We start from the raw sequence: 71,405 nt of genomic DNA on the forward strand, positions 1-71,405 counted from the left end.
AAAGGTTTTCACGTGGGGACTGCTGTACATGCACAAGAGCATTCCCCCGCCGTGCAAAAGTTATGCCTTGGTGAATCTGGATGGTCCCAGAAGTCCAGCATTGTCACAGGGAAAGCTGTCCGTTGTTTTCAGGCTGGAACTCAACATCTAGCTTCCGACTGCCGTAGGGAGACGTCCGTTGGGAGTTCACAGGTTTCATTTGTGAGGCACAGTGGCGTTTCTCAGAACCCAAATTCCTCCTTGGGGCACACCAGCATGGAATGTAAGGCTGCTTAGAACGGCGTTCCTGAGGCCGTTTGAATGCTGTACAAACGAGAGCTGTCGAGCGATCCGGGCAGGGCTTTGCCATTACCGCTGCACATTCACAGCGTTAAAGCAAACGAACCCTTTTGCCTCCTGGGACTCAAAGGCAACAAAAGAGTTGGCGGCGTTCAGGGCCCCTTCACAGATGTTACAACGAATGTGAGTGCACAACGCGTCGTGAAATACATAACAGAGTGGAAGCATTCCTTTAACACATGCTTCTTCGCTACTATGGCACACCTAAGCTTACAATGGGAGACATCTGGACTTTTACTTGATGCCTGGGGTGCCATTTCTTTGGCTGGTAATTTCCAGAGTGCTCTTGGAGGAGCTCCCAGCAAGGAACTGAGACAGCATGCCTCATACGAGTACACTCATAGTACTTTGGTGACGCCTTCAGGCAGCAAAGAGAAGATGGGCAGCAGGAGTGTTTTTCAGGCAGCTTTCAAACCGCAACTGTCTCGCCTACCGCGGAGGAAAATAAGGTTTTGCCAGGGTAGCCTGCTTTCAACCATGAGCTCCTATAGTTACCCTCAGTCGTTTCTGACTCCCTCAAGGAAACACACGGAACCCACAGGGCCCTTCCATGGAGATCCTTTGGCAACAGAGTCCTCTGCCTAGGCTGAACTGGGGAAGTATTTCAGTACCTTAGGTAGGCCTCGGTGACCATGGCTCTTGCACATCCCAACAGAGTTAAGTGTGAAAAGTGAACTGGTCATCAGGCTGGACGCAGAGCTTAGCTTTCGCTTCTGCCTGCGTTCTGTCCTGAGTCCAGGCCTCAATCGTCAGCACACTGTGTATTAGCAGTGGAGTTCTCTTTCAGTCACTGAGGCCAGTCGACTTGCAAACAGAGTCTGCCCAGCACTGCTTTCGCGAGGCTCTTTGACGACTGGGACACTCTTCCTTGGCAACCCAGAAAGCAGTACTTTTCCCTTGCTATGAATGGGAAGAGTGCTTCCCAGGCGCCTATTTCGCCTAGGGTTCCTCAGAAGCCAGAGGACGCTCTTCAGGCACACAGTGGTCATCATGCGAAATGGGTGCACGATCCACTGTCCTATGTGTCGCCAGGGGCATAGCAGAGTTAAGGCACTCCATTTCAGAGTATGGTTTCGTGGATACAATGCACACCCAGCTCTGCTGATATGAAACACTGGATCTTACCTTGTGGCCTTAGGTCACCTTTCATTGGCCGGAGCTGAATTTGGAGTGCAGTAGGATCAGTTTTAGTAGGGAATTGTCAGCACATTTTTGGCATTGAGAGAACGCAGCCTTGGCCCACAGCGACAGTCCTGCAGTGAAGAGAACGTGGGCCGCTAGTGCTGTTCAGGCAGCTTTGAAGCCAAAAGCAAGTCGCTTGCAAAGCGGGAAAATGTGAAATTTCCCATCAGTGTCCCACTTTCAAGCTCGATGACAAAGCATGTTTATCTGATGATTCTGCCTAGCTACCTAGTACAAGGGAAAGACTGCCTCCATCTGCTAAGAAAGGTTTTCACGTGGGGACTGCTGTACATGCACAAGAGCATTCCCCCGCCGTGCAAAAGTTAGGCCTTGTGAATCTGCATGGTCCCAGAATTCCAACAAAGACACAGGGAAAGCTGTCCGGTGTTTTCAGTCTGGAACTCAACATCTAGCTTCCGACTGCCATAGGGAGAGGTCCTTTGGGTTTTCACAGGTTTCATTAGTGAGGCACAGTGGTGTTTCTCAGAAGAATCCAAATTCCTCCTTGGGCACACCATCATGGAATGTAAGGCTGCTTAGAACGGCGTTCCTGAGGCCGTTTGAATGCTGTACAAACGAGAGCTGTCGAGCGATCCGGGCAGGGCTTTGCCATTACCGCTGCACATTCACAGCGTTAAAGCAAACGAACCCGTTTGCCTCCTGGGACTCAAAGGCAAGAGAAGAGTTGGCGGCGTTCAGTGCCCCTTCACAGATGTTACAACGAATGTGAGTGCACAACGAGTCGTGAAATACATAACAGAGTTGAAGCATTCCTTTAACACATGCTTCTTCGCTACTATGGCACACCTAAGCTTACAATGGGAGACATCTGGACTTTTACTTGATGCCTGGGGTGCCATTTCTTTGGCTGGTAATTTCCAGAGTGCTCCTGGAGGAGCTCCCAGCAAGGAACTGAGACAGCATGCCTCATACGAGTACACTCATAGTACTTTGGTGACGCCTTCAGGCAGCAAAGAGAAGATGGGCAGCAGGAGTGTTTTTCAGGCAGATTTCAAACCGCAACTGTCTCGCCTACCGCGGAGGAAAATAAGGTTTTGCCAGGGTAGCCTGCTTTCAACCATGAGCTCCTATAGTTACCCTCAGTCGTTTCTGACTCCCTCAAGGAAACACACGGAACCCACAGGGCCCTTCCATGGAGATCCTTTGGCAACAGAGTCCTCTGCCTAGGCTGAACTGGGGAAGTATTTCAGTACCTTAGGTAGGCTTCGGTGACCATGGCTCTTGCACATCCCAACAGAGTTAAGTGTGAAAAGTGAACTGGTCATCAGGCTGGACGCAGAGCTTAGCTTTCGCTTCTGCCTGCGTTCTGTCCTGAGTCCAGGCCTCAATCGTCAGCACACTGTGTATTAGCAGTGGAGTTCTCTTTCAGTCACTGAGGCCAGTCGACTTGCAAACAGAGTCTGCCCAGCACTGCTTTCGCGAGGCTCTTTGACGACTGGGACACTCTTCCTTGGCAACCCAGAAAGCAGTACTTTTCCCTTGCTATGAATGGGAAGAGTGCTTCCCAGGGGCCTATTTCACCTAGGGTTCCTCAGAAGCCAGAGGACGCTCTTCAGGCACACAGTGGTCATCATGCGAAATGGGTGCACGATCGACTGTCCTATGTGTCGCCAGGGGCATAGCAGAGTTAAGGCACTCCATTTCAGAGTATGGTTTCGTGGATACAATGCACACCCAGCTCTGCTGATATGAAACACTGGATCTTACCTTGTGGCCTTAGGTCACCTTTCATTGGCCGGAGCTGAATTTGGAGTGCAGTAGGATGAGTTTCTAGAAGGGAATTGTCAGCACATTTTTGGCATTGAGAGAACGCAGCCTTGGCCCACAGCGACAGTCCTGCAGTGAAGAGAAGGTGGGCCGCTAGAGCTGTTCAGGCAGCTTTGAAGCCAAAAGCAAGTCGCTTGAAAAGCGGGAAAATGTGAACTTTCCCATCAGTGTCCCACTTTCAAGCTCGATGACAAAGCATGTTTATCTGATGATTCTGCCTAGCTACCTAGTACAAGGGAAAGACTGCCTCCATCTGCTAAGAAAGGTTTTCACGTGGGTAATGCTGTACATGCACAAGAGCATTCCCCCGCCGTGCAAAAGTTAGGCCTTGGTGAATCTGGATGGTCCCAGAAGTCCAGCATTGTCACAGGGAAAGCTGTCCGTTGTTTTCAGTCTGGAACTCAACATCTAGCTTCCGACTGCCGTAGGGAGACGTCCTTTGGGAGTTCACAGGTTTCATTTGTGAGGCACAGTAGCGTTTCTCAGAACCCAAATTCCTCCTTGGGGCACACCAGCATGGAATGTAAGGCTGCTTAGAACGGCGTTCCTGAGGCCGTTTGAATGCTGTACAAACGAGAGCTGTGGAGCGATCCGGGCAGGGCTTTGCCATTACCGCTGCACATTCACAGCGTTAAAGCAAACGAACCCTTTTGCCTCCTGGGACTCAAAGGCAACAAAAGAGTTGGCGGCGTTCAGTGCCCCTTCACAGATGTTACAACGAATGTGAGTGCACAACGCGTCGTGAAATACATAACAGAGTGGAAGCATTCCTTTAACACATGCTTCTTCGCTACTATGGCACACCTAAGCTTACAATGGGAGACATCTGGACTTTTACTTGATGCCTGGGGTGCCATTTCTTTGGCTGGTAATTTCCAGAGTGCTCCTGGAGGAGCTCCCAGCAAGGAACTGAGACAGCATGCCTCATACGAGTACACTCATAGTACTTTGGTGACGCCTTCAGGCAGCAAAGAGAAGATGGGCAGCAGGAGTGTTTTTCAGGCAGCTTTCAAACCGCAACTGTCTCGCCTACCGCGGAGGAAAATAAGGTTTTGCCAGGGTAGCCTGCTTTCAACCATGAGCTCCTATAGTTACCCTCAGTCGTTTCTGACTCCCTCAAGGAAACACACGGAACCCACAGGGCCCTTCCATGGAGATCCTTTGGCAACAGAGTCCTCTGCCTATGCTGAACTGGGGAAGTATTTCAGTACCTTAGGTAGGCCTCGGTGACCATGGCTCTTGCACATCCCAACAGAGTTAAGTGTGAAAAGTGAACTGGTCATCAGGCTGGACGCAGAGCTTAGCTTTCGCTTCTGCCTGCGTTCTGTCCTGAGTCCAGGCCTCAATCGTCAGCACACTGTGTATTAGCAGTGGAGTTCTCTTTCAGTCACTGAGGCCAGTCGACTTGCAAACAGAGTCTGCCCAGCACTGCTTTCGCGAGGCTCGTTGACGACTGGGACACTCTTCCTTGGCAACCCGTAAAGCAGTACTTTTCCCTTGCTGTGAATGGGAAGAGTGCTTCCCAGGGGCCTATTTCGCCTAGGGTTCCTCAGAAGCCAGAGGACGCTCTTCAGGCACACAGTGGTCATCATGCGAAATGGGTGCACGATCGACTGTCCTATGTGTCGCCAGGGGCATAGCAGAGTTAAGGCACTCCATTTCAGAGTATGGTTTCATGGATACAATGCACACCCAGCTCTGCTGATATGAAACACTGGAACTTACCTTGTGGCCTTAGGTCACCTTTCATTGGCCGGAGCTGAATTTGGAGTGCAGTAGGATGAGTTTCTAGAAGGGAATTGTCAGCACATTTTTGGCATTGAGAGAACGCAGCCTTGGCCCACAGCGACACTCCTGCAGTGAAGAGAAGGTGGGCCGCTAGTGCTGTTCAAGCAGCTTTGAAGCCAAAAGCAAGTCGCTTGCAAAGCGGGAGAATGTGATCTTTCCCATCAGTGTCCCACTTTCAAGCTCGATGACAAAGCATGTTTATCTGATGATTCTGCCTAGCTACCTAGTACAAGGGAAAGACTGCCTCCATCTGCTAAGAAAGGTTTTCACGTGGGGACTGCTGTACATGCACAAGAGCATTCCCCCGCCGTGCAAAAGGTAGGCCTTGGTGAATCTGGATGGTCCCAGAAGTCCAGCATTGTCACAGGGAAAGCTGTCCGTTGTTTTCAGGCTGGAACTCAACATCTAGCTTCCGACTGCCGTAGGGAGACGTCCGTTGGGAGTTCACAGGTTTCATTTGTGAGGCACAGTGGCGTTTCTCAGAACCCAAATTCCTCCTTGGGGCACACCAGCATGGAATGTAAGGCTGCTTAGATCGGCGTTCCTGAGGCCGTTTGAATGCTGTACAAACGAGAGCTGTCGAGCGATCCGGGCAGGGCTTTGCCATTACCGCTGCACATTCACAGCGTTAAAGCAAACGAACCCTTTTGCCTCCTGGGACTCAAAGGCAACAAAAGAGTTGGCGGCGTTCAGTGCCCCTTCACAGATGTTACAACGAATGTGAGTGCACAACGCGTCGTGAAATACATAACAGAGTGGAAGCATTCCTTTAACACATGCTTCTTCGCTACTATGGCACACCTAAGCTTACAATGGGAGACATCTGGACTTTTACTTGATGCCTGGGGTGCCATTTCTTTGGCTGGTAAGTTGCAGAGTGCTCCTGGAGGAGCTCCCAGCAAGGAACTGAGACAGCATGCCTCATACGAGTACACTCATAGTACTTTGGTGACGCCTTCAGGCAGCAAAGAGAAGATGGGCAGCAGGAGTGTTTTTCAGGCAGCTTTCAAACCGCAACTGTCTCGCCTACCGCGGAGGAAAATAAGGTTTTGCCAGGGTAGCCTGCTTTCAACCATGAGCTCCTATAGTTACCCTCAGTCGTTTCTGACTCCCTCAAGGAAACACACGGAACCCACAGGGCCCTTCCATGGAGATCCTTTGGCAACAGAGTCCTCTGCCTAGGCTGAACTGGGGAAGTATTTCAGTACCTTAGGTAGGCCTCGGTGACCATGGCTCTTGCACATCCCAACAGAGTTAAGTGTGAAAAGTGAACTGGTCATCAGGCTGGACGCAGAGCTTAGCTTTCGCTTCTGCCTGCGTTCTGTCCTGAGTCCAGGCCTCAATCGTCAGCACACTGTGTATTAGCAGTGGAGTTCTCTTTCAGTCACTGAGGCCAGTCGACTTGCAAACAGAGTCTGCCCAGCACTGCTTTCGCGAGGCTCTTTGACGACTGGGACACTCTTCCTTGGCAACCCAGAAAGCAGTACTTTTCCCTTGCTATGAATGGGAAGAGTGCTTCCCAGGGGCCTATTTCGCCTAGGGTTCCTCAGAAGCCAGAGGACGCTCTTCAGGCACACAGTGGTCATCATGCGAAATGGGTGCACGATCGACTGTCCTATGTGTCGCCAGGGGCATAGCAGAGTTAAGGCACTCCATTTCAGAGTATGGTTTCGTGGATACAATGCACACCCAGCTCTGCTGATATGAAACACTGGATCTTACCTTGTGGCCTTAGGTCACCTTTCATTGGCCGGAGCTGAATTTGGAGTGCAGTAAGATCAGTTTTAGTAGGGAATTGTCAGCACATTTTTGGCATTGAGAGAACGCAGCCTTGGCCCACAGCGACAGTCCTGCAGTGAAGAGAACGTGGGCCGCTAGTGCTGTTCAGGCAGCTTTGAAGCCAAAAGCAAGTCGCTTGAAAAGCGGGAAAATGTGAACTTTCCCATCAGTGTCCCACTTTCAAGCTCGATGACAAAGCATGTTTATCTGATGATTCTGCCTAGCTACCTAGTACAAGGGAAAGACTGCCTCCATCTGCTAAGAAAGGTTTTCACGTGGGGACTGCTGTACATGCACAAGAGCATTCCCCCGCCGTGCAAAAGTTAGGCCTTGTGAATCTGAATGGTCCCAGAATTCCAACAAAGACACAGGGAAAGCTGTCCGGTGTTTTCAGTCTGGAACTCAACATCTAGCTTCCGACTGCCATAGGGAGAGGTCCTTTGGGTTTTCACAGGTTTCATTAGTGAGGCACAGTGGTGTTTCTCAGAAGAATCCAAATTCCTCCTTGGGCACACCATCATGGAATGTAAGGCTGCTTAGAACGGCGTTCCTGAGGCCGTTTGAATGCTGTACAAACGAGAGCTGTCGAGCGATCCGGGCAGGGCTTTGCCATTACCGCTGCACATTCACAGCGTTAAAGCAAACGAACCCGTTTGCCTCCTGGGACTCAAAGGCAAGAGAAGAGTTGGCGGCGTTCAGTGCCCCTTCACAGATGTTACAAAGAACGTGAGTGCCCAACGAGTCGAAATATGTAACCGTGTTGCAGCTTTCCTTTAACACATGCTTCTTCGCTACTATGGCACAACTAAGCTTGCAATGGGAGAAATCTGGACTTTTCCATGAGGCCTGGGGAGCCATTTCTTTGGCTGGTAAGTTCCAGAGTGCTCCTGGAGGAGCTTCCAGCAAGGAACTGAGACAGCATGCCTCATACGAGTACACTCATACTACTTTGGTGACGCCTTCAGGCAGCAAAGAGAAGATGGGCAGCAGGAGTGTTTTTCAGGCAGCTTTCAAACCGCAACTGTCTCGCCTACCGCGGAGGAAAATAAGGTTTTGCCAGGGTAGCCTGCTTTCACCCATGAGCTCCTATAGTTACCCTCAGTCGTTTCTGACTACCTCAAGGAAACACACGGAACTCTCAGGGCCCTTCCATGGAGATCCTTTGGCAACAGAGTCCTCTGCCTAGGTTGAACTGGGGAAGTATTTCAGTACCTTAGGTAGGCCTCGGTGACCATGGCTCTTGCACATCCCAACAGAGTTAAGTGTGAAAAGTGTACTGGTCTTCAGGCTGGACGCAGAGCTCAGCTTTCGCTTCTGCCTGCATGCTGTCCTGAGTCCAGGCCTCAATCGTCAGCACACTGTGTATTAGCAGTGGAATTCCCTTTCAGTCACTGAGGCCAGTCGACTTGCAAACAGAGTCTGCCCAGCACTGCTTTCGCGAGGCTCTTTGACGACTGGGACACTCTTCCTTGGCAACCCAGAAATCAGTACTTTTCCCTTGCTATGAATGGGAAGAGTGCTTCCCAGGGGCCTATTTCGCCTAGGGTTCCTCAGAAGCCAGAGGACGCTCTTCAGGCACACAGTGGTCATCATGCGAAATGGGTGCACGATCCACTGTCCTATGTGTCCCCAGGGGCATAGCAGAGTTAAGGCACTCCATTTCAGAGTATGGTTTCGTGGATACAATGCACACCCAGCTCTGCTGATATGAAACACTGGATCTTACCTTGTGGCCTTAGGTCACCTTTCATTGGCCGGAGCTGAATTTGGAGTGCAGTAGGATGAGTTTCTAGAAGGGAATTGTCAGCACATTTTTGGCATTGAGAGAACGCAGCCTTGGCCCACAGAGAAACTCCTGCAGTGAAGAGAAGGTGGGCCGCTAGTGCTGTTCAGGCAGCTTTGAAGCCAAAAGCAAGTCACTTGCAAAGCGGGAAAATGTGATCTTTCCCATCAGTGTCCCACTTTCAAGCTCGATGACAAAGCATGTTTATCTGATGATTCTGCCTAGCTACCTCGTACAAGTGAAAGACTGCCTCCATCTGCTAAGAAAGGTTTTCACGTGGGGACTGCTGTACATGCACAAGAGCATTCCCCCGCCGTGCAAAAGTTATGCCTTGGTGAATCTGGATGGTCCCAGAAGTCCAGCATTGTCACAGGGAAAGCTGTCCGTTGTTTTCAGGCTGGAACTCAACATCTAGCTTCCGACTGCCGTAGGGAGACGTCCGTTGGGAGTTCACAGGTTTCATTTGTGAGGCACAGTGGCGTTTCTCAGAACCCAAATTCCTCCTTGGGGCACACCAGCATGGAATGTAAGGCTGCTTAGAACGGCGTTCCTGAGGCCGTTTGAATGCTGTACAAACGAGAGCTGTCGAGCGATCCGGGCAGGGCTTTGCCATTACCGCTGCACATTCACAGCGTTAAAGCAAACGAACCCTTTTGCCTCCTGGGACTCAAAGGCAACAAAAGAGTTGGCGGCGTTCAGTGCCCCTTCACAGATGTTACAACGAATGTGAGTGCACAACGCGTCGTGAAATACATAACAGAGTGGAAGCATTCCTTTAACACATGCTTCTTCGCTACTATGGCACACCTAAGCTTACAATGGGAGACATCTGGACTTTTACTTGATGCCTGGGGTGCCATTTCTTTGGCTGGTAATTTCCAGAGTGCTCCTGGAGGAGCTCCCAGCAAGGAACTGAGACAGCATGCCTCATACGAGTACACTCATAGTACTTTGGTGACGCCTTCAGGCAGCAAAGAGAAGATGGGCAGCAGGAGTGTTTTTCAGGCAGCTTTCAAACCGCAACTGTCTCGCCTACCGCGGAGGAAAATAAGGTTTTGCCAGGGTAGCCTGCTTTCAACCATGAGCTCCTATAGTTACCCTCAGTCGTTTCTGACTCCCTCAAGGAAACACACGGAACCCACAGGGCCCTTCCATGGAGATCCTTTGGCAACAGAGTCCTCTGCCTAGGCTGAACTGGGGAAGTATTTCAGTACCTTAGGTAGGCCTCGGTGACCATGGCTCTTGCACATCCCAACAGAGTTAAGTGTGAAAAGTGAACTGGTCATCAGGCTGGACGCAGAGCTTAGCTTTCGCTTCTGCCTGCGTGCTGTCCTGAGTCCAGGCCTCAATCGTCAGCACACTGTGTATTAGCAGTGGAGTTCTCTTTCAGTCACTGAGGCCAGTCGACTTGCAAACAGAGTCTGCCCAGCACTGCTTTCGCGAGGCTCTTTGACGACTGGGACACTCTTCCTTGGCAACCCAGAAAGCAGTACTTTTCCCTTGCTATGAATGGGAAGAGTGCTTCCCAGGGGCCTATTTCGCCTAGGGTTCCTCAGAAGCCAGAGGACGCTCTTCAGGCACACAGTGGTCATCATGCGAAATGGGTGCACGATCCACTGTCCTATGTGTCGCCAGGGGCATAGCAGAGTTAAGGCACTCCATTTCAGAGTATGGTTTCGTGGATACAATGCACACCCAGCTCTGCTGATATGAAACACTGGATCTTACCTTGTGGCCTTAGGTCACCTTTCATTGGCCGGAGCTGAATTTGGAGTGCAGTAGGATCAGTTTTAGTAGGGAATTGTCAGCACATTTTTGGCATTGAGAGAACGCAGCCTTGGCCCACAGCGACAGTCCTGCAGTGAAGAGAACGTGGGCCGCTAGTGCTGTTCAGGCAGCTTTGAAGCCAAAAGCAAGTCGCTTGAAAAGCGGGAAAATGTGAACTTTCCCATCAGTGTCCCACTTTCAAGCTCGATGACAAAGCATGTTTATCTGATGATTCTGCCTAGCTACCTAGTACAAGGGAAAGACTGCCTCCATCTGCTAAGAAAGGTTTTCACGTGGGGACTGCTGTACATGCACAAGAGCATTCCCCCGCCGTGCAAAAGTTAGGCCTTGTGAATCTGAATGGTCCCAGAATTCCAACAAAGACACAGGGAAAGCTGTCCGGTGTTTTCAGTCTGGAACTCAACATCTAGCTTCCGACTGCCATAGGGAGAGGTCCTTTGGGTTTTCACAGGTTTCATTAGTGAGGCACAGTGGTGTTTCTCAGAAGAATCCAAATTCCTCCTTGGGCACACCATCATGGAATGTAAGGCTGCTTAGAACGGCGTTCCTGAGGCCGTTTGAATGCTGTACAAACGAGAGCTGTCGAGCGATCCGGGCAGGGCTTTGCCATTACCGCTGCACATTCACAGCGTTAAAGCAAACGAACCCGTTTGCCTCCTGGGACTCAAAGGCAAGAGAAGAGTTGGCGGCGTTCAGTGCCCCTTCACAGATGTTACAAAGAACGTGAGTGCCCAACGAGTCGAAATATGTAACCGTGTTGCAGCTTTCCTTTAACACATGCTTCTTCGCTACTATGGCACAACTAAGCTTGCAATGGGAGAAATCTGGACTTTTCCATGAGGCCTGGGGAGCCATTTCTTTGGCTGGTAAGTTCCAGAGTGCTCCTGGAGGAGCTTCCAGCAAGGAACTGAGACAGCATGCCTCATACGAGTACACTCATACTACTTTGGTGACGCCTTCAGGCAGCAAAGAGAAGATGGGCAGCAGGAGTGTTTTTCAGGCAGCTTTCAAACCGCAACTGTCTCGCCTACCGCGGAGGAAAATAAGGTTTTGCCAGGGTAGCCTGCTTTCACCCATGAGCTCCTATAGTTACCCTCAGTCGTTTCTGACTACCTCAAGGAAACACACGGAACTCTCAGGGCCCTTCCATGGAGATCCTTTGGCAACAGAGTCCTCTGCCTAGGTTGAACTGGGGAAGTATTTCAGTACCTTAGGTAGGCCTCGGTGACCATGGCTCTTGCACATCCCAACAGAGTTAAGTGTGAAAAGTGTACTGGTCTTCAGGCTGGACGCAGAGCTCAGCTTTCGCTTCTGCCTGCATGCTGTCCTGAGTCCAGGCCTCAATCGTCAGCACACTGTGTATTAGCAGTGGAATTCCCTTTCAGTCACTGAGGCCAGTCGACTTGCAAACAGAGTCTGCCCAGCACTGCTTTCGCGAGGCTCTTTGACGACTGGGACACTCTTCCTTGGCAACCCAGAAATCAGTACTTTTCCCTTGCTATGAATGGGAAGAGTGCTTCCCAGGGGCCTATTTCGCCTAGGGTTCCTCAGAAGCCAGAGGACGCTCTTCAGGCACACAGTGGTCATCATGCGAAATGGGTGCACGATCCACTGTCCTATGTGTCCCCAGGGGCATAGCAGAGTTAAGGCACTCCATTTCAGAGTATGGTTTCGTGGATACAATGCACACCCAGCTCTGCTGATATGAAACACTGGATCTTACCTTGTGGCCTTAGGTCACCTTTCATTGGCCGGAGCTGAATTTGGAGTGCAGTAGGATGAGTTTCTAGAAGGGAATTGTCAGCACATTTTTGGCATTGAGAGAACGCAGCCTTGGCCCACAGCGAAACTCCTGCAGTGAAGAGAAGGTGGGCCGCTAGTGCTGTTCAGGCAGCTTTGAAGCCAAAAGCAAGTCACTTGCAAAGCGGGAAAATGTGATCTTTCCCATCAGTGTCCCACTTTCAAGCTCGATGACAAAGCATGTTTATCTGATGATTCTGCCTAGCTACCTCGTACAAGTGAAAGACTGCCTCCATCTGCTAAGAAAGGTTTTCACGTGGGGACTGCTGTACATGCACAAGAGCATTCCCCCGCCGTGCAAAAGTTATGCCTTGGTGAATCTGGATGGTCCCAGAAGTCCAGCATTGTCACAGGGAAAGCTGTCCGTTGTTTTCAGGCTGGAACTCAACATCTAGCTTCCGACTGCCGTAGGGAGACGTCCGTTGGGAGTTCACAGGTTTCATTTGTGAGGCACAGTGGCGTTTCTCAGAACCCAAATTCCTCCTTGGGGCACACCAGCATGGAATGTAAGGCTGCTTAGAACGGCGTTCCTGAGGCCGTTTGAATGCTGTACAAACGAGAGCTGTCGAGCGATCCGGGCAGGGCTTTGCCATTACCGCTGCACATTCACAGCGTTAAAGCAAACGAACCCTTTTGCCTCCTGGGACTCAAAGGCAACAAAAGAGTTGGCGGCGTTCAGTGCCCCTTCACAGATGTTACAACGAATGTGAGTGCACAACGCGTCGTGAAATACATAACAGAGTGGAAGCATTCCTTTAACACATGCTTCTTCGCTACTATGGCACACCTAAGCTTACAATGGGAGACATCTGGACTTTTACTTGATGCCTGGGGTGCCATTTCTTTGGCTGGTAATTTCCAGAGTGCTCCTGGAGGAGCTCCCAGCAAGGAACTGAGACAGCATGCCTCATACGAGTACACTCATAGTACTTTGGTGACGCCTTCAGGCAGCAAAGAGAAGATGGGCAGCAGGAGTGTTTTTCAGGCAGCTTTCAAACCGCAACTGTCTCGCCTACCGCGGAGGAAAATAAGGTTTTGCCAGGGTAGCCTGCTTTCAACCATGAGCTCCTATAGTTACCCTCAGTCGTTTCTGACTCCCTCAAGGAAACACACGGAACCCACAGGGCCCTTCCATGGAGATCCTTTGGCAACAGAGTCCTCTGCCTATGCTGAACTGGGGAAGTATTTCAGTACCTTAGGTAGGCCTCGGTGACCATGGCTCTTGCACATCCCAACAGAGTTAAGTGTGAAAAGTGAACTGGTCATCAGGCTGGACGCAGAGCTTAGCTTTCGCTTCTGCCTGCGTTCTGTCCTGAGTCCAGGCCTCAATCGTCAGCACACTGTGTATTAGCAGTGGAGTTCTCTTTCAGTCACTGAGGCCAGTCGACTTGCAAACAGAGTCTGCCCAGCACTGCTTTCGCGAGGCTCTTTGACGACTGGGACACTCTTCCTTGGCAACCCAGAAAGCAGTACTTTTCCCTTGCTATGAATGGGAAGAGTGCTTCCCAGGGGCCTATTTCGCCTAGGGTTCCTCAGAAGCCAGAGGACGCTCTTCAGGCACACAGTGGTCATCATGCGAAATGGGTGCACGATCCACTGTCCTATGTGTCGCCAGGGGCATAGCAGAGTTAAGGCACTCCATTTCAGAGTATGGTTTCGTGGATACAATGCACACCCAGCTCTGCTGATATGAAACACTGGATCTTACCTTGTGGCCTTAGGTCACCTTTCATTGGCCGGAGCTGAATTTGGAGTGCAGTAGGATCAGTTTTAGTAGGGAATTGTCAGCACATTTTTGGCATTGAGAGAACGCAGCCTTGGCCCACAGCGACAGTCCTGCAGTGAAGAGAACGTGGGCCGCTAGTGCTGTTCAGGCAGCTTTGAAGCCAAAAGCAAGTCGCTTGCAAAGCGGGAAAATGTGAACTTTCCCATCAGTGTCCCACTTTCAAGCTCGATGACAAAGCATGTTTATCTGATGATTCTGCCTAGCTACCTAGTACAAGGGAAAGACTGCCTCCATCTGCTAAGAAAGGTTTTCACGTGGGGACTGCTGTACATGCACAAGAGCATTCCCCCGCCGTGCAAAAGTTAGGCCTTGTGAATCTGAATGGTCCCAGAATTCCAACAAAGACACAGGGAAAGCTGTCCGGTGTTTTCAGTCTGGAACTCAACATCTAGCTTCCGACTGCCATAGGGAGAGGTCCTTTGGGTTTTCACAGGTTTCATTAGTGAGGCACAGTGGTGTTTCTCAGAAGAATCCAAATTCCTCCTTGGGCACACCATCATGGAATGTAAGGCTGCTTAGAACGGCGTTCCTGAGGCCGTTTGAATGCTGTACAAACGAGAGCTGTCGAGCGATCCGGGCAGGGCTTTGCCATTACCGCTGCACATTCACAGCGTTAAAGCAAACGAACCCGTTTGCCTCCTGGGACTCAAAGGCAAGAGAAGAGTTGGCGGCGTTCAGTGCCCCTTCACAGATGTTACAACGAATGTGAGTGCACAACGAGTCGTGAAATACATAACAGAGTTGAAGCATTCCTTTAACACATGCTTCTTCGCTACTATGGCACACCTAAGCTTACAATGGGAGACATCTGGACTTTTACTTGATGCCTGGGGTGCCATTTCTTTGGCTGGTAATTTCCAGAGTGCTCCTGGAGGAGCTCCCAGCAAGGAACTGAGACAGCATGCCTCATACGAGTACACTCATAGTACTTTGGTGACGCCTTCAGGCAGCAAAGAGAAGATGGGCAGCAGGAGTGTTTTTCAGGCAGCTTTCAAACCGCAACTGTCTCGCCTACCGCGGAGGAAAATAAGGTTTTGCCAGGGTAGCCTGCTTTCAACCATGAGCTCCTATAGTTACCCTCAGTCGTTTCTGACTCCCTCAAGGAAACACACGGAACCCACAGGGCCCTTCCATGGAGATCCTTTGGCAACAGAGTCCTCTGCCTAGGCTGAACTGGGGAAGTATTTCAGTACCTTAGGTAGGCTTCGGTGACCATGGCTCTTGCACATCCCAACAGAGTTAAGTGTGAAAAGTGAACTGGTCATCAGGCTGGACGCAGAGCTTAGCTTTCGCTTCTGCCTGCGTTCTGTCCTGAGTCCAGGCCTCAATCGTCAGCACACTGTGTATTAGCAGTGGAGTTCTCTTTCAGTCACTGAGGCCAGTCGACTTGCAAACAGAGTCTGCCCAGCACTGCTTTCGCGAGGCTCTTTGACGACTGGGACACTCTTCCTTGGCAACCCAGAAAGCAGTACTTTTCCCTTGCTATGAATGGGAAGAGTGCTTCCCAGGGGCCTATTTCACCTAGGGTTCCTCAGAAGCCAGAGGACGCTCTTCAGGCACACAGTGGTCATCATGCGAAATGGGTGCACGATCGACTGTCCTATGTGTCGCCAGGGGCATAGCAGAGTTAAGGCACTCCATTTCAGAGTATGGTTTCGTGGATACAATGCACACCCAGCTCTGCTGATATGAAACACTGGATCTTACCTTGTGGCCTTAGGTCACCTTTCATTGGCCGGAGCTGAATTTGGAGTGCAGTAGGATGAGTTTCTAGAAGGGAATTGTCAGCACATTTTTGGCATTGAGAGAACGCAGCCTTGGCCCACAGCGACAGTCCTGCAGTGAAGAGAAGGTGGGCCGCTAGAGCTGTTCAGGCAGCTTTGAAGCCAAAAGCAAGTCGCTTGCAAAGCGGGAAAATGTGAACTTTCCCATCAGTGTCCCACTTTCAAGCTCGATGACAAAGCATGTTTATCTGATGATTCTGCCTAGCTACCTAGTACAAGGGAAAGACTGCCTCCATCTGCTAAGAAAGGTTTTCACGTGGGTAATGCTGTACATGCACAAGAGCATTCCCCCGCCGTGCAAAAGTTAGGCCTTGGTGAATCTGGATGGTCCCAGAAGTCCAGCATTGTCACAGGGAAAGCTGTCCGTTGTTTTCAGGCTGGAACTCAACATCTAGCTTCCGACTGCCGTAGGGAGACGTCCTTTGGGAGTTCACAGGTTTCATTTGTGAGGCACAGTAGCGTTTCTCAGAACCCAAATTCCTCCTTGGGGCACACCAGCATGGAATGTAAGGCTGCTTAGAACGGCGTTCCTGAGGCCGTTTGAATGCTGTACAAACGAGAGCTGTCGAGCGATCCGGGCAGGGCTTTGCCATTACCGCTGCACATTCACAGCGTTAAAGCAAACGAACCCTTTTGCCTCCTGGGACTCAAAGGCAACAAAAGAGTTGGCGGCGTTCAGTGCCCCTTCACAGATGTTACAACGAATGTGAGTGCACAACGCGTCGTGAAATACATAACAGAGTGGAAGCATTCCTTTAACACATGCTTCTTCGCTACTATGGCACACCTAAGCTTACAATGGGAGACATCTGGACTTTTACTTGATGCCTGGGGTGCCATTTCTTTGGCTGGTAATTTCCAGAGTGCTCCTGGAGGAGCTCCCAGCAAGGAACTGAGACAGCATGCCTCAGACGAGTACACTCATAGTACTTTCGTGACGCCTTCAGGCAGCAAAGAGAAGATGGGCAGCAGGAGTGTTTTTCAGGCAGCTTTCAAACCGCAACTGTCTCGCCTACCGCGGAGGAAAATAAGGTTTTGCCAGGGTAGCCTGCTTTCACCCATGAGCTCCTATAGTTACCCTCAGTCGTTTCTGACTACCTCAAGGAAACACACGGAACTCTCAGGGCCCTTCCATGGAGATCCTTTGGCAACAGAGTCCTCTGCCTAGGTTGAACTGGGGAAGTATTTCAGTACCTTAGGTAGGCCTCGGTGACCATGGCTCTTGCACATCCCAACAGAGTTAAGTGTGAAAAGTGTACTGGTCTTCAGGCTGGACGCAGAGCTCAGCTTTCGCTTCTGCCTGCATGCTGTCCTGAGTCCAGGCCTCAATCGTCAGCACACTGTGTATTAGCAGTGGAATTCCCTTTCAGTCACTGAGGCCAGTCGACTTGCAAACAGAGTCTGCCCAGCACTGCTTTCGCGAGGCTCTTTGACGACTGGGACACTCTTCCTTGGCAACCCAGAAATCAGTACTTTTCCCTTGCTATGAATGGGAAGAGTGCTTCCCAGGGGCCTATTTCGCCTAGGGTTCCTCAGAAGCCAGAGGACGCTCTTCAGGCACACAGTGGTCATCATGCGAAATGGGTGCACGATCCACTGTCCTATGTGTCGCCAGGGGCATAGCAGAGTTAAGGCCCTCCATTTCAGAGTATGGTTTCGTGGATACAATGCACACCCAGCTCTGCTGATATGAAACACTGGATCTTACCTTGTGGCCTTAGGTCACCTTTCATTGGCCGGAGCTGAATTTGGAGTGCAGTAGGATGAGTTTCTAGAAGGGAATTGTCAGCACATTTTTGGCATTGAGAGAACGCAGCCTTGGCCCACAGCGAAACTCCTGCAGTGAAGAGAAGGTGGGCCGCTAGTGCTGTTCAGGCAGCTTTGAAGCCAAAAGCAAGTCACTTGCAAAGCGGGAAAATGTGATCTTTCCCATCAGTGTCCCACTTTCAAGCTCGATGACAAAGCATGTTTATCTGATGATTCTGCCTAGCTACCTAGTACAAGGGAAAGACTGCCTCCATCTGCTAAGAAAGGTTTTCACGTGGGGACTGCTGTACATGCACAAGAGCATTCCCCCGCCGTGCAAAAGTTAGGCCTTGGTGAATCTGGATGGTCCCAGAAGTCCAGCATTGTCACAGGGAAAGCTGTCCGTTGTTTTCAGGCTGGAACTCAACATCTAGCTTCCGACTGCCATAGGGAGACGTCCGTTGGGAGTTCACAGGTTTCATTTGTGAGGCACAGTGGCGTTTCTCAGAGCCCAAATTCCTCCTTGGGGCACACCAGCATGGAATGTAAGGCTGCTTAGAACGGCGTTCCTGAGGCCGTTTGAATGCTGTACAAATGAGAGCTGTCGAGCGATCCGGGCAGGGCTTTGCCATTACCGCTGCACATTCACAGCGTTAAAGCAAACGAACCCTTTTGCCTCCTGGGACTCAAAGGCAACAAAAGAGTTGGCGGCGTTCAGTGCCCCTTCACAGATGTTACAACGAATGTGAGTGCACAACGCGTCGTGAAATACATAACAGAGTGGAAGCATTCCTTTAACACATGCTTCTTCGCTACTATGGCACACCTAAGCTTACAATGGGAGACATCTGGACTTTTACTTGATGCCTGGGGTGCCATTTCTTTGGCTGGTAATTTCCAGAGTGCTCCTGGAGGAGCTCCCAGCAAGGAACTGAGACAGCATGCCTCATACGAGTACACTCATAGTACTTTGGTGACGCCTTCAGGCAGCAAAGAGAAGATGGGCAGCAGGAGTGTTTTTCAGGCAGCTTTCAAACCGCAACTGTCTCGCCTACCGCGGAGGAAAATAAGGTTTTGCCAGGGTAGCCTGCTTTCAACCATGAGCTCCTATAGTTACCCTCAGTCGTTTCTGACTCCCTCAAGGAAACACACGGAACCCACAGGGCCCTTCCATGGAGATCCTTTGGCAACAGAGTCCTCTGCCTAGGCTGAACTGGGGAAGTATTTCAGTACCTTAGGTAGGCCTCGGTGACCATGGCTCTTGCACATCCCAACAGAGATAAGTGTGAAAAGTATACTCGTCTTCAGGCTGGATGCAGAGCTTAGCTTTCGCTTCTGCCTGCGTGCTGTCCTGAGTCCAGGCCTCAATCGTCAGCACACTGTGTATTAGCAGTGGAGTTCTCTTTCAGTCACTGAGGCCAGTCGACTTGCAAACAGAGTCTGCCCAGCACTGCTTTCGCGAGGCTCTTTGACGACTGGGACACTCTTCCTTGGCAACCCAGAAAGCAGTACTTTTCCCTTGCTATGAATGGGAAGAGTGCTTCCCAGGGGCCTATTTCGCCTAGGGTTCCTCAGAAGCCAGAGGACGCTCTTCAGGCACACAGTGGTCATCATGCGAAATGGGTGCACGATCGACTGTCCTATGTGTCGCCAGGGGCATAGCAGAGTTAAGGCACTCCATTTCAGAGTATGGTTTCGTGGATACAATGCACACCCAGCTCTGCTGATATGAAACACTGGATCTTACCTTGTGGCCTTAGGTCACCTTTCATTGGCCGGAGCTGAATTTGGAGTGCAGTAAGATCAGTTTTAGTAGGGAATTGTCAGCACATTTTTGGCATTGAGAGAACGCAGCCTTGGCCCACAGCGACAGTCCTGCAGTGAAGAGAACGTGGGCCGCTAGTGCTGTTCAGGCAGCTTTGAAGCCAAAAGCAAGTCGCTTGAAAAGCGGGAAAATGTGAACTTTCCCATCAGTGTCCCACTTTCAAGCTCGATGACAAAGCATGTTTATCTGATGATTCTGCCTAGCTACCTAGTACAAGGGAAAGACTGCCTCCATCTGCTAAGAAAGGTTTTCACGTGGGGACTGCTGTACATGCACAAGAGCATTCCCCCGCCGTGCAAAAGTTAGGCCTTGTGAATCTGAATGGTCCCAGAATTCCAACAAAGACACAGGGAAAGCTGTCCGGTGTTTTCAGTCTGGAACTCAACATCTAGCTTCCGACTGCCATAGGGAGAGGTCCTTTGGGTTTTCACAGGTTTCATTAGTGAGGCACAGTGGTGTTTCTCAGAAGAATCCAAATTCCTCCTTGGGCACACCATCATGGAATGTAAGGCTGCTTAGAACGGCGTTCCTGAGGCCGTTTGAATGCTGTACAAACGAGAGCTGTCGAGCGATCCGGGCAGGGCTTTGCCATTACCGCTGCACATTCACAGCGTTAAAGCAAACGAACCCGTTTGCCTCCTGGGACTCAAAGGCAAGAGAAGAGTTGGCGGCGTTCAGTGCCCCTTCACAGATGTTACAAAGAACGTGAGTGCCCAACGAGTCGAAATATGTAACCGTGTTGCAGCTTTCCTTTAACACATGCTTCTTCGCTACTATGGCACAACTAAGCTTGCAATGGGAGAAATCTGGACTTTTCCATGAGGCCTGGGGAGCCATTTCTTTGGCTGGTAAGTTCCAGAGTGCTCCTGGAGGAGCTTCCAGCAAGGAACTGAGACAGCATGCCTCATACGAGTACACTCATACTACTTTGGTGACGCCTTCAGGCAGCAAAGAGAAGATGGGCAGCAGGAGTGTTTTTCAGGCAGCTTTCAAACCGCAAGTGTCTCGCCTACCGCGGAGGAAAATAAGGTTTTGCCAGGGTAGCCTGCTTTCACCCATGAGCTCCTATAGTTACCCTCAGTCGTTTCTGACTACCTCAAGGAAACACACGGAACTCTCAGGGCCCTTCCATGGAGATCCTTTGGCAACAGAGTCCTCTGCCTAGGTTGAACTGGGGAAGTATTTCAGTACCTTAGGTAGGCCTCGGTGACCATGGCTCTTGCACATCCCAACAGAGTTAAGTGTGAAAAGTGTACTGGTCTTCAGGCTGGACGCAGAGCTCAGCTTTCGCTTCTGCCTGCATGCTGTCCTGAGTCCAGGCCTCAATCGTCAGCACACTGTGTATTAGCAGTGGAATTCCCTTTCAGTCACTGAGGCCAGTCGACTTGCAAACAGAGTCTGCCCAGCACTGCTTTCGCGAGGCTCTTTGACGACTGGGACACTCTTCCTTGGCAACCCAGAAATCAGTACTTTTCCCTTGCTATGAATGGGAAGAGTGCTTCCCAGGGGCCTATTTCGCCTAGGGTTCCTCAGAAGCCAGAGGACGCTCTTCAGGCACACAGTGGTCATCATGCGAAATGGGTGCACGATCCACTGTCCTATGTGTCCCCAGGGGCATAGCAGAGTTAAGGCACTCCATTTCAGAGTATGGTTTCGTGGATACAATGCACACCCAGCTCTGCTGATATGAAACACTGGATCTTACCTTGTGGCCTTAGGTCACCTTTCATTGGCCGGAGCTGAATTTGGAGTGCAGTAGGATGAGTTTCTAGAAGGGAATTGTCAGCACATTTTTGGCATTGAGAGAACGCAGCCTTGGCCCACAGCGAAACTCCTGCAGTGAAGAGAAGGTGGGCCGCTAGTGCTGTTCAGGCAGCTTTGAAGCCAAAAGCAAGTCACTTGCAAAGCGGGAAAATGTGATCTTTCCCATCAGTGTCCCACTTTCAAGCTCGATGACAAAGCATGTTTATCTGATGATTCTGCCTAGCTACCTCGTACAAGTGAAAGACTGCCTCCATCTGCTAAGAAAGGTTTTCACGTGGGGACTGCTGTACATGCACAAGAGCATTCCCCCGCCGTGCAAAAGTTATGCCTTGGTGAATCTGGATGGTCCCAGAAGTCCAGCATTGTCACAGGGAAAGCTGTCCGTTGTTTTCAGGCTGGAACTCAACATCTAGCTTCCGACTGCCGTAGGGAGACGTCCGTTGGGAGTTCACAGGTTTCATTTGTGAGGCACAGTGGCGTTTCTCAGAACCCAAATTCCTCCTTGGGGCACACCAGCATGGAATGTAAGGCTGCTTAGAACGGCGTTCCTGAGGCCGTTTGAATGCTGTACAAACGAGAGCTGTCGAGCGATCCGGGCAGGGCTTTGCCATTACCGCTGCACATTCACAGCGTTAAAGCAAACGAACCCTTTTGCCTCCTGGGACTCAAAGGCAACAAAAGAGTTGGCGGCGTTCAGTGCCCCTTCACAGATGTTACAACGAATGTGAGTGCACAACGCGTCGTGAAATACATAACAGAGTGGAAGCATTCCTTTAACACATGCTTCTTCGCTACTATGGCACACCTAAGCTTACAATGGGAGACATCTGGACTTTTACTTGATGCCTGGGGTGCCATTTCTTTGGCTGGTAATTTCCAGAGTGCTCCTGGAGGAGCTCCCAGCAAGGAACTGAGACAGCATGCCTCATACGAGTACACTCATAGTACTTTGGTGACGCCTTCAGGCAGCAAAGAGAAGATGGGCAGCAGGAGTGTTTTTCAGGCAGCTTTCAAACCGCAACTGTCTCGCCTACCGCGGAGGAAAATAAGGTTTTGCCAGGGTAGCCTGGTTTCAACCATGAGCTCCTATAGTTACCCTCAGTCGTTTCTGACTCCCTCAAGGAAACACACGGAACCCACAGGGCCCTTCCATGGAGATCCTTTGGCAACAGAGTCCTCTGCCTAGGCTGAACTGGGGAAGTATTTCAGTACCTTAGGTAGGCCTCGGTGACCATGGCTCTTGCACATCCCAACAGAGTTAAGTGTGAAAAGTGAACTGGTCATCAGGCTGGACGCAGAGCTTAGCTTTCGCTTCTGCCTGCGTTCTGTCCTGAGTCCAGGCCTCAATCGTCAGCACACTGTGTATTAGCAGTGGAGTTCTCTTTCAGTCACTGAGGCCAGTCGACTTGCAAACAGAGTCTGCCCAGCACTGCTTTCGCGAGGCTCTTTGACGACTGGGACACTCTTCCTTGGCAACCCAGAAAGCAGTACTTTTCCCTTGCTATGAATGGGAAGAGTGCTTCCCAGGGGCCTATTTCGCCTAGGGTTCCTCAGAAGCCAGAGGACGCTCTTCAGGCACACAGTGGTCATCATGCGAAATGGGTGCACGATCCACTGTCCTATGTGTCGCCAGGGGCATAGCAGAGTTAAGGCACTCCATTTCAGAGTATGGTTTCGTGGATACAATGCACACCCAGCTCTGCTGATATGAAACACTGGATCTTACCTTGTGGCCTTAGGTCACCTTTCATTGGCCGGAGCTGAATTTGGAGTGCAGTAGGATCAGTTTTAGTAGGGAATTGTCAGCACATTTTTGGCATTGAGAGAACGCAGCCTTGGCCCACAGCGACAGTCCTGCAGTGAAGAGAACGTGGGCCGCTAGTGCTGTTCAGGCAGCTTTGAAGCCAAAAGCAAGTCGCTTGAAAAGCGGGAAAATGTGAACTTTCCCATCAGTGTCCCACTTTCAAGCTCGATGACAAAGCATGTTTATCTGATGATTCTGCCTAGCTACCTAGTACAAGGGAAAGACTGCCTCCATCTGCTAAGAAAGGTTTTCACGTGGGGACTGCTGTACATGCACAAGAGCATTCCCCCGCCGTGCAAAAGTTAGGCCTTGTGAATCTGAATGGTCCCAGAATTCCAACAAAGACACAGGGAAAGCTGTCCGGTGTTTTCAGTCTGGAACTCAACATCTAGCTTCCGACTGCCATAGGGAGAGGTCCTTTGGGTTTTCACAGGTTTCATTAGTGAGGCACAGTGGTGTTTCTCAGAAGAATCCAAATTCCTCCTTGGGCACACCATCATGGAATGTAAGGCTGCTTAGAACGGCGTTCCTGAGGCCGTTTGAATGCTGTACAAACGAGAGCTGTCGAGCGATCCGGGCAGGGCTTTGCCATTACCGCTGCACATTCACAGCGTTAAAGCAAACGAACCCGTTTGCCTCCTGGGACTCAAAGGCAAGAGAAGAGTTGGCGGCGTTCAGTGCCCCTTCACAGATGTTACAAAGAACGTGAGTGCCCAACGAGTCGAAATATGTAACCGTGTTGCAGCTTTCCTTTAACACATGCTTCTTCGCTACTATGGCACAACTAAGCTTGCAATGGGAGAAATCTGGACTTTTCCATGAGGCCTGGGGAGCCATTTCTTTGGCTGGTAAGTTCCAGAGTGCTCCTGGAGGAGCTTCCAGCAAGGAACTGAGACAGCATGCCTCATACGAGTACACTCATACTACTTTGGTGACGCCTTCAGGCAGCAAAGAGAAGATGGGCAGCAGGAGTGTTTTTCAGGCAGCTTTCAAACCGCAACTGTCTCGCCTACCGCGGAGGAAAATAAGGTTTTGCCAGGGTAGCCTGCTTTCACCCATGAGCTCCTATAGTTACCCTCAGTCGTTTCTGACTACCTCAAGGAAACACACGGAACTCTCAGGGCCCTTCCATGGAGATCCTTTGGCAACAGAGTCCTCTGCCTAGGTTGAACTGGGGAAGTATTTCAGTACCTTAGGTAGGCCTCGGTGACCATGGCTCTTGCACATCCCAACAGAGTTAAGTGTGAAAAGTGTACTGGTCTTCAGGCTGGACGCAGAGCTCAGCTTTCGCTTCTGCCTGCATGCTGTCCTGAGTCCAGGCCTCAATCGTCAGCACACTGTGTATTAGCAGTGGAATTCCCTTTCAGTCACTGAGGCCAGTCGACTTGCAAACAGAGTCTGCCCAGCACTGCTTTCGCGAGGCTCTTTGACGACTGGGACACTCTTCCTTGGCAACCCAGAAATCAGTACTTTTCCCTTGCTATGAATGGGAAGAGTGCTTCCCAGGGGCCTATTTCGCCTAGGGTTCCTCAGAAGCCAGAGGACGCTCTTCAGGCACACAGTGGTCATCATGCGAAATGGGTGCACGATCCACTGTCCTATGTGTCCCCAGGGGCATAGCAGAGTTAAGGCACTCCATTTCAGAGTATGGTTTCGTGGATACAATGCACACCCAGCTCTGCTGATATGAAACACTGGATCTTACCTTGTGGCCTTAGGTCACCTTTCATTGGCCGGAGCTGAATTTGGAGTGCAGTAGGATGAGTTTCTAGAAGGGAATTGTCAGCACATTTTTGGCATTGAGAGAACGCAGCCTTGGCCCACAGCGAAACTCCTGCAGTGAAGAGAAGGTGGGCCGCTAGTGCTGTTCAGGCAGCTTTGAAGCCAAAAGCAAGTCACTTGCAAAGCGGGAAAATGTGATCTTTCCCATCAGTGTCCCACTTTCAAGCTCGATGACAAAGCATGTTTATCTGATGATTCTGCCTAGCTACCTCGTACAAGTGAAAGACTGCCTCCATCTGCTAAGAAAGGTTTTCACGTGGGGACTGCTGTACATGCACAAGAGCATTCCCCCGCCGTGCAAAAGTTATGCCTTGGTGAATCTGGATGGTCCCAGAAGTCCAGCATTGTCACAGGGAAAGCTGTCCGTTGTTTTCAGGCTGGAACTCAACATCTAGCTTCCGACTGCCGTAGGGAGACGTCCGTTGGGAGTTCACAGGTTTCATTTGTGAGGCACAGTGGCGTTTCTCAGAACCCAAATTCCTCCTTGGGGCACACCAGCATGGAATGTAAGGCTGCTTAGAACGGCGTTCCTGAGGCCGTTTGAATGCTGTACAAACGAGAGCTGTCGAGCGATCCGGGCAGGGCTTTGCCATTACCGCTGCACATTCACAGCGTTAAAGCAAACGAACCCTTTTGCCTCCTGGGACTCAAAGGCAACAAAAGAGTTGGCGGCGTTCAGTGCCCCTTCACAGATGTTACAACGAATGTGAGTGCACAACGCGTCGTGAAATACATAACAGAGTGGAAGCATTCCTTTAACACATGCTTCTTCGCTACTATGGCACACCTAAGCTTACAATGGGAGACATCTGGACTTTTACTTGATGCCTGGGGTGCCATTTCTTTGGCTGGTAATTTCCAGAGTGCTCCTGGAGGAGCTCCCAGCAAGGAACTGAGACAGCATGCCTCAGACGAGTACACTCATAGTACTTTGGTGACGCCTTCAGGCAGCAAAGAGAAGATGGGCAGCAGGAGTGTTTTTCAGGCAGCTTTCAAACCGCAACTGTCTCGCCTACCGCGGAGGAAAATAAGGTTTTGCCAGGGTAGCCTGCTTTCAACCATGAGCTCCTATAGTTACCCTCAGTCGTTTCTGACTCCCTCAAGGAAACACACGGAACCCACAGGGCCCTTCCATGGAGATCCTTTGGCAACAGAGTCCTCTGCCTAGGCTGAACTGGGGAAGTATTTCAGTACCTTAGGTAGGCCTCGGTGACCATGGCTCTTGCACATCCCAACAGAGTTAAGTGTGAAAAGTGAACTGGTCATCAGGCTGGACGCAGAGCTTAGCTTTCGCTTCTGCCTGCGTGCTGTCCTGAGTCCAGGCCTCAATCGTCAGCACACTGTGTATTAGCAGTGGAGTTCTCTTTCAGTCACTGAGGCCAGTCGACTTGCAAACAGAGTCTGCCCAGCACTGCTTTCGCGAGGCTCTTTGACGACTGGGACACTCTTCCTTGGCAACCCAGAAAGCAGTACTTTTCCCTTGCTATGAATGGGAAGAGTGCTTCCCAGGGGCCTATTTCGCCTAGGGTTCCTCAGAAGCCAGAGGACGCTCTTCAGGCACACAGTGGTCATCATGCGAAATGGGTGCACGATCCACTGTCCTATGTGTCGCCAGGGGCATAGCAGAGTTAAGGCACTCCATTTCAGAGTATGGTTTCGTGGATACAATGCACACCCAGCTCTGCTGATATGAAACACTGGATCTTACCTTGTGGCCTTAGGTCACCTTTCATTGGCCGGAGCTGAATTTGGAGTGCAGTAGGATCAGTTTTAGTAGGGAATTGTCAGCACATTTTTGGCATTGAGAGAACGCAGCCTTGGCCCACAGCGACAGTCCTGCAGTGAAGAGAACGTGGGCCGCTAGTGCTGTTCAGGCAGCTTTGAAGCCAAAAGCAAGTCGCTTGAAAAGCGGGAAAATGTGAACTTTCCCATCAGTGTCCCACTTTCAAGCTCGATGACAAAGCATGTTTATCTGATGATTCTGCCTAGCTACCTAGTACAAGGGAAAGACTGCCTCCATCTGCTAAGAAAGGTTTTCACGTGGGGACTGCTGTACATGCACAAGAGCATTCCCCCGCCGTGCAAAAGTTAGGCCTTGTGAATCTGAATGGTCCCAGAATTCCAACAAAGACACAGGGAAAGCTGTCCGGTGTTTTCAGTCTGGAACTCAACATCTAGCTTCCGACTGCCATAGGGAGAGGTCCTTTGGGTTTTCACAGGTTTCATTAGTGAGGCACAGTGGTGTTTCTCAGAAGAATCCAAATTCCTCCTTGGGCACACCATCATGGAATGTAAGGCTGCTTAGAACGGCGTTCCTGAGGCCGTTTGAATGCTGTACAAACGAGAGCTGTCGAGCGATCCGGGCAGGGCTTTGCCATTACCGCTGCACATTCACAGCGTTAAAGCAAACGAACCCGTTTGCCTCCTGGGACTCAAAGGCAAGAGAAGAGTTGGCGGCGTTCAGTGCCCCTTCACAGATGTTACAAAGAACGTGAGTGCCCAACGAGTCGAAATATGTAACCGTGTTGCAGCTTTCCTTTAACACATGCTTCTTCGCTACTATGGCACAACTAAGCTTGCAATGGGAGAAATCTGGACTTTTCCATGAGGCCTGGGGAGCCATTTCTTTGGCTGGTAAGTTCCAGAGTGCTCCTGGAGGAGCTTCCAGCAAGGAACTGAGACAGCATGCCTCATACGAGTACACTCATACTACTTTGGTGACGCCTTCAGGCAGCAAAGAGAAGATGGGCAGCAGGAGTGTTTTTCAGGCAGCTTTCAAACCGCAACTGTCTCGCCTACCGCGGAGGAAAATAAGGTTTTGCCAGGGTAGCCTGCTTTCACCCATGAGCTCCTATAGTTACCCTCAGTCGTTTCTGACTACCTCAAGGAAACACACGGAACTCTCAGGGCCCTTCCATGGAGATCCTTTGGCAACAGAGTCCTCTGCCTAGGTTGAACTGGGGAAGTATTTCAGTACCTTAGGTAGGCCTCGGTGACCATGGCTCTTGCACATCCCAACAGAGTTAAGTGTGAAAAGTGTACTGGTCTTCAGGCTGGACGCAGAGCTCAGCTTTCGCTTCTGCCTGCATGCTGTCCTGAGTCCAGGCCTCAATCGTCAGCACACTGTGTATTAGCAGTGGAATTCCCTTTCAGTCACTGAGGCCAGTCGACTTGCAAACAGAGTCTGCCCAGCACTGCTTTCGCGAGGCTCTTTGACGACTGGCACACTCTTCCTTGGCAACCCAGAAATCAGTACTTTTCCCTTGCTATGAATGGGAAGAGTGCTTCCCAGGGGCCTATTTCGCCTAGGGTTCCTCAGAAGCCAGAGGACGCTCTTCAGGCACACAGTGGTCATCATGCGAAATGGGTGCACGATCCACTGTCCTATGTGTCCCCAGGGGCATAGCAGAGTTAAGGCACTCCATTTCAGAGTATGGTTTCGTGGATACAATGCACACCCAGCTCTGCTGATATGAAACACTGGATCTTACCTTGTGGCCTTAGGTCACCTTTCATTGGCCGGAGCTGAATTTGGAGTGCAGTAGGATGAGTTTCTAGAAGGGAATTGTCAGCACATTTTTGGCATTGAGAGAACGCAGCCTTGGCCCACAGCGAAACTCCTGCAGTGAAGAGAAGGTGGGCCGCTAGTGCTGTTCAGGCAGCTTTGAAGCCAAAAGCAAGTCACTTGCAAAGCGGGAAAATGTGATATTTCCCATCAGTGTCCCACTTTCAAGCTCGATGACAAAGCATGTTTATCTGATGATTCTGCCTAGCTACCTCGTACAAGTGAAAGACTGCCTCCATCTGCTAAGAAAGGTTTTCACGTGGGGACTGCTGTACATGCACAAGAGCATTCCCCCGCCGTGCAAAAGTTATGCCTTGGTGAATCTGGATGGTCCCAGAAGTCCAGCATTGTCACAGGGAAAGCTGTCCGTTGTTTTCAGGCTGGAACTCAACATCTAGCTTCCGACTGCCGTAGGGAGACGTCCGTTGGGAGTTCACAGGTTTCATTTGTGAGGCACAGTGGCGTTTCTCAGAACCCAAATTCCTCCTTGGGGCACACCAGCATGGAATGTAAGGCTGCTTAGAACGGCGTTCCTGAGGCCGTTTGAATGCTGTACAAACGAGAGCTGTCGAGCGATCCGGGCAGGGCTTTGCCATTACCGCTGCACATTCACAGCGTTAAAGCAAACGAACCCTTTTGCCTCCTGGGACTCAAAGGCAACAAAAGAGTTGGCGGCGTTCAGTGCCCCTTCACAGATGTTACAACGAATGTGAGTGCACAACGCGTCGTGAAATACATAACAGAGTGGAAGCATTCCTTTAACACATGCTTCTTCGCTACTATGGCACACCTAAGCTTACAATGGGAGACATCTGGACTTTTACTTGATGCCTGGGGTGCCATTTCTTTGGCTGGTAATTTCCAGAGTGCTCCTGGAGGAGCTCCCAGCAAGGAACTGAGACAGCATGCCTCAGACGAGTACACTCATAGTACTTTCGTGACGCCTTCAGGCAGCAAAGAGAAGATGGGCAGCAGGAGTGTTTTTCAGGCAGCTTTCAAACCGCAACTGTCTCGCCTACCGCGGAGGAAAATAAGGTTTTGCCAGGGTAGCCTGCTTTCAACCATGAGCTCCTATAGTTACCCTCAGTCGTTTCTGACTCCCTCAAGGAAACACACGGAACCCACAGGGCCCTTCCATGGAGATCCTTTGGCAACAGAGTCCTCTGCCTAGGCTGAACTGGGGAAGTATTTCAGTACCTTAGGTAGGCCTCGGTGACCATGGCTCTTGCACATCCCAACAGAGTTAAGTGTGAAAAGTGAACTGGTCATCAGGCTGGACGCAGAGCTTAGCTTTCGCTTCTGCCTGCGTTCTGTCCTGAGTCCAGGCCTCAATCGTCAGCACACTGTGTATTAGCAGTGGAGTTCTCTTTCAGTCACTGAGGCCAGTCGACTTGCAAACAGAGTCTGCCCAGCACTGCTTTCGCGAGGCTCTTTGACGACTGGGACACTCTTCCTTGGCAACCCAGAAAGCAGTACTTTTCCCTTGCTATGAATGGGAAGAGTGCTTCCCAGGGGCCTATTTCGCCTAGGGTTCCTCAGAAGCCAGAGGACGCTCTTCAGGCACACAGTGGTCATCATGCGAAATGGGTGCACGATCCACTGTCCTATGTGTCGCCAGGGGCATAGCAGAGTTAAGGCACTCCATTTCAGAGTATGGTTTCGTGGATACAATGCACACCCAGCTCTGCTGATATGAAACACTGGATCTTACCTTGTGGCCTTAGGTCACCTTTCATTGGCCGGAGCTGAATTTGGAGTGCAGTAGGATCAGTTTTAGTAGGGAATTGTCAGCACATTTTTGGCATTGAGAGAACGCAGCCTTGGCCCACAGCGACAGTCCTGCAGTGAAGAGAACGTGGGCCGCTAGTGCTGTTCAGGCAGCTTTGAAGCCAAAAGCAAGTCGCTTGCAAAGCGGGAAAATGTGAACTTTCCCATCAGTGTCCCACTTTCAAGCTCGATGACAAAGCATGTTTATCTGATGATTCTGCCTAGCTACCTAGTACAAGGGAAAGACTGCCTCCATCTGCTAAGAAAGGTTTTCACGTGGGGACTGCTGTACATGCACAAGAGCATTCCCCCGCCGTGCAAAAGTTAGGCCTTGTGAATCTGAATGGTCCCAGAATTCCAACAAAGACACAGGGAAAGCTGTCCGGTGTTTTCAGTCTGGAACTCAACATCTAGCTTCCGACTGCCATAGGGAGAGGTCCTTTGGGTTTTCACAGGTTTCATTAGTGAGGCACAGTGGTGTTTCTCAGAAGAATCCAAATTCCTCCTTGGGCACACCATCATGGAATGTAAGGCTGCTTAGAACGGCGTTCCTGGGGCCGTTTGAATGCTGTACAAACGAGAGCTGTCGAGCGATCCGGGCAGGGCTTTGCCATTACCGCTGCACATTCACAGCGTTAAAGCAAACGAACCCGTTTGCCTCCTGGGACTCAAAGGCAAGAGAAGAGTTGGCGGCGTTCAGTGCCCCTTCACAGATGTTACAACGAATGTGAGTGCACAACGAGTCGTGAAATACATAACAGAGTTGAAGCATTCCTTTAACACATGCTTCTTCGCTACTATGGCACACCTAAGCTTACAATGGGAGACATCTGGACTTTTACTTGATGCCTGGGGTGCCATTTCTTTGGCTGGTAATTTCCAGAGTGCTCCTGGAGGAGCTCCCAGCAAGGAACTGAGACAGCATGCCTCATACGAGTACACTCATAGTACTTTGGTGACGCCTTCAGGCAGCAAAGAGAAGATGGGCAGCAGGAGTGTTTTTCAGGCAGCTTTCAAACCGCAACTGTCTCGCCTACCGCGGAGGAAAATAAGGTTTTGCCAGGGTAGCCTGCTTTCAACCATGAGCTCCTATAGTTACCCTCAGTCGTTTCTGACTCCCTCAAGGAAACACACGGAACCCACAGGGCCCTTCCATGGAGATCCTTTGGCAACAGAGTCCTCTGCCTAGGCTGAACTGGGGAAGTATTTCAGTACCTTAGGTAGGCTTCGGTGACCATGGCTCTTGCACATCCCAACAGAGTTAAGTGTGAAAAGTGAACTGGTCATCAGGCTGGACGCAGAGCTTAGCTTTCGCTTCTGCCTGCGTTCTGTCCTGAGTCCAGGCCTCAATCGTCAGCACACTGTGTATTAGCAGTGGAATTCCCTTTCAGTCACTGAGGCCAGTCGACTTGCAAACAGAGTCTGCCCAGCACTGCTTTCGCGAGGCTCTTTGACGACTGGGACACTCTTCCTTGGCAACCCAGAAATCAGTACTTTTCCCTTGCTATGAATGGGAAGAGTGCTTCCCAGGGGCCTATTTCGCCTAGGGTTCCTCAGAAGCCAGAGGACGCTCTTCAGGCACACAGTGGTCATCATGCGAAATGGGTGCACGATCCACTGTCCTATGTGTCCCCAGGGGCATAGCAGAGTTAAGGCACTCCATTTCAGAGTATGGTTTCGTGGATACAATGCACACCCAGCTCTGCTGATATGAAACACTGGATCTTACCTTGTGGCCTTAGGTCACCTTTCATTGGCCGGAGCTGAATTTGGAGTGCAGTAGGATGAGTTTCTAGAAGGGAATTGTCAGCACATTTTTGGCATTGAGAGAACGCAGCCTTGGCCCACAGCGAAACTCCTGCAGTGAAGAGAAGGTGGGCCGCTAGTGCTGTTCAGGCAGCTTTGAAGCCAAAAGCAAGTCACTTGCAAAGCGGGAAAATGTGATCTTTCCCATCAGTGTCCCACTTTCAAGCTCGATGACAAAGCATGTTTATCTGATGATTCTGCCTAGCTACCTCGTACAAGTGAAAGACTGCCTCCATCTGCTAAGAAAGGTTTTCACGTGGGGACTGCTGTACATGCACAAGAGCATTCCCCCGCCGTGCAAAAGTTATGCCTTGGTGAATCTGGATGGTCCCAGAAGTCCAGCATTGTCACAGGGAAAGCTGTCCGTTGTTTTCAGGCTGGAACTCAACATCTAGCTTCCGACTGCCGTAGGGAGACGTCCGTTGGGAGTTCACAGGTTTCATTTGTGAGGCACAGTGGCGTTTCTCAGAACCCAAATTCCTCCTTGGGGCACACCAGCATGGAATGTAAGGCTGCTTAGAACGGCGTTCCTGAGGCCGTTTGAATGCTGTACAAACGAGAGCTGTCGAGCGATCCGGGCAGGGCTTTGCCATTACCGCTGCACATTCACAGCGTTAAAGCAAACGAACCCTTTTGCCTCCTGGGACTCAAAGGCAACAAAAGAGTTGGCGGCGTTCAGTGCCCCTTCACAGATGTTACAACGAATGTGAGTGCACAACGCGTCGTGAAATACATAACAGAGTGGAAGCATTCCTTTAACACATGCTTCTTCGCTACTATGGCACACCTAAGCTTACAATGGGAGACATCTGGACTTTTACTTGATGCCTGGGGTGCCATTTCTTTGGCTGGTAATTTCCAGAGTGCTCCTGGAGGAGCTCCCAGCAAGGAACTGAGACAGCATGCCTCATACGAGTACACTCATAGTACTTTCGTGACGCCTTCAGGCAGCAAAGAGAAGATGGGCAGCAGGAGTGTTTTTCAGGCAGCTTTCAAACCGCAACTGTCTCGCCTACCGCGGAGGAAAATAAGGTTTTGCCAGGGTAGCCTGCTTTCAACCATGAGCTCCTATAGTTACCCTCAGTCGTTTCTGACTCCCTCAAGGAAACACACGGAACCCACAGGGCCCTTCCATGGAGATCCTTTGGCAACAGAGTCCTCTGCCTAGGCTGAACTGGGGAAGTATTTCAGTACCTTAGGTAGGCCTCGGTGACCATGGCTCTTGCACATCCCAACAGAGTTAAGTGTGAAAAGTGAACTGGTCATCAGGCTGGACGCAGAGCTTAGCTTTCGCTTCTGCCTGCGTGCTGTCCTGAGTCCAGGCCTCAATCGTCAGCACACTGTGTATTAGCAGTGGAGTTCTCTTTCAGTCACTGAGGCCAGTCGACTTGCAAACAGAGTCTGCCCAGCACTGCTTTCGCGAGGCTCTTTGACGACTGGGACACTCTTCCTTGGCAACCCAGAAAGCAGTACTTTTCCCTTGCTATGAATGGGAAGAGTGCTTCCCAGGGGCCTATTTCGCCTAGGGTTCCTCAGAAGCCAGAGGACGCTCTTCAGGCACACAGTGGTCATCATGCGAAATGGGTGCACGATCCACTGTCCTATGTGTCGCCAGGGGCATAGCAGAGTTAAGGCACTCCATTTCAGAGTATGGTTTCGTGGATACAATGCACACCCAGCTCTGCTGATATGAAACACTGGATCTTACCTTGTGGCCTTAGGTCACCTTTCATTGGCCGGAGCTGAATTTGGAGTGCAGTAGGATCAGTTTTAGTAGGGAATTGTCAGCACATTTTTGGCATTGAGAGAACGCAGCCTTGGCCCACAGCGACAGTCCTGCAGTGAAGAGAACGTGGGCCGCTAGTGCTGTTCAGGCAGCTTTGAAGCCAAAAGCAAGTCGCTTGCAAAGCGGGAAAATGTGAACTTTCCCATCAGTGTCCCACTTTCAAGCTCGATGACAAAGCATGTTTATCTGATGATTCTGCCTAGCTACCTAGTACAAGGGAAAGACTGCCTCCATCTGCTAAGAAAGGTTTTCACGTGGGGACTGCTGTACATGCACAAGAGCATTCCCCCGCCGTGCAAAAGTTAGGCCTTGTGAATCTGAATGGTCCCAGAATTCCAACAAAGACACAGGGAAAGCTGTCCGGTGTTTTCAGTCTGGAACTCAACATCTAGCTTCCGACTGCCATAGGGAGAGGTCCTTTGGGTTTTCACAGGTTTCATTAGTGAGGCACAGTGGTGTTTCTCAGAAGAATCCAAATTCCTCCTTGGGCACACCATCATGGAATGTAAGGCTGCTTAGAACGGCGTTCCTGGGGCCGTTTGAATGCTGTACAAACGAGAGCTGTCGAGCGATCCGGGCAGGGCTTTGCCATTACCGCTGCACATTCACAGCGTTAAAGCAAACGAACCCGTTTGCCTCCTGGGACTCAAAGGCAAGAGAAGAGTTGGCGGCGTTCAGTGCCCCTTCACAGATGTTACAACGAATGTGAGTGCACAACGAGTCGTGAAATACATAACAGAGTTGAAGCATTCCTTTAACACATGCTTCTTCGCTACTATGGCACACCTAAGCTTACAATGGGAGACATCTGGACTTTTACTTGATGCCTGGGGTGCCATTTCTTTGGCTGGTAATTTCCAGAGTGCTCCTGGAGGAGCTCCCAGCAAGGAACTGAGACAGCATGCCTCATACGAGTACACTCATAGTACTTTGGTGACGCCTTCAGGCAGCAAAGAGAAGATGGGCAGCAGGAGTGTTTTTCAGGCAGCTTTCAAACCGCAACTGTCTCGCCTACCGCGGAGGAAAATAAGGTTTTGCCAGGGTAGCCTGCTTTCAACCATGAGCTCCTATAGTTACCCTCAGTCGTTTCTGACTCCCTCAAGGAAACACACGGAACCCACAGGGCCCTTCCATGGAGATCCTTTGGCAACAGAGTCCTCTGCCTAGGCTGAACTGGGGAAGTATTTCAGTACCTTAGGTAGGCTTCGGTGACCATGGCTCTTGCACATCCCAACAGAGTTAAGTGTGAAAAGTGAACTGGTCATCAGGCTGGACGCAGAGCTTAGCTTTCGCTTCTGCCTGCGTTCTGTCCTGAGTCCAGGCCTCAATCGTCAGCACACTGTGTATTAGCAGTGGAGTTCTCTTTCAGTCACTGAGGCCAGTCGACTTGCAAACAGAGTCTGCCCAGCACTGCTTTCGCGAGGCTCTTTGACGACTGGGACACTCTTCCTTGGCAACCCAGAAAGCAGTACTTTTCCCTTGCTATGAATGGGAAGAGTGCTTCCCAGGGGCCTATTTCACCTAGGGTTCCTCAGAAGCCAGAGGACGCTCTTCAGGCACACAGTGGTCATCATGCGAAATGGGTGCACGATCGACTGTCCTATGTGTCGCCAGGGGCATAGCAGAGTTAAGGCACTCCATTTCAGAGTATGGTTTCGTGGATACAATGCACACCCAGCTCTGCTGATATGAAACACTGGATCTTACCTTGTGGCCTTAGGTCACCTTTCATTGGCCGGAGCTGAATTTGGAGTGCAGTAGGATGAGTTTCTAGAAGGGAATTGTCAGCACATTTTTGGCATTGAGAGAACGCAGCCTTGGCCCACAGCGACAGTCCTGCAGTGAAGAGAAGGTGGGCCGCTAGAGCTGTTCAGGCAGCTTTGAAGCCAAAAGCAAGTCGCTTGCAAAGCGGGAAAATGTGAACTTTCCCATCAGTGTCCCACTTTCAAGCTCGATGACAAAGCATGTTTATCTGATGATTCTGCCTAGCTACCTAGTACAAGGGAAAGACTGCCTCCATCTGCTAAGAAAGGTTTTCACGTGGGTAATGCTGTACATGCACAAGAGCATTCCCCCGCCGTGCAAAAGTTAGGCCTTGGTGAATCTGGATGGTCCCAGAAGTCCAGCATTGTCACAGGGAAAGCTGTCCGTTGTTTTCAGGCTGGAACTCAACATCTAGCTTCCGACTGCCGTAGGGAGACGTCCTTTGGGAGTTCACAGGTTTCATTTGTGAGGCACAGTAGCGTTTCTCAGAACCCAAATTCCTCCTTGGGGCACACCAGCATGGAATGTAAGGCTGCTTAGAACGGCGTTCCTGAGGCCGTTTGAATGCTGTACAAACGAGAGCTGTCGAGCGATCCGGGCAGGGCTTTGCCATTACCGCTGCACATTCACAGCGTTAAAGCAAACGAACCCTTTTGCCTCCTGGGACTCAAAGGCAACAAAAGAGTTGGCGGCGTTCAGTGCCCCTTCACAGATGTTACAACGAATGTGAGTGCACAACGCGTCGTGAAATACATAACAGAGTGGAAGCATTCCTTTAACACATGCTTCTTCGCTACTATGGCACACCTAAGCTTACAATGGGAGACATCTGGACTTTTACTTGATGCCTGGGGTGCCATTTCTTTGGCTGGTAATTTCCAGAGTGCTCCTGGAGGAGCTCCCAGCAAGGAACTGAGACAGCATGCCTCAGACGAGTACACTCATAGTACTTTCGTGACGCCTTCAGGCAGCAAAGAGAAGATGGGCAGCAGGAGTGTTTTTCAGGCAGCTTTCAAACCGCAACTGTCTCGCCTACCGCGGAGGAAAATAAGGTTTTGCCAGGGTAGCCTGCTTTCACCCATGAGCTCCTATAGTTACCCTCAGTCGTTTCTGACTACCTCAAGGAAACACACGGAACTCTCAGGGCCCTTCCATGGAGATCCTTTGGCAACAGAGTCCTCTGCCTAGGTTGAACTGGGGAAGTATTTCAGTACCTTAGGTAGGCCTCGGTGACCATGGCTCTTGCACATCCCAACAGAGTTAAGTGTGAAAAGTGTACTGGTCTTCAGGCTGGACGCAGAGCTCAGCTTTCGCTTCTGCCTGCATGCTGTCCTGAGTCCAGGCCTCAATCGTCAGCACACTGTGTATTAGCAGTGGAATTCCCTTTCAGTCACTGAGGCCAGTCGACTTGCAAACAGAGTCTGCCCAGCACTGCTTTCGCGAGGCTCTTTGACGACTGGGACACTCTTCCTTGGCAACCCAGAAATCAGTACTTTTCCCTTGCTATGAATGGGAAGAGTGCTTCCCAGGGGCCTATTTCGCCTAGGGTTCCTCAGAAGCCAGAGGACGCTCTTCAGGCACACAGTGGTCATCATGCGAAATGGGTGCACGATCCACTGTCCTATGTGTCCCCAGGGGCATAGCAGAGTTAAGGCCCTCCATTTCAGAGTATGGTTTCGTGGATACAATGCACACCCAGCTCTGCTGATATGAAACACTGGATCTTACCTTGTGGCCTTAGGTCACCTTTCATTGGCCGGAGCTGAATTTGGAGTGCAGTAGGATGAGTTTCTAGAAGGGAATTGTCAGCACATTTTTGGCATTGAGAGAACGCAGCCTTGGCCCACAGAGAAACTCCTGCAGTGAAGAGAAGGTGGGCCGCTAGTGCGGTTCAGGCAGCTTTGAAGCCAAAAGCAAGTCACTTGCAAAGCGGGAAAATGTGATCTTTCCCATCAGTGTCCCACTTTCAAGCTCGATGACAAAGCATGTTTATCTGATGATTCTGCCTAGCTACCTAGTACAAGGGAAAGACTGCCTCCATCTGCTAAGAAAGGTTTTCACGTGGGGACTGCTGTACATGCACAAGAGCATTCCCCCGCCGTGCAAAAGTTAGGCCTTGGTGAATCTGGATGGTCCCAGAAGTCCAGCATTGTCACAGGGAAAGCTGTCCGTTGTTTTCAGGCTGGAACTCAACATCTAGCTTCCGACTGCCATAGGGAGACGTCCGTTGGGAGTTCACAGGTTTCATTTGTGAGGCACAGTGGCGTTTCTCAGAGCCCAAATTCCTCCTTGGGGCACACCAGCATGGAATGTAAGGCTGCTTAGAACGGCGTTCCTGAGGCCGTTTGAATGCTGTACAAACGAGAGCTGTCGAGCGATCCGGGCAGGGCTTTGCCATTACCGCTGCACATTCACAGCGTTAAAGCAAACGAACCCTTTTGCCTCCTGGGACTCAAAGGCAACAAAAGAGTTGGCGGCGTTCAGTGCCCCTTCACAGATGTTACAACGAATGTGAGTGCACAACGCGTCGTGAAATACATAACAGAGTGGAAGCATTCCTTTAACACATGCTTCTTCGCTACTATGGCACACCTAAGCTTACAATGGGAGACATCTGGACTTTTACTTGATGCCTGGGGTGCCATTTCTTTGGCTGGTAATTTCCAGAGTGCTCCTGGAGGAGCTCCCAGCAAGGAACTGAGACAGCATGCCTCATACGAGTACACTCATAGTACTTTCGTGACGCCTTCAGGCAGCAAAGAGAAGATGGGCAGCAGGAGTGTTTTTCAGGCAGCTTTCAAACCGCAACTGTCTCGCCTACCGCGGAGGAAAATAAGGTTTTGCCAGGGTAGCCTGCTTTCAACCATGAGCTCCTATAGTTACCCTCAGTCGTTTCTGACTCCCTCAAGGAAACACACGGAACCCACAGGGCCCTTCCATGGAGATCCTTTGGCAACAGAGTCCTCTGCCTAGGCTGAACTGGGGAAGTATTTCAGTACCTTAGGTAGGCCTCGGTGACCATGGCTCTTGCACATCCCAACAGAGATAAGTGTGAAAAGTATACTCGTCTTCAGGCTGGATGCAGAGCTTAGCTTTCGCTTCTGCCTGCGTGCTGTCCTGAGTCCAGGCCTCAATCGTCAGCACACTGTGTATTAGCAGTGGAGTTCTCTTTCAGTCACTGAGGCCAGTCGACTTGCAAACAGAGTCTGCCCAGCACTGCTTTCGCGAGGCTCTTTGACGACTGGGACACTCTTCCTTGGCAACCCAGAAAGCAGTACTTTTCCCTTGCTATGAATGGGAAGAATGCTTCCCAGGGACCTATTTCGCCTAGGGTTCCTCAGAAGCCAGAGGACGCTCTTCAGGCACACAGTGGTCATCATGCGAAATGGGTGCACGATCCACTGTCCTATGTGTCCCCAGGGGCATAGCAGAGTTAAGGCACTCCATTTCAGAGTATGGTTTCGTGGATACAATGCACACCCAGCTCTGCTGATATGAAACACTGGATCTTACCTTGTGGCCTTAGGTCACCTTTCATTGGCCGGAGCTGAATTTGGAGTGCAGTAGGATGAGTTTCTAGAAGGGAATTGTCAGCACATTTTTGGCATTGAGAGAACGCAGCCTTGGCCCACAGCGAAACTCCTGCAGTGAAGAGAAGGTGGGCCGCTAGTGCTGTTCAGGCAGCTTTGAAGCCAAAAGCAAGTCGCTTGCAAAGCGGGAAAATATGAACTTTCCCATCAGTGTCCCACTTTCAACCTCGATGACAAAGCATGTTTATCTGATGATTCTGCCTAGCTACCTAGTACAAGGGAAAGACTGCCTCCATTTGCTAAGAAATGTTTTCACGTGGGGACTGCTGTACATGCACAAGAGCATTCCCCCGCCGTTCAAAAGGTAGGCCTTGGTGAATCTGGATGGTCCCAGAAGTCCAGCATTGTCACAGGGAAAGCTGTCCGTTGTTTTCAGGCTGGAACTCAACATCTAGCTTCCGACTGCCGTAGGGAGACGTCCGTTGGGAGTTCACAGGTTTCATTTGTGAGGCACAGTGGCGTTTCTCAGAACCCAAATTCCTCCTTGGGGCACACCAGCATGGAATGTAAGGCTGCTTAGAACGGCGTTCCTGAGGCCGTTTGAATGCTGTACAAACGAGAGCTGTCGAGCGATCCGGGCAGGGCTTTGCCATTACCGCTGCACATTCACAGCGTTAAAGCAAACGAACCCTTTTGCCTCCTGGGACTCAAAGGCAACAAAAGAGTTGGCGGCGTTCAGTGCCCCTTCACAGATGTTACAAAGAACGTGAGTGCCCAACGAGTCGAAATATGTAACCGTGTTGCAGCTTTCCTTTAACACATGCTTCTTCGCTACTATGGCACAACTAAGCTTGCAATGGGAGAAATCTGGACTTTTCCTTGAGGCCTGGGGTGCCATTTCTTTGGCTGGTAAGTTGCAGAGTGCTCCTGGAGGAGCTCCCAGCAAGGAACTGAGACAGCATGCCTCATACGAGTACACTCATAGTACTTTGGTGACGCCTTCAGGCAGCAAAGAGAAGATGGGCAGCAGGAGTGTTTTTCAGGCAGCTTTCAAACCGCAACTGTCTCGCCTACCGCGGAGGAAAATAAGGTTTTGCCAGGGTAGCCTGCTTTCAACCATGAGCTCCTATAGTTACCCTCAGTCGTTTCTGACTCCCTCAAGGAAACACACGGAACCCACAGGGCCCTTCCATGGAGATCCTTTGGCAACAGAGTCCTCTGCCTAGGCTGAACTGGGGAAGTATTTCAGTACCTTAGGTAGGCCTCGGTGACCATGGCTCTTGCACATCCCAACAGAGTTAAGTGTGAAAAGTGAACTGGTCATCAGGCTGGACGCAGAGCTTAGCTTTCGCTTCTGCCTGCGTTCTGTCCTGAGTCCAGGCCTCAATCGTCAGCACACTGTGTATTAGCAGTGGAGTTCTCTTTCAGTCACTGAGGCCAGTCGACTTGCAAACAGAGTCTGCCCAGCACTGCTTTCGCGAGGCTCTTTGACGACTGGGACACTCTTCCTTGGCAACCCAGAAAGCAGTACTTTTCCCTTGCTATGAATGGGAAGAGTGCTTCCCAGGGGCCTATTTCGCCTAGGGTTCCTCAGAAGCCAGAGGACGCTCTTCAGGCACACAGTGGTCATCATGCGAAATGGGTGCACGATCGACTGTCCTATGTGTCGCCAGGGGCATAGCAGAGTTAAGGCACTCCATTTCAGAGTATGGTTTCGTGGATACAATGCACACCCAGCTCTGCTGATATGAAACACTGGATCTTACCTTGTGGCCTTAGGTCACCTTTCATTGGCCGGAGCTGAATTTGGAGTGCAGTAAGATCAGTTTTAGTAGGGAATTGTCAGCACATTTTTGGCATTGAGAGAACGCAGCCTTGGCCCACAGCGACAGTCCTGCAGTGAAGAGAACGTGGGCCGCTAGTGCTGTTCAGGCAGCTTTGAAGCCAAAAGCAAGTCGCTTGAAAAGCGGGAAAATGTGAACTTTCCCATCAGTGTCCCACTTTCAAGCTCGATGACAAAGCATGTTTATCTGATGATTCTGCCTAGCTACCTAGTACAAGGGAAAGACTGCCTCCATCTGCTAAGAAAGGTTTTCACGTGGGGACTGCTGTACATGCACAAGAGCATTCCCCCGCCGTGCAAAAGTTAGGCCTTGTGAATCTGAATGGTCCCAGAATTCCAACAAAGACACAGGGAAAGCTGTCCGGTGTTTTCAGTCTGGAACTCAACATCTAGCTTCCGACTGCCATAGGGAGAGGTCCTTTGGGTTTTCACAGGTTTCATTAGTGAGGCACAGTGGTGATTCTCAGAAGAATCCAAATTCCTCCTTGGGCACACCATCATGGAATGTAAGGCTGCTTAGAACGGCGTTCCTGAGGCCGTTTGAATGCTGTACAAACGAGAGCTGTCGAGCGATCCGGGCAGGGCTTTGCCATTACCGCTGCACATTCACAGCGTTAAAGCAAACGAACCCGTTTGCCTCCTGGGACTCAAAGGCAAGAGAAGAGTTGGCGGCGTTCAGTGCCCCTTCACAGATGTTACAAAGAACGTGAGTGCCCAACGAGTCGAAATATGTAACCGTGTTGCAGCTTTCCTTTAACACATGCTTCTTCGCTACTATGGCACAACTAAGCTTGCAATGGGAGAAATCTGGACTTTTCCATGAGGCCTGGGGAGCCATTTCTTTGGCTGGTAAGTTCCAGAGTGCTCCTGGAGGAGCTTCCAGCAAGGAACTGAGACAGCATGCCTCATACGAGTACACTCATACTACTTTGGTGACGCCTTCAGGCAGCAAAGAGAAGATGGGCAGCAGGAGTGTTTTTCAGGCAGCTTTCAAACCGCAACTGTCTCGCCTACCGCGGAGGAAAATAAGGTTTTGCCAGGGTAGCCTGCTTTCACCCATGAGCTCCTATAGTTACCCTCAGTCGTTTCTGACTACCTCAAGGAAACACACGGAACTCTCAGGGCCCTTCCATGGAGATCCTTTGGCAACAGAGTCCTCTGCCTAGGTTGAACTGGGGAAGTATTTCAGTACCTTAGGTAGGCCTCGGTGACCATGGCTCTTGCACATCCCAACAGAGTTAAGTGTGAAAAGTGTACTGGTCTTCAGGCTGGACGCAGAGCTCAGCTTTCGCTTCTGCCTGCATGCTGTCCTGAGTCCAGGCCTCAATCGTCAGCACACTGTGTATTAGCAGTGGAATTCCCTTTCAGTCACTGAGGCCAGTCGACTTGCAAACAGAGTCTGCCCAGCACTGCTTTCGCGAGGCTCTTTGACGACTGGGACACTCTTCCTTGGCAACCCAGAAATCAGTACTTTTCCCTTGCTATGAATGGGAAGAGTGCTTCCCAGGGGCCTATTTCGCCTAGGGTTCCTCAGAAGCCAGAGGACGCTCTTCAGGCACACAGTGGTCATCATGCGAAATGGGTGCACGATCCACTGTCCTATGTGTCCCCAGGGGCATAGCAGAGTTAAGGCACTCCATTTCAGAGTATGGTTTCGTGGATACAATGCACACCCAGCTCTGCTGATATGAAACACTGGATCTTACCTTGTGGCCTTAGGTCACCTTTCATTGGCCGGAGCTGAATTTGGAGTGCAGTAGGATGAGTTTCTAGAAGGGAATTGTCAGCACATTTTTGGCATTGAGAGAACGCAGCCTTGGCCCACAGCGAAACTCCTGCAGTGAAGAGAAGGTGGGCCGCTAGTGCTGTTCAGGCAGCTTTGAAGCCAAAAGCAAGTCACTTGCAAAGCGGGAAAATGTGATCTTTCCCATCAGTGTCCCACTTTCAAGCTCGATGACAAAGCATGTTTATCTGATGATTCTGCCTAGCTACCTCGTACAAGTGAAAGACTGCCTCCATCTGCTAAGAAAGGTTTTCACGTGGGGACTGCTGTACATGCACAAGAGCATTCCCCCGCCGTGCAAAAGTTATGCCTTGGTGAATCTGGATGGTCCCAGAAGTCCAGCATTGTCACAGGGAAAGCTGTCCGTTGTTTTCAGGCTGGAACTCAACATCTAGCTTCCGACTGCCGTAGGGAGACGTCCGTTGGGAGTTCACAGGTTTCATTTGTGAGGCACAGTGGCGTTTCTCAGAACCCAAATTCCTCCTTGGGGCACACCAGCATGGAATGTAAGGCTGCTTAGAACGGCGTTCCTGAGGCCGTTTGAATGCTGTACAAACGAGAGCTGTCGAGCGATCCGGGCAGGGCTTTGCCATTACCGCTGCACATTCACAGCGTTAAAGCAAACGAACCCTTTTGCCTCCTGGGACTCAAAGGCAACAAAAGAGTTGGCGGCGTTCAGTGCCCCTTCACAGATGTTACAACGAATGTGAGTGCACAACGCGTCGTGAAATACATAACAGAGTGGAAGCATTCCTTTAACACATGCTTCTTCGCTACTATGGCACACCTAAGCTTACAATGGGAGACATCTGGACTTTTACTTGATGCCTGGGGTGCCATTTCTTTGGCTGGTAATTTCCAGAGTGCTCCTGGAGGAGCTCCCAGCAAGGAACTGAGACAGCATGCCTCATACGAGTACACTCATAGTACTTTCCTGACGCCTTCAGGCAGCAAAGAGAAGATGGGCAGCAGGAGTGTTTTTCAGGCAGCTTTCAAACCGCAACTGTCTCGCCTACCGCGGAGGAAAATAAGGTTTTGCCAGGGTAGCCTGCTTTCAACCATGAGCTCCTATAGTTACCCTCAGTCGTTTCTGACTCCCTCAAGGAAACACACGGAACCCACAGGGCCCTTCCATGGAGATCCTTTGGCAACAGAGTCCTCTGCCTAGGCTGAACTGGGGAAGTATTTCAGTACCTTAGGTAGGCCTCGGTGACCATGGCTCTTGCACATCCCAACAGAGATAAGTGTGAAAAGTATACTCGTCTTCAGGCTGGATGCAGAGCTTAGCTTTCGCTTCTGCCTGCGTGCTGTCCTGAGTCCAGGCCTCAATCGTCAGCACACTGTGTATTAGCAGTGGAGTTCTCTTTCAGTCACTGAGGCCAGTCGACTTGCAAACAGAGTCTGCCCAGCACTGCTTTCGCGAGGCTCTTTGACGACTGGGACACTCTTCCTTGGCAACCCAGAAAGCAGTACTTTTCCCTTGCTATGAATGGGAAGAATGCTTCCCAGGGACCTATTTCGCCTAGGGTTCCTCAGAAGCCAGAGGACGCTCTTCAGGCACACAGTGGTCATCATGCGAAATGGGTGCACGATCCACTGTCCTATGTGTCCCCAGGGGCATAGCAGAGTTAAGGCACTCCATTTCAGAGTATGGTTTCGTGGATACAATGCACACCCAGCTCTGCTGATATGAAACACTGGATCTTACCTTGTGGCCTTAGGTCACCTTTCATTGGCCGGAGCTGAATTTGGAGTGCAGTAGGATGAGTTTCTAGAAGGGAATTGTCAGCACATTTTTGGCATTGAGAGAACGCAGCCTTGGCCCACAGCGAAACTCCTGCAGTGAAGAGAAGGTGGGCCGCTAGTGCTGTTCAGGCAGCTTTGAAGCCAAAAGCAAGTCGCTTGCAAAGCGGGAAAATATGAACTTTCCCATCAGTGTCCCACTTTCAACCTCGATGACAAAGCATGTTTATCTGATGATTCTGCCTAGCTACCTAGTACAAGGGAAAGACTGCCTCCATTTGCTAAGAAATGTTTTCACGTGGGGACTGCTGTACATGCACAAGAGCATTCCCCCGCCGTTCAAAAGGTAGGCCTTGGTGAATCTGGATGGTCCCAGAAGTCCAGCATTGTCACAGGGAAAGCTGTCCGTTGTTTTCAGGCTGGAACTCAACATCTAGCTTCCGACTGCCGTAGGGAGACGTCCGTTGGGAGTTCACAGGTTTCATTTGTGAGGCACAGTGGCGTTTCTCAGAACCCAAATTCCTCCTTGGGGCACACCAGCATGGAATGTAAGGCTGCTTAGAACGGCGTTCCTGAGGCCGTTTGAATGCTGTACAAACGAGAGCTGTCGAGCGATCCGGGCAGGGCTTTGCCATTACCGCTGCACATTCACAGCGTTAAAGCAAACGAACCCTTTTGCCTCCTGGGACTCAAAGGCAACAAAAGAGTTGGCGGCGTTCAGTGCCCCTTCACAGATGTTACAAAGAACGTGAGTGCCCAACGAGTCGAAATATGTAACCGTGTTGCAGCTTTCCTTTAACACATGCTTCTTCGCTACTATGGCACAACTAAGCTTGCAATGGGAGAAATCTGGACTTTTCCTTGAGGCCTGGGGTGCCATTTCTTTGGCTGGTAAGTTGCAGAGTGCTCCTGGAGGAGCTCCCAGCAAGGAACTGAGACAGCATGCCTCATACGAGTACACTCATAGTACTTTGGTGACGCCTTCAGGCAGCAAAGAGAAGATGGGCAGCAGGAGTGTTTTTCAGGCAGCTTTCAAACCGCAACTGTCTCGCCTACCGCGGAGGAAAATAAGGTTTTGCCAGGGTAGCCTGCTTTCAACCATGAGCTCCTATAGTTACCCTCAGTCGTTTCTGACTCCCTCAAGGAAACACACGGAACCCACAGGGCCCTTCCATGGAGATCCTTTGGCAACAGAGTCCTCTGCCTAGGCTGAACTGGGGAAGTATTTCAGTACCTTAGGTAGGCCTCGGTGACCATGGCTCTTGCACATCCCAACAGAGTTAAGTGTGAAAAGTGAACTGGTCATCAGGCTGGACGCAGAGCTTAGCTTTCGCTTCTGCCTGCGTTCTGTCCTGAGTCCAGGCCTCAATCGTCAGCACACTGTGTATTAGCAGTGGAGTTCTCTTTCAGTCACTGAGGCCAGTCGACTTGCAAACAGAGTCTGCCCAGCACTGCTTTCGCGAGGCTCTTTGACGACTGGGACACTCTTCCTTGGCAACCCAGAAAGCAGTACTTTTCCCTTGCTATGAATGGGAAGAGTGCTTCCCAGGGGCCTATTTCGCCTAGGGTTCCTCAGAAGCCAGAGGACGCTCTTCAGGCACACAGTGGTCATCATGCGAAATGGGTGCACGATCCACTGTCCTATGTGTCGCCAGGGGCATAGCAGAGTTAAGGCACTCCATTTCAGAGTATGGTTTCGTGGATACAATGCACACCCAGCTCTGCTGATATGAAACACTGGATCTTACCTTGTGGCCTTAGGTCACCTTTCATTGGCCGGAGCTGAATTTGGAGTGCAGTAAGATCAGTTTTAGTAGGGAATTGTCAGCACATTTTTGGCATTGAGAGAACGCAGCCTTGGCCCACAGCGACAGTCCTGCAGTGAAGAGAACGTGGGCCGCTAGTGCTGTTCAGGCAGCTTTGAAGCCAAAAGCAAGTCGCTTGAAAAGCGGGAAAATGTGAACTTTCCCATCAGTGTCCCACTTTCAAGCTCGATGACAAAGCATGTTTATCTGATGATTCTGCCTAGCTACCTAGTACAAGGGAAAGACTGCCTCCATCTGCTAAGAAAGGTTTTCACGTGGGGACTGCTGTACATGCACAAGAGCATTCCCCCGCCGTGCAAAAGTTAGGCCTTGTGAATCTGAATGGTCCCAGAATTCCAACAAAGACACAGGGAAAGCTGTCCGGTGTTTTCAGTCTGGAACTCAACATCTAGCTTCCGACTGCCATAGGGAGAGGTCCTTTGGGTTTTCACAGGTTTCATTAGTGAGGCACAGTGGTGTTTCTCAGAAGAATCCAAATTCCTCCTTGGGCACACCATCATGGAATGTAAGGCTGCTTAGAACGGCGTTCCTGAGGCCGTTTGAATGCTGTACAAACGAGAGCTGTCGAGCGATCCGGGCAGGGCTTTGCCATTACCGCTGCACATTCACAGCGTTAAAGCAAACGAACCCGTTTGCCTCCTGGGACTCAAAGGCAAGAGAAGAGTTGGCGGCGTTCAGTGCCCCTTCACAGATGTTACAAAGAACGTGAGTGCCCAACGAGTCGAAATATGTAACCGTGTTGCAGCTTTCCTTTAACACATGCTTCTTCGCTACTATGGCACAACTAAGCTTGCAATGGGAGAAATCTGGACTTTTCCATGAGGCCTGGGGAGCCATTTCTTTGGCTGGTAAGTTCCAGAGTGCTCCTGGAGGAGCTTCCAGCAAGGAACTGAGACAGCATGCCTCATACGAGTACACTCATACTACTTTGGTGACGCCTTCAGGCAGCAAAGAGAAGATGGGCAGCAGGAGTGTTTTTCAGGCAGCTTTCAAACCGCAACTGTCTCGCCTACCGCGGAGGAAAATAAGGTTTTGCCAGGGTAGCCTGCTTTCACCCATGAGCTCCTATAGTTACCCTCAGTCGTTTCTGACTACCTCAAGGAAACACACGGAACTCTCAGGGCCCTTCCATGGAGATCCTTTGGCAACAGAGTCCTCTGCCTAGGTTGAACTGGGGAAGTATTTCAGTACCTTAGGTAGGCCTCGGTGACCATGGCTCTTGCACATCCCAACAGAGTTAAGTGTGAAAAGTGTACTGGTCTTCAGGCTGGACGCAGAGCTCAGCTTTCGCTTCTGCCTGCATGCTGTCCTGAGTCCAGGCCTCAATCGTCAGCACACTGTGTATTAGCAGTGGAATTCCCTTTCAGTCACTGAGGCCAGTCGACTTGCAAACAGAGTCTGCCCAGCACTGCTTTCGCGAGGCTCTTTGACGACTGGGACACTCTTCCTTGGCAACCCAGAAATCAGTACTTTTCCCTTGCTATGAATGGGAAGAGTGCTTCCCAGGGGCCTATTTCGCCTAGGGTTCCTCAGAAGCCAGAGGACGCTCTTCAGGCACACAGTGGTCATCATGCGAAATGGGTGCACGATCCACTGTCCTATGTGTCCCCAGGGGCATAGCAGAGTTAAGGCACTCCATTTCAGAGTATGGTTTCGTGGATACAATGCACACCCAGCTCTGCTGATATGAAACACTGGATCTTACCTTGTGGCCTTAGGTCACCTTTCATTGGCCGGAGCTGAATTTGGAGTGCAGTAGGATGAGTTTCTAGAAGGGAATTGTCAGCACATTTTTGGCATTGAGAGAACGCAGCCTTGGCCCACAGCGAAACTCCTGCAGTGAAGAGAAGGTGGGCCGCTAGTGCTGTTCAGGCAGCTTTGAAGCCAAAAGCAAGTCACTTGCAAAGCGGGAAAATGTGATCTTTCCCATCAGTGTCCCACTTTCAAGCTCGATGACAAAGCATGTTTATCTGATGATTCTGCCTAGCTACCTCGTACAAGTGAAAGACTGCCTCCATCTGCTAAGAAAGGTTTTCACGTGGGGACTGCTGTACATGCACAAGAGCATTCCCCCGCCGTGCAAAAGTTATGCCTTGGTGAATCTGGATGGTCCCAGAAGTCCAGCATTGTCACAGGGAAAGCTGTCCGTTGTTTTCAGGCTGGAACTCAACATCTAGCTTCCGACTGCCGTAGGGAGACGTCCTTTGGGAGTTCACAGGTTTCATTTGTGAGGCACAGTGGCGTTTCTCAGAACCCAAATTCCTCCTTGGGGCACACCAGCATGGAATGTAAGGCTGCTTAGAACGGCGTTCCTGAGGCCGTTTGAATGCTGTACAAACGAGAGCTGTCGAGCGATCCGGGCAGGGCTTTGCCATTACCGCTGCACATTCACAGCGTTAAAGCAAACGAACCCTTTTGCCTCCTGGGACTCAAAGGCAACAAAAGAGTTGGCGGCGTTCAGTGCCCCTTCACAGATGTTACAACGAATGTGAGTGCACAACGCGTCGTGAAATACATAACAGAGTGGAAGCATTCCTTTAACACATGCTTCTTCGCTACTATGGCACACCTAAGCTTACAATGGGAGACATCTGGACTTTTACTTGATGCCTGGGGTGCCATTTCTTTGGCTGGTAATTTCCAGAGTGCTCCTGGAGGAGCTCCCAGCAAGGAACTGAGACAGCATGCCTCATACGAGTACACTCATAGTACTTTCGTGACGCCTTCAGGCAGCAAAGAGAAGATGGGCAGCAGGAGTGTTTTTCAGGCAGCTTTCAAACCGCAACTGTCTCGCCTACCGCGGAGGAAAATAAGGTTTTGCCAGGGTAGCCTGCTTTCAACCATGAGCTCCTATAGTTACCCTCAGTCGTTTCTGACTCCCTCAAGGAAACACACGGAACCCACAGGGCCCTTCCATGGAGATCCTTTGGCAACAGAGTCCTCTGCCTAGGCTGAACTGGGGAAGTATTTCAGTACCTTAGGTAGGCCTCGGTGACCATGGCTCTTGCACATCCCAACAGAGTTAAGTGTGAAAAGTGAACTGGTCATCAGGCTGGACGCAGAGCTTAGCTTTCGCTTCTGCCTGCGTTCTGTCCTGAGTCCAGGCCTCAATCGTCAGCACACTGTGTATTAGCAGTGGAGTTCTCTTTCAGTCACTGAGGCCAGTCGACTTGCAAACAGAGTCTGCCCAGCACTGCTTTCGCGAGGCTCTTTGACGACTGGGACACTCTTCCTTGGCAACCCAGAAAGCAGTACTTTTCCCTTGCTATGAATGGGAAGAGTGCTTCCCAGGCGCCTATTTCGCCTAGGGTTCCTCAGAAGCCAGAGGACGCTCTTCAGGCACACAGTGGTCATCATGCGAAATGGGTGCACGATCCACTGTCCTATGTGTCGCCAGGGGCATAGCAGAGTTAAGGCACTCCATTTCAGAGTATGGTTTCGTGGATACAATGCACACCCAGCTCTGCTGATATGAAACACTGGATCTTACCTTGTGGCCTTAGGTCACCTTTCATTGGCCGGAGCTGAATTTGGAGTGCAGTAGGATCAGTTTTAGTAGGGAATTGTCAGCACATTTTTGGCATTGAGAGAACGCAGCCTTGGCCCACAGCGACAGTCCTGCAGTGAAGAGAACGTGGGCCGCTAGTGCTGTTCAGGCAGCTTTGAAGCCAAAAGCAAGTCGCTTGCAAAGCGGGAAAATGTGAAATTTCCCATCAGTGTCCCACTTTCAAGCTCGATGACAAAGCATGTTTATCTGATGATTCTGCCTAGCTACCTAGTACAAGGGAAAGACTGCCTCCATCTGCTAAGAAAGGTTTTCACGTGGGGACTGCTGTACATGCACAAGAGCATTCCCCCGCCGTGCAAAAGTTAGGCCTTGTGAATCTGCATGGTCCCAGAATTCCAACAAAGACACAGGGAAAGCTGTCCGGTGTTTTCAGTCTGGAACTCAACATCTAGCTTCCGACTGCCATAGGGAGAGGTCCTTTGGGTTTTCACAGGTTTCATTAGTGAGGCACAGTGGTGTTTCTCAGAAGAATCCAAATTCCTCCTTGGGCACACCATCATGGAATGTAAGGCTGCTTAGAACGGCGTTCCTGAGGCCGTTTGAATGCTGTACAAACGAGAGCTGTCGAGCGATCCGGGCAGGGCTTTGCCATTACCGCTGCACATTCACAGCGTTAAAGCAAACGAACCTGTTTGCCTCCTGGGACTCAAAGGCAAGAGAAGAGTTGGCGGCGTTCAGTGCCCCTTCACAGATGTTACAACGAATGTGAGTGCACAACGAGTCGTGAAATACATAACAGAGTTGAAGCATTCCTTTAACACATGCTTCTTCGCTACTATGGCACACCTAAGCTTACAATGGGAGACATCTGGACTTTTACTTGATGCCTGGGGTGCCATTTCTTTGGCTGGTAATTTCCAGAGTGCTCCTGGAGGAGCTCCCAGCAAGGAACTGAGACAGCATGCCTCATACGAGTACACTCATAGTACTTTGGTGACGCCTTCAGGCAGCAAAGAGAAGATGGGCAGCAGGAGTGTTTTTCAGGCAGCTTTCAAACCGCAACTGTCTCGCCTACCGCGGAGGAAAATAAGGTTTTGCCAGGGTAGCCTGCTTTCAACCATGAGCTCCTATAGTTACCCTCAGTCGTTTCTGACTCCCTCAAGGAAACACACGGAACCCACAGGGCCCTTCCATGGAGATCCTTTGGCAACAGAGTCCTCTGCCTAGGCTGAACTGGGGAAGTATTTCAGTACCTTAGGTAGGCTTCGGTGACCATGGCTCTTGCACATCCCAACAGAGTTAAGTGTGAAAAGTGAACTGGTCATCAGGCTGGACGCAGAGCTTAGCTTTCGCTTCTGCCTGCGTTCTGTCCTGAGTCCAGGCCTCAATCGTCAGCACACTGTGTATTAGCAGTGGAGTTCTCTTTCAGTCACTGAGGCCAGTCGACTTGCAAACAGAGTCTGCCCAGCACTGCTTTCGCGAGGCTCTTTGACGACTGGGACACTCTTCCTTGGCAACCCAGAAAGCAGTACTTTTCCCTTGCTATGAATGGGAAGAGTGCTTCCCAGGGGCCTATTTCACCTAGGGTTCCTCAGAAGCCAGAGGACGCTCTTCAGGCACACAGTGGTCATCATGCGAAATGGGTGCACGATCGACTGTCCTATGTGTCGCCAGGGGCATAGCAGAGTTAAGGCACTCCATTTCAGAGTATGGTTTCGTGGATACAATGCACACCCAGCTCTGCTGATATGAAACACTGGATCTTACCTTGTGGCCTTAGGTCACCTTTCATTGGCCGGAGCTGAATTTGGAGTGCAGTAGGATGAGTTTCTAGAAGGGAATTGTCAGCACATTTTTGGCATTGAGAGAACGCAGCCTTGGCCCACAGCGACAGTCCTGCAGTGAAGAGAAGGTGGGCCGCTAGAGCTGTTCAGGCAGCTTTGAAGCCAAAAGCAAGTCGCTTGAAAAGCGGGAAAATGTGAACTTTCCCATCAGTGTCCCACTTTCAAGCTCGATGACAAAGCATGTTTATCTGATGATTCTGCCTAGCTACCTAGTACAAGGGAAAGACTGCCTCCATCTGCTAAGAAAGGTTTTCACGTGGGTAATGCTGTACATGCACAAGAGCATTCCCCCGCCGTGCAAAAGTTAGGCCTTGGTGAATCTGGATGGTCCCAGAAGTCCAGCATTGTCACAGGGAAAGCTGTCCGTTGTTTTCAGGCTGGAACTCAACATCTAGCTTCCGACTGCCGTAGGGAGACGTCCTTTGGGAGTTCACAGGTTTCATTTGTGAGGCACAGTAGCGTTTCTCAGAACCCAAATTCCTCCTTGGGGCACACCAGCATGGAATGTAAGGCTGCTTAGAACGGCGTTCCTGAGGCCGTTTGAATGCTGTACAAACGAGAGCTGTCGAGCGATCCGGGCAGGGCTTTGCCATTACCGCTGCACATTCACAGCGTTAAAGCAAACGAACCCTTTTGCCTCCTGGGACTCAAAGGCAACAAAAGAGTTGGCGGCGTTCAGTGCCCCTTCACAGATGTTACAACGAATGTGAGTGCACAACGCGTCGTGAAATACATAACAGAGTGGAAGCATTCCTTTAACACATGCTTCTTCGCTACTATGGCACACCTAAGCTTACAATGGGAGACATCTGGACTTTTACTTGATGCCTGGGGTGCCATTTCTTTGGCTGGTAATTTCCAGAGTGCTCCTGGAGGAGCTCCCAGCAAGGAACTGAGACAGCATGCCTCAGACGAGTACACTCATAGTACTTTCGTGACGCCTTCAGGCAGCAAAGAGAAGATGGGCAGCAGGAGTGTTTTTCAGGCAGCTTTCAAACCGCAACTGTCTCGCCTACCGCGGAGGAAAATAAGGTTTTGCCAGGGTAGCCTGCTTTCACCCATGAGCTCCTATAGTTACCCTCAGTCGTTTCTGACTACCTCAAGGAAACACACGGAACTCTCAGGGCCCTTCCATGGAGATCCTTTGGCAACAGAGTCCTCTGCCTAGGTTGAACTGGGGAAGTATTTCAGTACCTTAGGTAGGCCTCGGTGACCATGGCTCTTGCACATCCCAACAGAGTTAAGTGTGAAAAGTGTACTGGTCTTCAGGCTGGACGCAGAGCTCAGCTTTCGCTTCTGCCTGCATGCTGTCCTGAGTCCAGGCCTCAATCGTCAGCACACTGTGTATTAGCAGTGGAATTCCCTTTCAGTCACTGAGGCCAGTCGACTTGCAAACAGAGTCTGCCCAGCACTGCTTTCGCGAGGCTCTTTGACGACTGGGACACTCTTCCTTGGCAACCCAGAAATCAGTACTTTTCCCTTGCTATGAATGGGAAGAGTGCTTCCCAGGGGCCTATTTCGCCTAGGGTTCCTCAGAAGCCAGAGGACGCTCTTCAGGCACACAGTGGTCATCATGCGAAATGGGTGCACGATCCACTGTCCTATGTGTCGCCAGGGGCATAGCAGAGTTAAGGCCCTCCATTTCAGAGTATGGTTTCGTGGATACAATGCACACCCAGCTCTGCTGATATGAAACACTGGATCTTACCTTGTGGCCTTAGGTCACCTTTCATTGGCCGGAGCTGAATTTGGAGTGCAGTAGGATGAGTTTCTAGAAGGGAATTGTCAGCACATTTTTGGCATTGAGAGAACGCAGCCTTGGCCCACAGCGAAACTCCTGCAGTGAAGAGAAGGTGGGCCGCTAGTGCTGTTCAGGCAGCTTTGAAGCCAAAAGCAAGTCACTTGCAAAGCGGGAAAATGTGATCTTTCCCATCAGTGTCCCACTTTCAAGCTCGATGACAAAGCATGTTTATCTGATGATTCTGCCTAGCTACCTAGTACAAGGGAAAGACTGCCTCCATCTGCTAAGAAAGGTTTTCACGTGGGGACTGCTGTACATGCACAAGAGCATTCCCCCGCCGTGCAAAAGTTAGGCCTTGGTGAATCTGGATGGTCCCAGAAGTCCAGCATTGTCACAGGGAAAGCTGTCCGTTGTTTTCAGGCTGGAACTCAACATCTAGCTTCCGACTGCCATAGGGAGACGTCCGTTGGGAGTTCACAGGTTTCATTTGTGAGGCACAGTGGCGTTTCTCAGAGCCCAAATTCCTCCTTGGGGCACACCAGCATGGAATGTAAGGCTGCTTAGAACGGCGTTCCTGAGGCCGTTTGAATGCTGTACAAACGAGAGCTGTCGAGCGATCCGGGCAGGGCTTTGCCATTACCGCTGCACATTCACAGCGTTAAAGCAAACGAACCCTTTTGCCTCCTGGGACTCAAAGGCAACAAAAGAGTTGGCGGCGTTCAGTGCCCCTTCACAGATGTTACAACGAATGTGAGTGCACAACGCGTCGTGAAATACATAACAGAGTGGAAGCATTCCTTTAACACATGCTTCTTCGCTACTATGGCACACCTAAGCTTACAATGGGAGACATCTGGACTTTTACTTGATGCCTGGGGTGCCATTTCTTTGGCTGGTAATTTCCAGAGTGCTCCTGGAGGAGCTCCCAGCAAGGAACTGAGACAGCATGCCTCATACGAGTACACTCATAGTACTTTGGTGACGCCTTCAGGCAGCAAAGAGAAGATGGGCAGCAGGAGTGTTTTTCAGGCAGCTTTCAAACCGCAACTGTCTCGCCTACCGCGGAGGAAAATAAGGTTTTGCCAGGGTAGCCTGCTTTCAACCATGAGCTCCTATAGTTACCCTCAGTCGTTTCTGACTCCCTCAAGGAAACACACGGAACCCACAGGGCCCTTCCATGGAGATCCTTTGGCAACAGAGTCCTCTGCCTAGGCTGAACTGGGGAAGTATTTCAGTACCTTAGGTAGGCTTCGGTGACCATGGCTCTTGCACATCCCAACAGAGTTAAGTGTGAAAAGTGAACTGGTCATCAGGCTGGACGCAGAGCTTAGCTTTCGCTTCTGCCTGCGTTCTGTCCTGAGTCCAGGCCTCAATCGTCAGCACACTGTGTATTAGCAGTGGAGTTCTCTTTCAGTCACTGAGGCCAGTCGACTTGCAAACAGAGTCTGCCCAGCACTGCTTTCGCGAGGCTCTTTGACGACTGGGACACTCTTCCTTGGCAACCCAGAAAGCAGTACTTTTCCCTTGCTATGAATGGGAAGAGTGCTTCCCAGGGGCCTATTTCACCTAGGGTTCCTCAGAAGCCAGAGGACGCTCTTCAGGCACACAGTGGTCATCATGCGAAATGGGTGCACGATCGACTGTCCTATGTGTCGCCAGGGGCATAGCAGAGTTAAGGCACTCCATTTCAGAGTATGGTTTCGTGGATACAATGCACACCCAGCTCTGCTGATATGAAACACTGGATCTTACCTTGTGGCCTTAGGTCACCTTTCATTGGCCGGAGCTGAATTTGGAGTGCAGTAGGATGAGTTTCTAGAAGGGAATTGTCAGCACATTTTTGGCATTGAGAGAACGCAGCCTTGGCCCACAGCGACAGTCCGGCAGTGAAGAGAAGGTGGGCCGCTAGAGCTGTTCAGGCAGCTTTGAAGCCAAAAGCAAGTCGCTTGAAAAGCGGGAAAATGTGAACTTTCCCATCAGTGTCCCACTTTCAAGCTCGATGACAAAGCATGTTTATCTGATGATTCTGCCTAGCTACCTAGTACAAGGGAAAGACTGCCTCCATCTGCTAAGAAAGGTTTTCACGTGGGTAATGCTGTACATGCACAAGAGCATTCCCCCGCCGTGCAAAAGTTAGGCCTTGGTGAATCTGGATGGTCCCAGAAGTCCAGCATTGTCACAGGGAAAGCTGTCCGTTGTTTTCAGGCTGGAACTCAACATCTAGCTTCCGACTGCCGTAGGGAGACGTCCTTTGGGAGTTCACAGGTTTCATTTGTGAGGCACAGTAGCGTTTCTCAGAACCCAAATTCCTCCTTGGGGCACACCAGCATGGAATGTAAGGCTGCTTAGAACGGCGTTCCTGAGGCCGTTTGAATGCTGTACAAACGAGAGCTGTCGAGCGATCCGGGCAGGGCTTTGCCATTACCGCTGCACATTCACAGCGTTAAAGCAAACGAACCCTTTTGCCTCCTGGGACTCAAAGGCAACAAAAGAGTTGGCGGCGTTCAGTGCCCCTTCACAGATGTTACAACGAATGTGAGTGCACAACGCGTCGTGAAATACATAACAGAGTGGAAGCATTCCTTTAACACATGCTTCTTCGCTACTATGGCACACCTAAGCTTACAATGGGAGACATCTGGACTTTTACTTGATGCCTGGGGTGCCATTTCTTTGGCTGGTAATTTCCAGAGTGCTCCTGGAGGAGCTCCCAGCAAGGAACTGAGACAGCATGCCTCAGACGAGTACACTCATAGTACTTTCGTGACGCCTTCAGGCAGCAAAGAGAAGATGGGCAGCAGGAGTGTTTTTCAGGCAGCTTTCAAACCGCAACTGTCTCGCCTACCGCGGAGGAAAATAAGGTTTTGCCAGGGTAGCCTGCTTTCACCCATGAGCTCCTATAGTTACCCTCAGTCGTTTCTGACTACCTCAAGGAAACACACGGAACTCTCAGGGCCCTTCCATGGAGATCCTTTGGCAACAGAGTCCTCTGCCTAGGTTGAACTGGGGAAGTATTTCAGTACCTTAGGTAGGCCTCGGTGACCATGGCTCTTGCACATCCCAACAGAGTTAAGTGTGAAAAGTGTACTGGTCTTCAGGCTGGACGCAGAGCTCAGCTTTCGCTTCTGCCTGCATGCTGTCCTGAGTCCAGGCCTCAATCGTCAGCACACTGTGTATTAGCAGTGGAATTCCCTTTCAGTCACTGAGGCCAGTCGACTTGCAAACAGAGTCTGCCCAGCACTGCTTTCGCGAGGCTCTTTGACGACTGGGACACTCTTCCTTGGCAACCCAGAAATCAGTACTTTTCCCTTGCTATGAATGGGAAGAGTGCTTCCCAGGGGCCTATTTCGCCTAGGGTTCCTCAGAAGCCAGAGGACGCTCTTCAGGCACACAGTGGTCATCATGCGAAATGGGTGCACGATCCACTGTCCTATGTGTCGCCAGGGGCATAGCAGAGTTAAGGCCCTCCATTTCAGAGTATGGTTTCGTGGATACAATGCACACCCAGCTCTGCTGATATGAAACACTGGATCTTACCTTGTGGCCTTAGGTCACCTTTCATTGGCCGGAGCTGAATTTGGAGTGCAGTAGGATGAGTTTCTAGAAGGGAATTGTCAGCACATTTTTGGCATTGAGAGAACGCAGCCTTGGCCCACAGCGAAACTCCTGCAGTGAAGAGAAGGTGGGCCGCTAGTGCTGTTCAGGCAGCTTTGAAGCCAAAAGCAAGTCACTTGCAAAGCGGGAAAATGTGATCTTTCCCATCAGTGTCCCACTTTCAAGCTCGATGACAAAGCATGTTTATCTGATGATTCTGCCTAGCTACCTAGTACAAGGGAAAGACTGCCTCCATCTGCTAAGAAAGGTTTTCACGTGGGGACTGCTGTACATGCACAAGAGCATTCCCCCGCCGTGCAAAAGTTAGGCCTTGGTGAATCTGGATGGTCCCAGAAGTCCAGCATTGTCACAGGGAAAGCTGTCCGTTGTTTTCAGGCTGGAACTCAACATCTAGCTTCCGACTGCCATAGGGAGACGTCCGTTGGGAGTTCACAGGTTTCATTTGTGAGGCACAGTGGCGTTTCTCAGAGCCCAAATTCCTCCTTGGGGCACACCAGCATGGAATGTAAGGCTGCTTAGAACGGCGTTCCTGAGGCCGTTTGAATGCTGTACAAACGAGAGCTGTCGAGCGATCCGGGCAGGGCTTTGCCATTACCGCTGCACATTCACAGCGTTAAAGCAAACGAACCCTTTTGCCTCCTGGGACTCAAAGGCAACAAAAGAGTTGGCGGCGTTCAGTGCCCCTTCACAGATGTTACAACGAATGTGAGTGCACAACGCGTCGTGAAATACATAACAGAGTGGAAGCATTCCTTTAACACATGCTTCTTCGCTACTATGGCACACCTAAGCTTACAATGGGAGACATCTGGACTTTTACTTGATGCCTGGGGTGCCATTTCTTTGGCTGGTAATTTCCAGAGTGCTCCTGGAGGAGCTCCCAGCAAGGAACTGAGACAGCATGCCTCAGACGAGTACACTCATAGTACTTTCGTGACGCCTTCAGGCAGCAAAGAGAAGATGGGCAGCAGGAGTGTTTTTCAGGCAGCTTTCAAACCGCAACTGTCTCGCCTACCGCGGAGGAAAATAAGGTTTTGCCAGGGTAGCCTGCTTTCACCCATGAGCTCCTATAGTTACCCTCAGTCGTTTCTGACTACCTCAAGGAAACACACGGAACTCTCAGGGCCCTTCCATGGAGATCCTTTGGCAACAGAGTCCTCTGCCTAGGTTGAACTGGGGAAGTATTTCAGTACCTTAGGTAGGCCTCGGTGACCATGGCTCTTGCACATCCCAACAGAGTTAAGTGTGAAAAGTGTACTGGTCTTCAGGCTGGACGCAGAGCTCAGCTTTCGCTTCTGCCTGCATGCTGTCCTGAGTCCAGGCCTCAATCGTCAGCACACTGTGTATTAGCAGTGGAATTCCCTTTCAGTCACTGAGGCCAGTCGACTTGCAAACAGAGTCTGCCCAGCACTGCTTTCGCGAGGCTCTTTGACGACTGGGACACTCTTCCTTGGCAACCCAGAAATCAGTACTTTTCCCTTGCTATGAATGGGAAGAGTGCTTCCCAGGGGCCTATTTCGCCTAGGGTTCCTCAGAAGCCAGAGGACGCTCTTCAGGCACACAGTGGTCATCATGCGAAATGGGTGCACGATCCACTGTCCTATGTGTCGCCAGGGGCATAGCAGAGTTAAGGCCCTCCATTTCAGAGTATGGTTTCGTGGATACAATGCACACCCAGCTCTGCTGATATGAAACACTGGATCTTACCTTGTGGCCTTAGGTCACCTTTCATTGGCCGGAGCTGAATTTGGAGTGCAGTAGGATGAGTTTCTAGAAGGGAATTGTCAGCACATTTTTGGCATTGAGAGAACGCAGCCTTGGCCCACAGCGAAACTCCTGCAGTGAAGAGAAGGTGGGCCGCTAGTGCTGTTCAGGCAGCTTTGAAGCCAAAAGCAAGTCACTTGCAAAGCGGGAAAATGTGATCTTTCCCATCAGTGTCCCACTTTCAAGCTCGATGACAAAGCATGTTTATCTGATGATTCTGCCTAGCTACCTAGTACAAGGGAAAGACTGCCTCCATCTGCTAAGAAAGGTTTTCACGTGGGGACTGCTGTACATGCACAAGAGCATTCCCCCGCCGTGCAAAAGTTAGGCCTTGGTGAATCTGGATGGTCCCAGAAGTCCAGCATTGTCACAGGGAAAGCTGTCCGTTGTTTTCAGGCTGGAACTCAACATCTAGCTTCCGACTGCCATAGGGAGACGTCCGTTGGGAGTTCACAGGTTTCATTTGTGAGGCACAGTGGCGTTTCTCAGAGCCCAAATTCCTCCTTGGGGCACACCAGCATGGAATGTAAGGCTGCTTAGAACGGCGTTCCTGAGGCCGTTTGAATGCTGTACAAACGAGAGCTGTCGAGCGATCCGGGCAGGGCTTTGCCATTACCGCTGCACATTCACAGCGTTAAAGCAAACGAACCCTTTTGCCTCCTGGGACTCAAAGGCAACAAAAGAGTTGGCGGCGTTCAGTGCCCCTTCACAGATGTTACAACGAATGTGAGTGCACAACGCGTCGTGAAATACATAACAGAGTGGAAGCATTCCTTTAACACATGCTTCTTCGCTACTATGGCACACCTAAGCTTACAATGGGAGACATCTGGACTTTTACTTGATGCCTGGGGTGCCATTTCTTTGGCTGGTAATTTCCAGAGTGCTCCTGGAGGAGCTCCCAGCAAGGAACTGAGACAGCATGCCTCATACGAGTACACTCATAGTACTTTCGTGACGCCTTCAGGCAGCAAAGAGAAGATGGGCAGCAGGAGTGTTTTTCAGGCAGCTTTCAAACCGCAACTGTCTCGCCTACGGCGGAGGAAAATAAGGTTTTGCCAGGGTAGCCTGCTTTCAACCATGAGCTCCTATAGTTACCCTCAGTCGTTTCTGACTCCCTCAAGGAAACACACGGAACCCACAGGGCCCTTCCATGGAGATCCTTTGGCAACAGAGTCCTCTGCCTAGGCTGAACTGGGGAAGTATTTCAGTACCTTAGGTAGGCCTCGGTGACCATGGCTCTTGCACATCCCAACAGAGATAAGTGTGAAAAGTATACTCGTCTTCAGGCTGGATGCAGAGCTTAGCTTTCGCTTCTGCCTGCGTGCTGTCCTGAGTCCAGGCCTCAATCGTCAGCACACTGTGTATTAGCAGTGGAGTTCTCTTTCAGTCACTGAGGCCAGTCGACTTGCAAACAGAGTCTGCCCAGCACTGCTTTCGCGAGGCTCTTTGACGACTGGGACACTCTTCCTTGGCAACCCAGAAAGCAGTACTTTTCCCTTGCTATGAATGGGAAGAATGCTTCCCAGGGACCTATTTCGCCTAGGGTTCCTCAGAAGCCAGAGGACGCTCTTCAGGCACACAGTGGTCATCATGCGAAATGGGTGCACGATCCACTGTCCTATGTGTCCCCAGGGGCATAGCAGAGTTAAGGCACTCCATTTCAGAGTATGGTTTCGTGGATACAATGCACACCCAGCTCTGCTGATATGAAACACTGGATCTTACCTTGTGGCCTTAGGTCACCTTTCATTGGCCGGAGCTGAATTTGGAGTGCAGTAGGATGAGTTTCTAGAAGGGAATTGTCAGCACATTTTTGGCATTGAGAGAACGCAGCCTTGGCCCACAGCGAAAGTCCTGCAGTGAAGAGAAGGTGGGCCGCTAGTGCTGTTCAGGCAGCTTTGAAGCCAAAAGCAAGTCGCTTGCAAAGCGGGAAAATATGAACTTTCCCATCAGTGTCCCACTTTCAACCTCGATGACAAAGCATGTTTATCTGATGATTCTGCCTAGCTACCTAGTACAAGGGAAAGACTGCCTCCATTTGCTAAGAAATGTTTTCACGTGGGGACTGCTGTACATGCACAAGAGCATTCCCCCGCCGTTCAAAAGGTAGGCCTTGGTGAATCTGGATGGTCCCAGAAGTCCAGCATTGTCACAGGGAAAGCTGTCCGTTGTTTTCAGGCTGGAACTCAACATCTAGCTTCCGACTGCCGTAGGGAGACGTCCGTTGGGAGTTCACAGGTTTCATTTGTGAAGCACAGTGGCGTTTCTCAGAACCCAAATTCCTCCTTGGGGCACACCAGCATGGAATGTAAGGCTGCTTAGAACGGCGTTCCTGAGGCCGTTTGAATGCTGTACAAACGAGAGCTGTCGAGCGATCCGGGCAGGGCTTTGCCATTACCGCTGCACATTCACAGCGTTAAAGCAAACGAACCCTTTTGCCTCCTGGGACTCAAAGGCAACAAAAGAGTTGGCGGCGTTCAGTGCCCCTTCACAGATGTTACAAAGAACGTGAGTGCCCAACGAGTCGAAATATGTAACCGTGTTGCAGCTTTCCTTTAACACATGCTTCTTCGCTACTATGGCACAACTAAGCTTGCAATGGGAGAAATCTGGACTTTTCCTTGAGGCCTGGGGTGCCATTTCTTTGGCTGGTAAGTTGCAGAGTGCTCCTGGAGGAGCTCCCAGCAAGGAACTGAGACAGCATGCCTCATACGAGTACACTCATAGTACTTTGGTGACGCCTTCAGGCAGCAAAGAGAAGATGGGCAGCAGGAGTGTTTTTCAGGCAGCTTTCAAACCGCAACTGTCTCGCCTACCGCGGAGGAAAATAAGGTTTTGCCAGGGTAGCCTGCTTTCAACCATGAGCTCCTATAGTTACCCTCAGTCGTTTCTGACTCCCTCAAGGAAACACACGGAACCCACAGGGCCCTTCCATGGAGATCCTTTGGCAACAGAGTCCTCTGCCTAGGCTGAACTGGGGAAGTATTTCAGTACCTTAGGTAGGCCTCGGTGACCATGGCTCTTGCACATCCCAACAGAGTTAAGTGTGAAAAGTGAACTGGTCATCAGGCTGGACGCAGAGCTTAGCTTTCGCTTCTGCCTGCGTTCTGTCCTGAGTCCAGGCCTCAATCGTCAGCACACTGTGTATTAGCAGTGGAGTTCTCTTTCAGTCACTGAGGCCAGTCGACTTGCAAACAGAGTCTGCCCAGCACTGCTTTCGCGAGGCTCTTTGACGACTGGGACACTCTTCCTTGGCAACCCAGAAAGCAGTACTTTTCCCTTGCTATGAATGGGAAGAGTGCTTCCCAGGGGCCTATTTCGCCTAGGGTTCCTCAGAAGCCAGAGGACGCTCTTCAGGCACACAGTGGTCATCATGCGAAATGGGTGCACGATCGACTGTCCTATGTGTCGCCAGGGGCATAGCAGAGTTAAGGCACTCCATTTCAGAGTATGGTTTCGTGGATACAATGCACACCCAGCTCTGCTGATATGAAACACTGGATCTTACCTTGTGGCCTTAGGTCACCTTTCATTGGCCGGAGCTGAATTTGGAGTGCAGTAAGATCAGTTTTAGTAGGGAATTGTCAGCACATTTTTGGCATTGAGAGAACGCAGCCTTGGCCCACAGCGACAGTCCTGCAGTGAAGAGAACGTGGGCCGCTAGTGCTGTTCAGGCAGCTTTGAAGCCAAAAGCAAGTCGCTTGAAAAGCGGGAAAATGTGAACTTTCCCATCAGTGTCCCACTTTCAAGCTCGATGACAAAGCATGTTTATCTGATGATTCTGCCTAGCTACCTAGTACAAGGGAAAGACTGCCTCCATCTGCTAAGAAAGGTTTTCACGTGGGGACTGCTGTACATGCACAAGAGCATTCCCCCGCCGTGCAAAAGTTAGGCCTTGTGAATCTGAATGGTCCCAGAATTCCAACAAAGACACAGGGAAAGCTGTCCGGTGTTTTCAGTCTGGAACTCAACATCTAGCTTCCGACTGCCATAGGGAGAGGTCCTTTGGGTTTTCACAGGTTTCATTAGTGAGGCACAGTGGTGTTTCTCAGAAGAATCCAAATTCCTCCTTGGGCACACCATCATGGAATGTAAGGCTGCTTAGAACGGCGTTCCTGAGGCCGTTTGAATGCTGTACAAACGAGAGCTGTCGAGCGATCCGGGCAGGGCTTTGCCATTACCGCTGCACATTCACAGCGTTAAAGCAAACGAACCCGTTTGCCTCCTGGGACTCAAAGGCAAGAGAAGAGTTGGCGGCGTTCAGTGCCCCTTCACAGATGTTACAAAGAACGTGAGTGCCCAACGAGTCGAAATATGTAACCGTGTTGCAGCTTTCCTTTAACACATGCTTCTTCGCTACTATGGCACAACTAAGCTTGCAATGGGAGAAATCTGGACTTTTCCATGAGGCCTGGGGAGCCATTTCTTTGGCTGGTAAGTTCCAGAGTGCTCCTGGAGGAGCTTCCAGCAAGGAACTGAGACAGCATGCCTCATACGAGTACACTCATACTACTTTGGTGACGCCTTCAGGCAGCAAAGAGAAGATGGGCAGCAGGAGTGTTTTTCAGGCAGCTTTCAAACCGCAACTGTCTCGCCTACCGCGGAGGAAAATAAGGTTTTGCCAGGGTAGCCTGCTTTCACCCATGAGCTCCTATAGTTACCCTCAGTCGTTTCTGACTACCTCAAGGAAACACACGGAACTCTCAGGGCCCTTCCATGGAGATCCTTTGGCAACAGAGTCCTCTGCCTAGGTTGAACTGGGGAAGTATTTCAGTACCTTAGGTAGGCCTCGGTGACCATGGCTCTTGCACATCCCAACAGAGTTAAGTGTGAAAAGTGTACTGGTCTTCAGGCTGGACGCAGAGCTCAGCTTTCGCTTCTGCCTGCATGCTGTCCTGAGTCCAGGCCTCAATCGTCAGCACACTGTGTATTAGCAGTGGAATTCCCTTTCAGTCACTGAGGCCAGTCGACTTGCAAACAGAGTCTGCCCAGCACTGCTTTCGCGAGGCTCTTTGACGACTGGGACACTCTTCCTTGGCAACCCAGAAATCAGTACTTTTCCCTTGCTATGAATGGGAAGAGTGCTTCCCAGGGGCCTATTTCGCCTAGGGTTCCTCAGAAGCCAGAGGACGCTCTTCAGGCACACAGTGGTCATCATGCGAAATGGGTGCACGATCCACTGTCCTATGTGTCCCCAGGGGCATAGCAGAGTTAAGGCACTCCATTTCAGAGTATGGTTTCGTGGATACAATGCACACCCAGCTCTGCTGATATGAAACACTGGATCTTACCTTGTGGCCTTAGGTCACCTTTCATTGGCCGGAGCTGAATTTGGAGTGCAGTAGGATGAGTTTCTAGAAGGGAATTGTCAGCACATTTTTGGCATTGAGAGAACGCAGCCTTGGCCCACAGCGAAACTCCTGCAGTGAAGAGAAGGTGGGCCGCTAGTGCTGTTCAGGCAGCTTTGAAGCCAAAAGCAAGTCACTTGCAAAGCGGGAAAATGTGATCTTTCCCATCAGTGTCCCACTTTCAAGCTCGATGACAAAGCATGTTTATCTGATGATTCTGCCTAGCTACCTCGTACAAGTGAAAGACTGCCTCCATCTGCTAAGAAAGGTTTTCACGTGGGGACTGCTGTACATGCACAAGAGCATTCCCCCGCCGTGCAAAAGTTATGCCTTGGTGAATCTGGATGGTCCCAGAAGTCCAGCATTGTCACAGGGAAAGCTGTCCGTTGTTTTCAGGCTGGAACTCAACATCTAGCTTCCGACTGCCGTAGGGAGACGTCCGTTGGGAGTTCACAGGTTTCATTTGTGAGGCACAGTGGCGTTTCTCAGAACCCAAATTCCTCCTTGGGGCACACCAGCATGGAATGTAAGGCTGCTTAGAACGGCGTTCCTGAGGCCGTTTGAATGCTGTACAAACGAGAGCTGTCGAGCGATCCGGGCAGGGCTTTGCCATTACCGCTGCACATTCACAGCGTTAAAGCAAACGAACCCTTTTGCCTCCTGGGACTCAAAGGCAACAAAAGAGTTGGCGGCGTTCAGTGCCCCTTCACAGATGTTACAACGAATGTGAGTGCACAACGCGTCGTGAAATACATAACAGAGTGGAAGCATTCCTTTAACACATGCTTCTTCGCTACTATGGCACACCTAAGCTTACAATGGGAGACATCTGGACTTTTACTTGATGCCTGGGGTGCCATTTCTTTGGCTGGTAATTTCCAGAGTGCTCCTGGAGGAGCTCCCAGCAAGGAACTGAGACAGCATGCCTCATACGAGTACACTCATAGTACTTTGGTGACGCCTTCAGGCAGCAAAGAGAAGATGGGCAGCAGGAGTGTTTTTCAGGCAGCTTTCAAACCGCAACTGTCTCGCCTACCGCGGAGGAAAATAAGGTTTTGCCAGGGTAGCCTGCTTTCAACCATGAGCTCCTATAGTTACCCTCAGTCGTTTCTGACTCCCTCAAGGAAACACACGGAACCCACAGGGCCCTTCCATGGAGATCCTTTGGCAACAGAGTCCTCTGCCTAGGCTGAACTGGGGAAGTATTTCAGTACCTTAGGTAGGCCTCGGTGACCATGGCTCTTGCACATCCCAACAGAGATAAGTGTGAAAAGTATACTCGTCTTCAGGCTGGATGCAGAGCTTAGCTTTCGCTTCTGCCTGCGTGCTGTCCTGAGTCCAGGCCTCAATCGTCAGCACACTGTGTATTAGCAGTGGAGTTCTCTTTCAGTCACTGAGGCCAGTCGACTTGCAAACAGAGTCTGCCCAGCACTGCTTTCGCGAGGCTCTTTGACGACTGGGACACTCTTCCTTGGCAACCCAGAAAGCAGTACTTTTCCCTTGCTATGAATGGGAAGAATGCTTCCCAGGGACCTATTTCGCCTAGGGTTCCTCAGAAGCCAGAGGACGCTCTTCAGGCACACAGTGGTCATCATGCGAAATGGGTGCACGATCCACTGTCCTATGTGTCCCCAGGGGCATAGCAGAGTTAAGGCACTCCATTTCAGAGTATGGTTTCGTGGATACAATGCACACCCAGCTCTGCTGATATGAAACACTGGATCTTACCTTGTGGCCTTAGGTCACCTTTCATTGGCCGGAGCTGAATTTGGAGTGCAGTAGGATGAGTTTCTAGAAGGGAATTGTCAGCACATTTTTGGCATTGAGAGAACGCAGCCTTGGCCCACAGCGAAACTCCTGCAGTGAAGAGAAGGTGGGCCGCTAGTGCTGTTCAGGCAGCTTTGAAGCCAAAAGCAAGTCGCTTGCAAAGCGGGAAAATATGAACTTTCCCATCAGTGTCCCACTTTCAACCTCGATGACAAAGCATGTTTATCTGATGATTCTGCCTAGCTACCTAGTACAAGGGAAAGACTGCCTCCATTTGCTAAGAAATGTTTTCACGTGGGGACTGCTGTACATGCACAAGAGCATTCCCCCGCCGTTCAAAAGGTAGGCCTTGGTGAATCTGGATGGTCCCAGAAGTCCAGCATTGTCACAGGGAAAGCTGTCCGTTGTTTTCAGGCTGGAACTCAACATCTAGCTTCCGACTGCCGTAGGGAGACGTCCGTTGGGAGTTCACAGGTTTCATTTGTGAGGCACAGTGGCGTTTCTCAGAACCCAAATTCCTCCTTGGGGCACACCAGCATGGAATGTAAGGCTGCTTAGAACGGCGTTCCTGAGGCCGTTTGAATGCTGTACAAACGAGAGCTGTCGAGCGATCCGGGCAGGGCTTTGCCATTACCGCTGCACATTCACAGCGTTAAAGCAAACGAACCCGTTTGCCTCCTGGGACTCAAAGGCAAGAGAAGAGTTGGCGGCGTTCAGTGCCCCTTCACAGATGTTACAAAGAACGTGAGTGCCCAACGAGTCGAAATATGTAACCGTGTTGCAGCTTTCCTTTAACACATGCTTCTTCGCTACTATGGCACAACTAAGCTTGCAATGGGAGAAATCTGGACTTTTCCATGAGGCCTGGGGAGCCATTTCTTTGGCTGGTAAGTTCCAGAGTGCTCCTGGAGGAGCTTCCAGCAAGGAACTGAGACAGCATGCCTCATACGAGTACACTCATACTACTTTGGTGACGCCTTCAGGCAGCAAAGAGAAGATGGGCAGCAGGAGTGTTTTTCAGGCAGCTTTCAAACCGCAACTGTCTCGCCTACCGCGGAGGAAAATAAGGTTTTGCCAGGGTAGCCTGCTTTCACCCATGAGCTCCTATAGTTACCCTCAGTCGTTTCTGACTACCTCAAGGAAACACACGGAACTCTCAGGGCCCTTCCATGGAGATCCTTTGGCAACAGAGTCCTCTGCCTAGGTTGAACTGGGGAAGTATTTCAGTACCTTAGGTAGGCCTCGGTGACCATGGCTCTTGCACATCCCAACAGAGTTAAGTGTGAAAAGTGTACTGGTCTTCAGGCTGGACGCAGAGCTCAGCTTTTGCTTCTGCCTGCATGCTGTCCTGAGTCCAGGCCTCAATCGTCAGCACACTGTGTATTAGCAGTGGAATTCCCTTTCAGTCACTGAGGCCAGTCGACTTGCAAACAGAGTCTGCCCAGCACTGCTTTCGCGAGGCTCTTTGACGACTGGGACACTCTTCCTTGGCAACCCAGAAATCAGTACTTTTCCCTTGCTATGAATGGGAAGAGTGCTTCCCAGGGGCCTATTTCGCCTAGGGTTCCTCAGAAGCCAGAGGACGCTCTTCAGGCACACAGTGGTCATCATGCGAAATGGGTGCACGATCCACTGTCCTATGTGTCCCCAGGGGCATAGCAGAGTTAAGGCACTCCATTTCAGAGTATGGTTTCGTGGATACAATGCACACCCAGCTCTGCTGATATGAAACACTGGATCTTACCTTGTGGCCTTAGGTCACCTTTCATTGGCCGGAGCTGAATTTGGAGTGCAGTAGGATGAGTTTCTAGAAGGGAATTGTCAGCACATTTTTGGCATTGAGAGAACGCAGCCTTGGCCCACAGCGAAACTCCTGCAGTGAAGAGAAGGTGGGCCGCTAGTGCTGTTCAGGCAGCTTTGAAGCCAAAAGCAAGTCACTTGCAAAGCGGGAAAATGTGATCTTTCCCATCAGTGTCCCACTTTCAAGCTCGATGACAAAGCATGTTTATCTGATGATTCTGCCTAGCTACCTCGTACAAGTGAAAGACTGCCTCCATCTGCTAAGAAAGGTTTTCACGTGGGGACTGCTGTACATGCACAAGAGCATTCCCCCGCCGTGCAAAAGTTATGCCTTGGTGAATCTGGATGGTCCCAGAAGTCCAGCATTGTCACAGGGAAAGCTGTCCGTTGTTTTCAGGCTGGAACTCAACATCTAGCTTCCGACTGCCGTAGGGAGACGTCCGTTGGGAGTTCACAGGTTTCATTTGTGAGGCACAGTGGCGTTTCTCAGAACCCAAATTCCTCCTTGGGGCACACCAGCATGGAATGTAAGGCTGCTTAGAACGGCGTTCCTGAGGCCGTTTGAATGCTGTACAAACGAGAGCTGTCGAGCGATCCGGGCAGGGCTTTGCCATTACCGCTGCACATTCACAGCGTTAAAGCAAACGAACCCTTTTGCCTCCTGGGACTCAAAGGCAACAAAAGAGTTGGCGGCGTTCAGTGCCCCTTCACAGATGTTACAACGAATGTGAGTGCACAACGCGTCGTGAAATACATAACAGAGTGGAAGCATTCCTTTAACACATGCTTCTTCGCTACTATGGCACACCTAAGCTTACAATGGGAGACATCTGGACTTTTACTTGATGCCTGGGGTGCCATTTCTTTGGCTGGTAATTTCCAGAGTGCTCCTGGAGGAGCTCCCAGCAAGGAACTGAGACAGCATGCCTCATACGAGTACACTCATAGTACTTTCGTGACGCCTTCAGGCAGCAAAGAGAAGATGGGCAGCAGGAGTGTTTTTCAGGCAGCTTTCAAACCGCAACTGTCTCGCCTACCGCGGAGGAAAATAAGGTTTTGCCAGGGTAGCCTGCTTTCAACCATGAGCTCCTATAGTTACCCTCAGTCGTTTCTGACTCCCTCAAGGAAACACACGGAACCCACAGGGCCCTTCCATGGAGATCCTTTGGCAACAGAGTCCTCTGCCTAGGCTGAACTGGGGAAGTATTTCAGTACCTTAGGTAGGCCTCGGTGACCATGGCTCTTGCACATCCCAACAGAGTTAAGTGTGAAAAGTGAACTGGTCATCAGGCTGGACGCAGAGCTTAGCTTTCGCTTCTGCCTGCGTTCTGTCCTGAGTCCAGGCCTCAATCGTCAGCACACTGTGTATTAGCAGTGGAGTTCTCTTTCAGTCACTGAGGCCAGTCGACTTGCAAACAGAGTCTGCCCAGCACTGCTTTCGCGAGGCTCTTTGACGACTGGGACACTCTTCCTTGGCAACCCAGAAAGCAGTACTTTTCCCTTGCTATGAATGGGAAGAGTGCTTCCCAGGCGCCTATTTCGCCTAGGGTTCCTCAGAAGCCAGAGGACGCTCTTCAGGCACACAGTGGTCATCATGCGAAATGGGTGCACGATCCACTGTCCTATGTGTCGCCAGGGGCATAGCAGAGTTAAGGCACTCCATTTCAGAGTATGGTTTCGTGGATACAATGCACACCCAGCTCTGCTGATATGAAACACTGGATCTTACCTTGTGGCCTTAGGTCACCTTTCATTGGCCGGAGCTGAATTTGGAGTGCAGTAGGATCAGTTTTAGTAGGGAATTGTCAGCACATTTTTGGCATTGAGAGAACGCAGCCTTGGCCCACAGCGACAGTCCTGCAGTGAAGAGAACGTGGGCCGCTAGTGCTGTTCAGGCAGCTTTGAAGCCAAAAGCAAGTCGCTTGCAAAGCGGGAAAATGTGAACTTTCCCATCAGTGTCCCACTTTCAAGCTCGATGACAAAGCATGTTTATCTGATGATTCTGCCTAGCTACCTAGTACAAGGGAAAGACTGCCTCCATCTGCTAAGAAAGGTTTTCACGTGGGGACTGCTGTACATGCACAAGAGCATTCCCCCGCCGTGCAAAAGTTAGGCCTTGTGAATCTGCATGGTCCCAGAATTCCAACAAAGACACAGGGAAAGCTGTCCGGTGTTTTCAGTCTGGAACTCAACATCTAGCTTCCGACTGCCATAGGGAGAGGTCCTTTGGGTTTTCACAGGTTTCATTAGTGAGGCACAGTGGTGTTTCTCAGAAGAATCCAAATTCCTCCTTGGGCACACCATCATGGAATGTAAGGCTGCTTAGAACGGCGTTCCTGAGGCCGTTTGAATGCTGTACAAACGAGAGCTGTCGAGCGATCCGGGCAGGGCTTTGCCATTACCGCTGCACATTCACAGCGTTAAAGCAAACGAACCCGTTTGCCTCCTGGGACTCAAAGGCAAGAGAAGAGTTGGCGGCGTTCAGTGCCCCTTCACAGATGTTACAACGAATGTGAGTGCACAACGAGTCGTGAAATACATAACAGAGTTGAAGCATTCCTTTAACACATGCTTCTTCGCTACTATGGCACACCTAAGCTTACAATGGGAGACATCTGGACTTTTACTTGATGCCTGGGGTGCCATTTCTTTGGCTGGTAATTTCCAGAGTGCTCCTGGAGGAGCTCCCAGCAAGGAACTGAGACAGCATGCCTCATACGAGTACACTCATAGTACTTTGGTGACGCCTTCAGGCAGCAAAGAGAAGATGGGCAGCAGGAGTGTTTTTCAGGCAGCTTTCAAACCGCAACTGTCTCGCCTACCGCGGAGGAAAATAAGGTTTTGCCAGGGTAGCCTGCTTTCAACCATGAGCTCCTATAGTTACCCTCAGTCGTTTCTGACTCCCTCAAGGAAACACACGGAACCCACAGGGCCCTTCCATGGAGATCCTTTGGCAACAGAGTCCTCTGCCTAGGCTGAACTGGGGAAGTATTTCAGTACCTTAGGTAGGCTTCGGTGACCATGGCTCTTGCACATCCCAACAGAGTTAAGTGTGAAAAGTGAACTGGTCATCAGGCTGGACGCAGAGCTTAGCTTTCGCTTCTGCCTGCGTTCTGTCCTGAGTCCAGGCCTCAATCGTCAGCACACTGTGTATTAGCAGTGGAGTTCTCTTTCAGTCACTGAGGCCAGTCGACTTGCAAACAGAGTCTGCCCAGCACTGCTTTCGCGAGGCTCTTTGACGACTGGGACACTCTTCCTTGGCAACCCAGAAAGCAGTACTTTTCCCTTGCTATGAATGGGAAGAGTGCTTCCCAGGGGCCTATTTCACCTAGGGTTCCTCAGAAGCCAGAGGACGCTCTTCAGGCACACAGTGGTCATCATGCGAAATGGGTGCACGATCGACTGTCCTATGTGTCGCCAGGGGCATAGCAGAGTTAAGGCACTCCATTTCAGAGTATGGTTTCGTGGATACAATGCACACCCAGCTCTGCTGATATGAAACACTGGATCTTACCTTGTGGCCTTAGGTCACCTTTCATTGGCCGGAGCTGAATTTGGAGTGCAGTAGGATGAGTTTCTAGAAGGGAATTGTCAGCACATTTTTGGCATTGAGAGAACGCAGCCTTGGCCCACAGCGACAGTCCTGCAGTGAAGAGAAGGTGGGCCGCTAGAGCTGTTCAGGCAGCTTTGAAGCCAAAAGCAAGTCGCTTGAAAAGCGGGAAAATGTGAACTTTCCCATCAGTGTCCCACTTTCAAGCTCGATGACAAAGCATGTTTATCTGATGATTCTGCCTAGCTACCTAGTACAAGGGAAAGACTGCCTCCATCTGCTAAGAAAGGTTTTCACGTGGGTAATGCTGTACA

This window comes from Eubalaena glacialis, chromosome 13, assembly GCF_028564815.1.
Source record: "Eubalaena glacialis isolate mEubGla1 chromosome 13, mEubGla1.1.hap2.+ XY, whole genome shotgun sequence".
In the NCBI taxonomy this organism is placed as follows: domain Eukaryota; kingdom Metazoa; phylum Chordata; class Mammalia; order Artiodactyla; family Balaenidae; genus Eubalaena; species Eubalaena glacialis.